This window comes from Lagopus muta, chromosome Z (assembly GCF_023343835.1).
Source record: "Lagopus muta isolate bLagMut1 chromosome Z, bLagMut1 primary, whole genome shotgun sequence".
NCBI lineage: Eukaryota > Metazoa > Chordata > Aves > Galliformes > Phasianidae > Lagopus > Lagopus muta.
The window spans coordinates 57980631-58041578 of record NC_064472.1 but is presented as its reverse complement, the minus strand read 5'-3'; the positions used below and the strand labels follow the sequence as shown (position 1 = coordinate 58041578).

At 51.0% G+C, this 60948-nt stretch overlaps 3 protein-coding genes across 4 annotated transcripts in view; 2 read left to right on the top strand and 1 right to left on the bottom strand.

Moving 5' to 3' along the window:
- Positions 1-14747: 14747 nt before the first annotated feature.
- LOC125687402 (atherin-like) lies at positions 14748-17575 on the top strand. Its single transcript, XM_048932533.1, has 2 exons — positions 14748-14931; positions 16773-17575. Exons 1-2 carry the CDS (start codon positions 14748-14750, stop codon positions 17405-17407), a joined length of 819 nt encoding a protein of 272 aa, XP_048788490.1. The 3' UTR covers positions 17408-17575.
- NR2F1 (nuclear receptor subfamily 2 group F member 1) lies at positions 17512-27498 on the top strand. The gene is made up of 3 exons (XM_048932071.1): positions 17512-18353; positions 21098-21625; positions 25853-27498. The coding sequence occupies exons 1-3, from the start codon at positions 17903-17905 to the stop codon at positions 26131-26133; spliced, it is 1260 nt and encodes a 419-aa protein (XP_048788028.1). The 5' UTR covers positions 17512-17902; the 3' UTR covers positions 26134-27498.
- A 19299-nt stretch (positions 27499-46797) lies between these two features.
- The window catches only part of FAM172A (family with sequence similarity 172 member A), a 256784-nt gene continuing 242633 nt past the window's right edge, over positions 46798-60948 (bottom strand). For both annotated transcript variants that reach the window (XM_048932063.1, XM_048932068.1), the window contains one exon: positions 46798-47481. In XM_048932063.1, coding sequence (XP_048788020.1) covers positions 47339-47481 — 143 coding nt within the window. In that variant the 3' untranslated portion in view covers positions 46798-47338. The remainder of the gene's footprint in view (positions 47482-60948) is intronic.

The window sequence follows — 60948 nt, the reverse complement described above, 5'->3', positions numbered from 1 at the left end:
ATTGCAAATGCAAGGGATGGGGGTGGATATCTGCCTCTGCTCCTAACCAAGACTTTCCAAGCCAAGAATATTGTCACTATTTCTTGCAAAAAGTAAAACGCTCCTTGTTGTCTACTGGAGAGACAGAAGAATTCCCCTGCATGAGCTCAGAGAATAGACAAGGAGAAAGGGGCAGCAGGAACACAATTGCTTCCAAGCAAGGCAAGTCCTGTGCTTGGAGCTGTGCTTTCCAGATGCTGAGCTATTAGAGCAGGAAAAACACAAACAGTTGCATCTGTACTTTTCCTTTCAGACCAGTGGGAAACTGTCTGTCAGGAATGGGCCAAGCAAAGCTAGCCCATGTTATGGCTGAAAGGGCTGACTCTCACATACCAAAGGCAACTCTGAAGGCAACTTTGCAGCCTTCCCCAGAACACCATCCTCTTCCTTGTTCTACTGCAGGTTCATTCACACTGTAGGCTTTACCCAGATAATACAGCAGCATAGGAATTCCCAGAAAAGAACACATAATTCTCTTTATGAAAATTGCAATCCTTTTAAAAAGCGGTGGAAAAGTTCGACTTTACACACCACAGAGGCACCTCATGGAAGTAAATAAAAGAACATTGCTCAGGCAAGGCAAGGAATATTATCTGGCACTGTATCAAGGAAATCATGCTGTGACCCAAATGCTGGTATTTGGATTCAACCCGAAATTACAGTAAATTAAAATAGGAAGTAGCAGGCTAACATCCTCCTGGAGAGTAGGGGACAGGGAGGGAGGGAAGGGGGGAGGGTGAAAAAAGAAAAAGAAAAGGAAAAAAGGGGAAAAAAAAAAAAAAAAAAAAAAAGGAAAAGAAAGGAAAAAGAAAATGTAACAAGAAAAAGAAAAAGGAAAGTAACAAGAAAAAGAAAAAAAAGAAAAAGAAAAAAAAAGAAAAAGAAAAAAAAGAAAAAGAAAAAAAAAGAAAAAAAAAAGAAAAAGAAAAAGAAAAAGAAAAAGAAAAAGAAAAAGAAAAAGAAAAAGAAAAGAAAAAGAAAAAGAAAAAGAAAAAGAAAAAGAAAAAGAAAAAGAAAAAGAAAAAGAAAAAGAAAAAGAAAAAGAAAAAGAAAAAGAAAAAGAAAAAGAAAGGGACAGGATAAGGCTGCAACTTCAGAGTTTCCTAGGTTTGAAATGAGGTGGCTCTCTGCTATCCAGTACGGTAATTGACCATCCACTTGAGAGTAGCCATTGGGCTAGTCCCGTCACAAGGCAGATGCAGAAGCGAAATAAATGCTTCTGTGCTCTCTGTGCTACCTAAAAGTGCTGCTTCGGCACAGCCTTGCGTGAGCCTGGGCTGGAAAGACATTAGCAGATGACAGCATTACTTTTTACTGCAGGTCTAATTACATCCAAAGTTTAACTTGAGAACACCAAATCAATACCTTTTTTTTTTTTTTTTTTTTGGTTCTGCGCGGTGGAAACGAATAGATGAGCGCAGCTGACCCGCGTCTGTGGGCGGCGGGGAGATCTGAGCGCCGGCGGCGGGCTACGGAGTGGAGCTTTTCTGCCTCTCCCCTCCCAAACCCGGACGAGGAGAGAGCCCGTCTGCATCCCTTGCCGCTCCCAAGCTCGATGTTGCCAACAGATGATCCTAAATGCGCGCAGACGGATCGATCGGGTGAGCCCGGTGCCTCCCACCCGCAGCAGACGGGTGGCTGCGGGACCGCGCTCTTTCCCGGCACCCCAGACGGCGGATCGATCGATCATAGACGAGCTATAGGAGGCCTCGGGATTTCAAGAAAGAATGAACTGTGGGGTTTATTCAGCCTTCCTGCGACTCCCACCCCCGTCGTTGAGCGCGAACAAAACCTTTCCCCGCGACTGTCAAATGCCCGTCGCTCACATGCCTCTGCTGCTGGTAGAAACTGCTCCCGAAACTGAGCAGCCCCCCGCGAAGGGCCAAAGGGTGAGGGAAAGTGGACCCACGTTCAGAGTCGATGGGTTTGCAGAACAACAACGGGGGGTGGAGGGGAAAAAAAAAAAAAAAAAAAAAAAAAAAAAAAAAAAAAAAAAAAAAAAAAAAAAGCCCTACTTTATAGCTTTCCTGGGACTTCAGGATTTTGCGTTTCTATTTTTACAAGAATGGGCTGATTTGTCTTAGGCTATTACTGTCTATTACTGCTGGAAGTCCCGGGGAAAGGTGGGAAGCAGAGAATTCTGGCAATCTGCCTAAAGAGAAATCAATGAAACAAATTAATCCTTCGCAGGCTGCAATGACACAGTAATCCATCATTCAGAGCTGCTTTTATACACCAAATCAGAGAGCAGAGGAAAGAGCCCTGGGGGACATCACAGACAACAACTTACAGCAACACTGGGAAAATACTAAGGAATCAGTTTATTTAAAGAGGATAGATTTCAGTTGATTGCCTATTTCGTTTTATAGAGATTTTTCTTCCATAGTGCTGCGGAGCTCTGGGCGGATGGCTCTATCTGCTGCGCGCTGCCTCCCAGGGTCCCTTCCGTGGGCTTTCAGTAGGACTGGAGGGGGGAAAAAAAAAGCAAAATAGAGGGGGTGGGGGGAGATAGAGTCTTTTTGCCCGTGACGGACAGGTGCCCGAATTTGGCGGCAGAGAACGAGGAGGCTGCTGGGAGCGCCGTGGCTGAGCAGGGCCGAGCCCTGCGGGCAGCGACCACCGTGATCCGGGGGCTGAACCCGACTGCCCCATTGCAGCGACGCGGGACGGGGCGGGGCGGCTATTCCGGGCGGGGACCTGGGGTGGGCAGCGGGGCTACGCACCTAACCCCCTGAATGCCAGGGGTCCCCGCTTGCGGAGTCTCCCCCAGACCCAAAATGGGAGGGGGATGGGGCAGCGCCGAGGAACGGCTGGAGGTTGGTCCGCGGTTTCGCAGCGCTCTGGAAATCAGCGCAGAACGCATGGAGCAGCCCCAGGACGGAGCGGGGGGTGGCTGGGGCGAGAAAGGACTGCCGTTCTTCTGGAACGCGAGTTCCGGGGTGCCGTTAGGAGAGCGTTACTTTAGCCTACCCTCCTCACCTCCCCGCCAAGGAGGCACAGGGGTAATTTTGGTAGCCCCCCTTGCGTGTTGATTTTGCCACCCCGGATGCTCGGCAGGAATGTGCTATCCCGGCTTTTCCCTGCTCCGAGGAGATGGATAATGCGAGGACCTGGTTGTGCTGCGGGGTCAGGAGAAATATGCTAATTGGGGAGCATAATTGCTTCAAGCGGTCATACCTCTAAATACGAAGAACGCCACTGATGGAGTCAGTCTGTTACTAATAAAATGAAGAAGCACTGAATTAAATTCCCAAGAAAGGGACTATAAAAGTTTCCACAGTGTAACTAAATGACTTCACCTATACTATTACCCCTCAGATGACATCTTGAAGGAAGGCAGACTCAGTACAGCCTCCATATTCGTAAATTGGCCGCACTTAGGCCACTAAACCTGAATTGATTTAAAAAGGCTTTTTCATCCTCCCAATCAAATGAAATCATTGCTAATTAGTTGTTTTCTGTTAACAACGTCGCTGTTCCCAGAGTTACCTGCTCACACATTTCATGAACTTTATGCAACGTCCAGATCAGCAGAGGTTGGAGAGTCACAGCTTTCGATGTTGGGATTTTGTTTGTTTGTTTGTTTGCTTGCTTTTTAGGGGAGGCTTCTGCATTGTGAGGATGAAAGATGGTTTTTCTCTCTTGATTCTGCTTTTTGGGACAAACAGCATTCATCCACTCCTGGCAAGATCAGTGTCACCTCTGATTGTTCTAGAGGCCATAAATGTCACTGGAAGGGCTGTGTGAAGGGAGAACTTCCCCAGGGTGTGTTTTGAGCCGCGCACCACTTGCAGTGGGACAAGGGTCCCATTTTCAGTCTGGAGACACCTGCAGGGAGAGGCACAGCCCTGTGAGCAAGAAACCCAAACTTCCACCTGAAGCTGGGAATGCCTCCAAACAAAAGAGCATTCGCAGCCCCACAGTCTCAGGCTCTCCCAGCCCATAGTAAGAAGCGATGGAAGGGTGAGCTTCACTCATTTTAATGGCTTTGTAAAGTGCCTGTTTGCTTCCAAGGAGCTGCAGCAGTACGACTTTTCCCCATGGCTCGGGGCGCTGCACAGCGGGGCACACGTGTGGGAGCGGATGCGGGTGGGTACCACCGGGCTGTCCGCACGCCGGGAGCAACGGGTTGCAGGGAGCGCGTGGTAATAGCTGCATCCCCCCCGGGCTGGATGAAGAAAGCAGGGCATCCTGCCTAATTGGATGGAGCAGGTGTTTTGCCAAGCGCTTTGCACCTACAGTGCTGACCTCTTCAGCATTCCCCGCAATCTTTTCTGCCGTGTAAGCCCATCTACATCCTACTTATAAAGATTCGGTCGTGTGCTTCATGTGTCTCTCCCTGAATTGGCTCCAAGTAAACGGATCAGGAATGTAAAACTATCCCCCCAAGACATACTACTAGGAATTGTCAAGGAGACTTTGGTCCACTATCCATGTCTATTATGCCAGTCACTCATAATGATCCCTTGTGGTGTGTCATACGTCATCATGACACTGATCCATGACACAGTTTAATGCTATTTGGGGATGCTCCGGCATCGCGCAGACTCCATCCTGTACCTTTGTAACTCGCTGCAGCTGATTCCCCTTCGGCTTCCACAGTACTGCGCAGTCTAAACCCAAAGCCACCGTCTCGAGCTCATCCCAACTGCACGCACTGCTCGGAGTTTCATCTATTTCTCTGGTGGGGAGGGGGGGAGAAGGGGGAGAGTGAGCTGTTATGCCTTTCCTCCACCTCTGTTCCATGCCGCATCCCACAGCCCAGCAGCTGCCCTCACCCTCCCATCCTCGCTGCTCTGCTCGTGCGGTCCTCACCGCCCGCGGTAGGTTACACCACGCGTGAGGCGTTCGGTGCTCCTCAAATCACGCTAGGAAAGATGATCACGTTTCCACAACTGAGCTATCTATATCGCGCGTGGGCGACAGGAGATGTCTCCGCTCTGCAAACACACAAAGTCGCGTGTGCGGCGGGTACACGCAGCAGGCTGGGGTGGCCTCACCCCATGCAGGTCCACGTGCCAAGCACGACGCGTGCCTCTCCCTGTGCCAGTGCCTGTGCAGTCACGCCCAGTCTGCGGCCATGGCGTTGTCCCCGCGGCTCTACAGCCGTGATGTTAGCGTCTCCCAATTGCGCGAGCCGGGTGGGTGGGACGGGACATGACGGGACGCTCCCGCGGTAACCCTGTCCCGACGGCAGCGGGGGGCCGGGATGCTCCGGTCCCGCATAGGAGGATGCCCCGTGCGGGATCCCGCCTACCCTTGGCCCGCCGATGCGCGGCGGCGCGGCCCCTCCGGCCCAGCCCTGCCTGGCCCTGTTCTGTTCGGGTCGGTTCTACGCGGCTCGGTTCGGTTCGGGATGCCGCGGCGTGTACCGTGTAACCGCCCTCGATGCAGCTGTTTCATTCCGGCTGCGGGAGGGAGGCAGACAATAGCGGCAGCTGAAACACCTGCGATCTATCACGGCAATAAAATATGTACAGTAATGTGGAGTAATTGCTCTTTCCGCTTCCAGAGGGAGCTCAAAGCTGGAAAATCAAGGTTGGAGTCTTCCAAACTGTAAACAATTTCCACAGGGCACATCCGAAGCATACGCAGATAGACAGGGAGACAGACAGGGAGAGTTCCCGGCTTGTCTCAGCAGGGACTTTAAGATGCGTTTAACACTGTGCGAAGAGGGATAAAGAGTCTGTCAGCGCGTATTAATCTGTTTAGCTGCAGCGCGGGGCTGCGAAACTTCTACCTGTGCGCAGCCGTGAGAAAACCGAGCGGGTGGTGAGAGGTGAGCGGGGTCCGCGCTGAGTCACGGCCGCATCGCTGCCGCTGCGGGAGCTCCACGCAATGCGCAGGGCCGGCGCCCGTGGGACCCAGGCACGGACCTCGCCTCGCCGCCCGTGCTCAGGAGTGCACCCCGTCTGCACACGGACACACCTCTGGGTGTTTTGTCGCCGTGTCTTCGCGGTCTAAGTGTGTGCCACACGTTATACGGGATGCATGTACCTCGTCTCTCGCAGCTCGGTAACGGCCGGCATTAAAAATTTAATGCTGACTCGGAAATGGCAAATTCTAACCAGGGCCGCCTCGAAGAGCAGCTGCAATTTGGGTTTGAGAAGATGCATTGCTCCTCTGCTACTCCAAAGGCCAAAATTCATCTTCCCCCTCACCATCATCTTCCTCTTTGCCCAGCCCGGGTCGCGCTGCCTGCTCACCTGCACAGCTCGAGCTCACACCCCTGCCCCTGCCCCTTGTCGTTGTCACTGCCCCTGCCCCGACCCCGCCGGTGCTGCCCCCGCCGCTCCCCACACCCGAGGTCCGCCTCCACCGCCCTTCCCGCCGCCGGTTCCTCGCCCTGCGTATAAATCATCGAGAACAAGTTGCGAGTTCCTTTACCTCAGGGAAAAATAAACAAGTAAAAATAAATAAATTAACCCGGCTTTATTGCTCTTATAGCAGCGAGATGACATCTTTCTGCTTGTGAGAAGCGAGGGGAGGGGGGAGAGAGGGCAGTGCGCAAGGAGCCCTCACCGCTCCCCGCCAGGTGACTGCGCCTTACCGCCACAGCCACCCATCCCTGGGAGCGGCTGCGGGCGGCCAAAAACTCCAGCGGAGGTCCTAGCGGGTGCCTCGGCGGGCAGAGTCCCGCGCTCATAGGCGGTGCAGAGACGGAAGCAGCTCCGGCCCAGGCTCGTACTTGGGCAGGAAAAACTTTCATCCTTTACCCCCGCTCTCCAGTCTTTACACCCAGCGCCGGAGCTCTGATGCGTAGCCTAGTGCAGCGAACAATTCTGTTTATCTCCTCACAGTGGCAATCCTGTGAGCTATAATGCGACATACAGAGAGGTGATTGAGCGCAGAGAGCTCGGAGTGCGCACGAGTGCGTACGGTGAAATGCCACCTTCCCTACCTGTCCCTTTTCTCAGCTACCTAGAAGAAAAGGGCGTCCCGGATGCTTTTTGTGACACTGAACTAGTTCCAAATATTTGGTACACAAACTTAGCGAGCCTAAAGCAGATTAATTTTCCACAGTAATCCAATTAAAAGATTTCTAAACTAATCTTTTTGGAAAAAGGAAAAGAAAGAAAAGAAAAGAAAAGAAAAGAAAAGAAAAGAAAAGAAAAGAAAAGAAAAGAAAAGAAAAGAAAAGAAAAGAAAAGAAAAGAAAAGAAAAGAAAAGAAAAGAAAAGAAAAGAAAAGAAAAGAAAAGAAAAGAAAAGAAAGATAATAATAATAAAAAAAAAAACAGTGCGAGGCTAAAGAGGAAAGTCGTTTTTATGGCAGTGATTTATTGCAGTGGTTCGTTCTATAGGAAGAGGCTTTCCGCACTTTTAGATGACCACTGTTCCTCCCTTCCGAGATCGCAAATACACCTCTGCAAATACGTGGGTTACGCTGTTTGTTTTTAATTTTATCTTTATTTTCCGGAAGTGTAAGGACCGAATCTCGTCCTTAGCACATAGAAGAAGGAGTTCGGTCCCTCGCGAGCACCCGAGACTTTTTAAAGTGCTAATAGATTTATGGTCTCTTTTTCCGACGCCCATCCAGAGTAATTAGCACATATGTTCTAAATAGATGATAGTTTTGTGAGCAATAAAGCAATTACCCATCGCAGGAGTTGACAGTTCCTCCAACTAAACTCCAACCAGCAGCTAATTGGAAAAGTCATTTCAGCTCCATTGTCTGCAATTAGTCCTGCTAAACTATTACACCCCAACTACCTGGTTTGAGGTTTATTTATTCATTTCTATTTGCATTTGCAAACGTTCACCAAGTAAGTCACGCTCAACTTTTCCACTGCGGCGGTTCTCCTGGCCCGAGCTCGGCGGTGCTGCGCGGAACGGCGCACGCACGCGGCTCTGCACCGCGGGGACAAATCCGCATTCCCTCGGACACCGCATCCTCACCGGCGAGCGGGGCGGCGGGGAGGATGGGAGGAAAGCGCTGATGCTGAGAAATGATCGCTTTTCTCCCTTCTCATTGAGTATGACCTCTCTGTCTCTTTATGCCCTCCCTCTGAGGGAGCCCCTTAAACCCTACGAGCTGTGCCCCTCTGCCTCTCCCCGTGGCGTCGGGGCGGCAGCCCCTCCGGTGTCCTCGAGGAGGGACGAGGTCTGGGGTCAGGGAGATCTTTTCTGCCACCCCCCGAAAGTGTCTGTGCCCCGTGTCCCCGTTTGAAGGAATTTGTGGGTTTGGGGGGAGGGAGGGAAGGTAGAGCGGGGGATGGTGGAGAGGGGGGGAACTAAGAGGCAGTTCGGGCTCAGTGAGTGCACAGTGAGTGGAAAAAATGTGTTAAACATCGGTTTGACGCCCCACCGGAGCTTCAAAATATACACCGGCCGGATTTCTTCTACTTAATTTAATCTTTACTGGACGGGGTTTCTCCTCGACGTCTATTCAGCAGAAGTCCCAGCAAAAGTATCGCAGGGGGCAGGCGGGGGGGAGGACCCCTCAGCCTTCGGTTTGCTTCGCAGAGTGCAGCAGGTATTTAGCGGAAGCACTCCCAGGAGTTTGAAGTGCGTTTCTGAAGTCAATACTTGTGCCCGCAGCTCTAGCTGGTCCTGGAGTGGGGAAGATTTGTGTGCTGGGATGGGGACGTGTAGCCTTAGCAACAAAGTAGTCACTTGAAGGAATTTACAGGGAAAGCATCCCTGGCTGAGTGAGAAACGTCAATTTCTGAGCAGCAACCAGAGAAGAGATAGCGCCCCGAGCCTCCGCAACAAAGCTTCCTCTATCTGCTCGCGGCCCCGGAGCCGTCTGCTCCCTGTTTAGTTTTATTTTCCCTTCCCCCTGTGCTTCCAGAACACAGTCGCCGGCCCTGGCACGGGGAACGCTGCCCACTGCCATCGACCGCCGCACCGCTCATCGCCGCGCTCGGGGCGTTCAGCGCAGCTCCGCGCAGCCGGGACGGCCCCCAAAATAAACAGTCCAACTCCTCCGGCAGCAGGCTCCCTGGCACCGTTCATAAGCACTATTATTGGAGTTTAAAAAAAAAAAAAAAATCTGCGGGTGAGAAGCAGGAGGAGCCGGGCATCCCGCTCCGATCCCCGGCCCTGCGGGGAGAGATGAGCGGGGATGGCGAGGCAGCGCGGGGCCGGTTCGGTGCGGCTCCCGCACCTCCAGGCGGGCGGCCCCGCTGCGAAAGCCTTTCCGTTACTCCCAGAGCTTCCACCACCCCCCCTCCCATCTTTCTTCTTCTTCTTCTTCTTCTTCTTCTTCTTTTTTTTTTTTTTTTTTTTTTTTTTCTTTTTCTATTACGAGCGATTAGATGGTGTCTATTCAAAGTTGCTGATCCAGAGAGAAAATAGGAGTAGATAAAAGGAGATTTCAAGTGACCTCCTCGTCCCTTTCACACCAACCTGAGCCCCAGAATAGCCAGGGATCAGCTCGGACAAAAGCCCTTTCCTTTTCCCTTTCAGCTTCAGAAGATTCAGTGCAAGGGGTTAACAATAAAACATATAACTCCGGCCCCGTTTGGTAGATCAGCCAATTTTGTATCCCTTATTAACGACACCGCTGGATGTGCCCGGGCTTCACCCCGAGAAACGTGTGAATAAGAAAAGCCTTCGGATGGTAAAATACATCGCTGTCATCTGCGGCTTTTGTGAGGGGCCGGAGCGGTCTGTGGCGTTTGTTCTCTTTACCCTAAACTTTACCTAAAGCGTATCCCGGTCCTCCCGGCGCGACTAGAATTCGCTGTAATAAACATATCTCAGAGCTGACAGATTAAGTGAAAATGCGAAGGTTTATTGTTCAGATCAAGTTCTGATGGGGGTAAACAGCTTACTCTGCTGCTACCAGAGCCTCACTGCCGCCTCTTCCCTTGCTAAACACTTCTGCATCATTTTATCTCAGATGCAGGGCAGAAAGTGACTGCGAACACCCGAACACGTTCGAGGCAGAAGTCCGCCTCAGACCTACGTCTGAAGGACTGATCCCCACCATGGGGGAGATGGGTTCTCTGACAGGTGAGTGTCAGGGACTGGTCGCACAGCTCAACGATCGCTCGGTCAGGGCAACTTCGCAACTTCCAAACTCTTTTCTAAATCTCAGCTCTCCCTCAGAAGCCCTCGCCCGGTTCGGAGTAAGCAATAAAGTCAAATTCACCCGACAGAGCCGAGGGTTTAGAGCACGGTCCCCACGCAGAGCCTCGAGCTAATGGCTTTGGTGCACTTTTGTTTCTTTTGGCTTCGGCGCTCGGCTCACCGCAGCTTTATTTGTGCCGAAAGTAAATATTTGGTCCCGGATTCACCCGTATGCTGAGAATGATTCTCAGATTCGCCTTATATAGGAAGGTATGATTTGCATCAAGAGGTCATCAGTTTCTGTCCTGGAGCCTGCGTGGGGATTGCCATCTCCTTTTTGTGTCAAACAAGTGGCCCTCGCTCTGGGTGCTCTTTCCCCACCCTGTGCAGACGTCTTTCTTACTTCCAGGAATATATCTTTTTGTTTCTTTCTACTTTTCTTTCTTTCTTTTCCTCTTTTTCTTTTTTTTTTTTTTTCCCTTTTTTTCTTTTTTAAGAAAAAGAAAGAAGGAAAAAGAAAAAGAAAAAGAAAAAGAAAAAGAAAAAGAAAAAGAAAAAGAAAAAGAAAAAGAAAAAGAAAAAGAAAAAGAAAAAGAAAAAGAAAAAGAAAAAGAAAAAGAAGAAGAAAAAAGAAGAAGAAAAAGAAAAAAGAAGAAGAAAAAAAAAGAAAAAGAAAAAGGAAGAAGAAGAAGAAAAAAGAAAATGAAAAAGGAAGAAGAAAAAGAAGGAGAAAAAGGAGAAAAGAAGAGGCAGACTTTGGGATGCTAAACCGTTTCTCTGTGTGGATGGATGGAAGGATGGATGGATGGCGAGAGGAAAGTTGTGATTCAGCGCCCTGCTTTCGGGTTGGCACCGCAGCCCGCTCCTTCTGAGCGCTAACAAATGACAAACCCCGGCTCGGCGCGGCCCCGCCGCCGGAGAGGCTGCAGGGACGGCAGATTGCCTTCCCGAGGGGGTGGCGGCGGGGGGGGAGGGGGGGGAGGGGGGGACCGCTGTCACGCCGCTTTTTGCCAACCCCGTCTAAAATAATTCAAAGGAGAGCAGGGAGGGAGACGACGGCGGGCGAGGAGGGGGTTGGGGAGGGAAGGGAGGGCGGCCGTCTGCGGGGTTCAGCGCCCGCGGAGGGCAAAGGGGCTCCCGGGGTGTCCCGGCAGGGCACAGACCCCCGCCCCCGTCTCGAAGGTCAACGGAGAGAGGCCCGCTGTTGTCCGTGACCGCGGGAAGGTCGCATCGGAGGAGGAGTGGGGAACCCACTGCCAGAGGGGTTCAATAAAAGGCCTATAAATGAGGCAGGAGAAGGCGCTGTGGGGCTGCTGGAGCAGGCGGGGGCAGGGGAAGGCTGTGCTACCCCAAAGGCCTTCCTGAGGTCTATGGCTGGCGGAGGTGACCCGGGAGACACCTGGAAGGGAGTGCCCACGGGGGGTGCCCACCCAGCGGCACAGCACGGCGGGGGGCCAGCGGTGACAGTACAGAGCACCCAGTGGTGGTTCTGGGATGGGGCTGAGCCCCGGGTGCTGCCCCCAGGTGATGTACCACCCCTCCCTTTCATTCCCCCCCCCCCCCCCCCCCCCCCCCCCTCCCGATACAGCACAAACCTTCTGCAAAGCGAGTAGTGATCCGTTCCCCATGTGAAACAAAATCTCTAGCCCACGCATCTCTCCCTGTACTTCTTGCAGAGCTCAGCCACCCTTCGGGGATGGCTGAAGCAAGGGAGTAGGGAAAGGGAAGGAAAATGATATTAAAAACCAGGGAAAGGAAGGAAAAGGCCTGGAAGAAAAAAGCCCTAATGTGAGAAATGAGGCCTGGATGGGCTCTGCTGGCTGTTGAGGCCTGGCACAGCACAGCCCCCCCAGCTGGAGGGCAACCAAGCCAACCCATGATCCTGCTCCATCTGCAGGTGTACCCAGGGGCCCAGTTGGGACTGGGACAGGCAGAACCCCAAAAATCACTCTGCAGCTTAGGAGCCTGAGCGTCCTAACTGATCAGAGCATGGGGTGCTCAAAGACTGAAAGTTGGGGAGTGAGGTAGGCATTTGCAGATGATCTGGGCCCTGTGACATAAGCCTGTATAGTTATTGTCCTCTGTGTGCTCCACGCCCTTTGAGTATATGTATACACATAGATACATGTATATGCTGGGTGTGCATGTATACCCTTACACACACCCTGCTCTGCAGAGCTGAGCAGGTGTGGCTAGTGATTAACATTTGGAGAAAACACAGCACCTTCTCCTGGCTCACATGTCGTCTTCCACCGTGCCTGCATCACCATACCTGCAGTCGACTTTGCATGATGTTCCCCACCCCCGCCCACCTCCCATTGCCAGAAACAGCGCTCATAAGTTATCACCATTCATCTGCAGAGGGATCTTTGTGGAGGGGACAAGAGGGCTGTGAAGGAGAGGGGCGATATGGTCCGGGGTTGGGTTACACCAGGGAAAGACGCACAGAAAGGGGGTTAAATAAATAAATAAATAAATAAATAAATAAAGGAAAGTAAAAGAAACACACAATTTATCCTACTTCCTCCCAGGTCTCTGTGACCCAGAACGAAGAACATGGGGAACTCGGGTCCGAGCAGGTCCCCGTCCCTCAAACCTCTTCCCACTCCAGGTTCGCAGAGGTTAAAAAGCAATCACAGCCCATTTCCCAGCTATCTGTGAGCTGTGACTGTTCCCAGCGCCCTGCAGTTTGTCGGGGGCAGAGAATGCCTCCCGCCGGCCCAGCTTCGCTCGCACCTGGCCGCCCCACGGACAGCCCCAGCCCTGCAGCAGCCCCGCAGCCGAGCTGCTCCACCAACTTCTCGTCCCTCCGAGCTCCGCGTGTTCTGAGCCGCCTTCCCCGAGCGCGGAGCAGCGCACGGAGATGGCCCCCCTGCTCGCAGCCGGCTGAGGGGAGCCAGTGCCTCCCCGGCGCCGCGCAACCCATCCCGCAGCAGCGCGACTCGTATGGTCCGTGCTCCCTCCCCGCCGAGTATGGAGGCATCTGATTGCCGCCCCCGTAATCTGTTGACACTATCGCCCGGATAAACAGGCTGCCATCGATCTTTTCATTAGGTGATCAAATAACAAACGGAGCAGGTGAAAGACAACGGCACTTCTCCTCTCGCCCTTCCCCAGCCTGCTGTGAGATGCGCTTGCTCCTCACTTGTGGCCGGAGCTCGCCCGCGGCCCGTGGCTGTGCCCCTGAGACCCGCGTGGGTCTGCCCTCGCGCTGAGGGAGAGGGGCGGGGGAGATGGAAGTACCCACGGTTCTGCGGGGCGGGGGGGGAGGAGGGGGTACATCTGAGGGCAAACCGCGGCCCTGCGCGGCTCCCGAGCAGCGGGACGCCCGCACCCCAGCCCAGGGGGGACGCGCGGGGCGGGGGGGCCGCTCCGCCCGCGAGGTGCTGCGGTGATACGGCCCCGCTGCCCTCTCCCCCCCGCCCCACACCCGAGGAAAGAAGCGGCACTTGCCTGGGGTCGGCCGGCGGGGAGCGGGGCCGCGGCCGCGGAGAGCGGGTCCCGAGGAACCGGGCTGCGACGCTTGGTCCGTCCAGCTCCGCTCAGGCTCTCTCCCTCTGTGTCTGCGTCTGTGTCTCTGTCTCTCTCTCTCTCTCCCTCTCTCTCTGTGCCTTGCTCTGCCTCCTTTACTCCTTGTCTCTTCACAGTCTGGGGAGTAAAATCTGGATGATATACATACCGAGCGTGCTTTTTTTGTCTGATTTAATCTTATTCGTTTCACCTTTTCAATGACCAGGAGACAGGACCGAGAGTTTATTTAGAAAGAGGGAGAGAGAGGAAAGGAGCCCACTGTTGCATAGTCAATAACATCCTTTTTATCAATGCGATATACAATGGGGACGGCTTGGCCGAGGGACTCATTGAAAATCTCTTCATTATTTCAGGACAAATCGGGCGTTTATTCTGATCCCAGAAATGATGACGGATTCTCCCCCGCAGCCGGCTCCCGTCTCAGACCTCAGAGTGACAGGGGAAAAAATAAAATAAATGTGACCGCGATACATCAAAGTGGAGGGTTTCGGGGTTTTTCTCAATGAAAGCGACATCTCTTTGCTAAAATAATAACAATAAAACTTCCGTCAGATATATTTCATCCCCCTTTCCCATTGTCGGCTTCCAATCTGAGGATAAACTTTCATGGGAGCTGAGAGGAGGGCAGGCTTTTCCCTTCTTTCTTTATTCTTATATATGTGTGTATATGTATACCTATTTTTTTTCCCACTGTTTATTTCTTTGTCAGCCACAGTCTTTCGATTCGAAGCAAATCCCAGACTTCTCCCGAAAGAGGGAAGGTAGGAGCGGGAAAGGATGCACACGGTCACAAAGAAGGGGTTTCTCCTCCCGGGCAAAACTGTTTATTATTTTTCCCTGTTTTTAAAATAATAATTAGGAAAAAAAAAAAAAAAAAAAAAAAAGATGGGGTGGGGGGGAGGGGGGGAGAGGGGAAGAAAGAGAAAAAGAAAAAGAAAAAGAAAAAGAAAAAGAAAAAGAAAAAGAAAAAGAAAAAGAAAAAGAAAAAGAAAAAGAAAAAGAAAAAGAAAAAGAAAAAGAAAAAGAAAAAGAAAAAGAAAAAGAAAAAGAAAAAGAAAAAGAAAGGCCAGAGTGGATTGCAGGGGGCTGAGAACCTCGCGGAAAGCCTCCCAGGGGAGCGGGACCCGGCGGGGCGGGGGCCGGCGAGCGGCTGTCCGCTAGATGGCAGCCGGCGCCAGCGATTCCCGCTCGGCCTCCGCGCCACCGCCGGGGCTGCCGGGGCCGCGCCGGGCCGGGCCGAGCCGAGCCGCGCCGAGCGCCGCGGGGCGCGGAGCGCGGCCGCCCCCGGCCCCCGCCCCGCCGCCGCCGCTCCCCCGCCGCGCCGGGAGTCGCGACCGCCGCCGAGGTTTGCTCTGCGCGGGTGGAAGTTACTTGGGGTGGGGGAGCGGGTGAACGGCGTTGTGAAGTGGGGGGGTGGGGGTCCCGAAGCGGGTTTGCACGCGGGGAGGGGGCGACAGGGCCGTTGCGGATGCTTTCCCCCCGCCCCGCTCCCACCAAATGCTGCTCCCGGGGGTTGAGGAAAGCGAGTTTCCCATCCCCCTCTCTTTCCCCCCCCAGGGGGATATCGGTCCGGGTGGGGGTGCGGAGCGGAAATGGCCTCGGCGCGGCGTGCGCGGGGTGCGGTGCGGTGCGCTCTTTCCGTGCTCCTCTACAGCCCCTCGCTTGTTTTTTTTTGTTTGTGTGTGTATGTGTGTGTGATTGGAAGCAGAGAGAAAAATCCTATTTAAAAATGTGGAAAAAAAAAAAAGGGGGGGGGGGGGGGGGGGAAGAGGAATTGTGGTGTAAACTTTTCACGGGGTGCCCAAACCGTCCCCATTTAACTGCCCCTCTCCGCCTATCGCAGTGCACCCTACGCTTTTGATGTGTGTGCGGGTCTGTGCGAGAGAGAGAACGGCGGGGAGACCGCAGCCGACCCATACTAATCAGGTCTCAAAGTAAATAGCAGCGCAGGGCGATCTCAATGTAAATTGCGCTTGTCAGAAGAATCCCCTCGCTCTCTGCCTCCCTGCCTCCCTGCCTCCCTCCCTCCCTGCCTCCCTCCCTCCCTCCCTCCCTTCCTCTCTCCCCGCTCTCTCCTCCCCTCCCTTCCCCATCCCAGTCAGTAGGTAGCAGAGAATTAAAGAAAAAAAAAAAAAAACGCTGGGGGGTAACCAATGGAGCGCGGGAGGCTTGGCTAACCCCAGCCTCCCATGTTCTCTCCCCCCAATTCAGGGCTCTGACCAGTCAGTCGCCTTTGATTATCAGTTGCCAGCAGCCCTTCTCTTGGCTCCTTGACATGAGCTCCATATAAGGCAGCGATCTCCATAGAAACGTGTCAGTTTCAATAGTAGTGTCAAAGTTCACTATATACAGACATTCGCGCAGATCCCCCTTTCGGAAACATTGCTCTGCTCGGCTTCCCGTTTAAACGCATTCATTTTTTGGGTCTCTCTCTCTCCCTCTCTCTCTCTCTCCCCCTCTCTCTCTCCCTTCCTTGCATATTCTATTAGTTGTTTTTTTTTTTTTTTTTTTTTCCCCCTTCATCTCCCTCTTCTCCTTCCTTTTCTTCTTTTTTCCACCCTTCCTCCTCGTGTCTCTCGCTTCATTCCTGCAGGAGGAGAAGAGAAGAAGAGAGAGGTGAAACTAAAAAAAAAAAAAAAAAAAAAAAAAAAAAAAATCGGAAAGAAAGGAAAAAGGGGAAAAAGCCGAGCGAGAGCCGGGGGGGCAGCGCGGAGCGAGAGCGAGCGGGCGCGTTCCCACCGTGATGCCGTTCTCATTTTGACCGTTCTCGCCGATTTTTTTTTTTATTTTGGGGGAGGGTTTTGCTACCGGCTGATGAGTTTTTACCCGAAATACTTTTTTTAGGCAAACAAACAAAAAAAAAGAGGACCTTTCGGGGGGCGATCTCCACCGCTCTTTTTTCTTTTTTTTTTTTTTTTTTTTTTTCCCCTCGCCAGCACCGTGTGTTCACACAGGAGGAGAAGAAGAAGGAAGGGGCAAGGAAGAGGAAAAGAAGAGGATTTATTTACCCGACCTACTTTGGATCTCTCTTTTTCCTGCGTGTGCCATTATTATTCCCGTCCTCTATTTTTACACTTCGCCGTGAATTCGTCTCCTCTGCGAATTTAGTCACATCCGATTTTTTTTTTTGTAATTTTTTTCTTTTTTTTTTTTTTTTTTTTTTTTTTTGAAAAAAAAAAAAAAAAGAGAAGGAGAGAGAGAGAAAGAGAGAGAGCGAGAGCGAGGAGAGACACAGAGAGCGCGAGCGCCGAGCTCGAGAGAAAGAGCAGCGCCCGGCACCCTCCTCCGCCGCCGCCGACACGAGATCAAACTGCCTCAGCTCCCCGCCCGCCCCCCGCCGCGCTCCCCGGCTCCACCGCGCTGAATGGCTGACGGCGCCCTGCCCTGGACCTGGCCCCCGGACACCTCCGTGCCCTGATCGCTCCGCTCTCCGCCTCCACCTCTCGCTCCCCGGCCCGGCGCCCCGAGAGCCCGCAGCGGCGGCGGCGGCGGCAGCGGCGGCAGCACCGCGGCGGCGGCCGGGCCCCGGCGGCGGCGAGCGGCGACCTCCTCCTCCTCCTCCTCCTCCTCTTCTTCCTGCTTCTGCTTCTCCGGATCCAGCTTCGCGGCGGCGCCCCGGCTTCCTCTATGCCTGCGCATCCTCCGCGCCCGTAGCGCCCAGACCGCGTGTGCCTGTGCCTGTGCGTGTGCGTGTGCGCGAGTGGGGAGCCGTGTGCCGGGCGTGTGCGCGCGTGTCTGCCTGCGTGTGCGTGTCCGGCGTGTGCCTCTCCTGGATGCCTCTCCCGACGGCCCTGTTCGCCGCTTCTGATTTTGCAACTTGAAGTGGCGAGGGGGGGGGGGAGGGAGAGGAGAAGAGGCGAGAGAGCGAGAGAGGGAGCCGAGAGGGGAAGCGGAGAGACGGGGGGCTTCTAGGCGGGGGGGGGGGGGGAGCGCAGGGAGCGGAGAGGAGAGAGAGAGAGAGAGAGAGAGAGAGAGAGGAGGGGGGAAAAGAGCGAGAAAATCCTCCGACGCCCCCTCCCCCTCCCTAAAAAAAAAAAAAAAAAAAAAAAAAAATTAGCGAGAGCGCGAGCGAGAGGAGGGGGGATCGCGGCGAAAAATAAATAAAATAAAGAAAACGGCAGGAGCGGCTCCAGCCGGCGGCAGCAGGGCAGCGGCGGCGGCGGCAGCCGAGGCGGAGGCAGGCGGCAGGCACGGTCCCCTCGCTCCCCGCTCGCCCCCGGCGCCCGGCCGCCCGCCTCCCCCCCGCCCCCCGCCTCTCTCCCCCGGCAGCCCGCAGCGAGACGCGCCGCTCCCCAGCACTTTTTTGGGCCCGAGATATGGCAATGGTAGTTAGCAGCTGGCGAGATCCGCAGGAAGACGTGGCCGGGGGCACCCCGAGCGGCCCCAACCCCGCAGCGCAGCCTGCCCGGGAGCAGCCGCCCCAGCAGCAGGGGGGCTCGGCCGCCCCGCACACCCCGCAGACCCCCAGCCAGCCGGGACCCCCCCCTTCCACGCCGGGCACGGCCGGAGACAAGGGCCCGGGGCAGCAGGGCTCGGGGCAGAGCCAGCAGCATATCGAGTGTGTGGTGTGCGGGGACAAGTCCAGCGGCAAGCACTACGGCCAATTCACCTGCGAGGGCTGCAAAAGTTTCTTCAAGAGGAGCGTCCGCAGGAACTTAACTTACACATGCCGTGCCAACAGGAACTGTCCCATCGACCAGCACCACCGCAACCAGTGCCAGTACTGCCGCCTCAAGAAGTGCCTCAAAGTGGGCATGAGGCGGGAAGGTGAATATTTCTTCCCTACTATGCTATCGCTCTCCCTTCCCGTGGCCGTGGCAGGAGCGCGGGTTCGGGTGTGCGAGCGGGGGGCGGATGATGCGCGCAGGGGTGCGCGGGGTGTGTGTGCCCCGAGATGCGCGGCTCGCGGCGGCGATCCGGGTCCCTCTGTATTTACATGCACATGTCAATCTCTCCCTCTGCCTGCACTCCATCTGGCAGCCCAGCGCCAGGTTTTGTTGTTGCTGCGGATGGTGGTTGGCGATGTTTTCTTTTGCTTTTCGGTTCGTGCCTCCTGCCCTCCTCCCGCCGCTCCCCACCCCCCTTCCCCGGCCCCGCCGCTCTCTCCCCGTCCCCGCTCATTGTGCCCGGGATTTATCACCACGGTGCTCGCTACACGTTTATCGTGCGGTGCCCCTTCGCGTGTGCGTGTGTGCGCCTGCGGTGGTGGATGTGGTTTTGTCTATTGTTGGCATGAGCCCGGGGGTGGGGTGGGGGGGAGATGCATCCCTCCGTACGAGATGTGCTCCCATTCAGCTTCCTTTCCCCCCCACCTCCCGCCCCACCGTTTCTCTTTAAACCCAAACGCTTCTCGGTAGCTCCATTCTCAGGCTCAATTTTCCTGAAAGAAAGATGAAGGACGTGTAAGTAGACAAGGAAAGAGTAAAGGGGGGAGAACAAGGGGTGAACAGGGGGGAAATGTGGCACGATCTCCCCTTTGCCGGTGCCCGGAGTGTGGTGCTCCGCGAGGTTTGGCCTTGTTTTCACTCCACGCGTTGTTCAAAGGAAAGTTTTGGAGCGAGCCGGGTTCTTGTGCTCCTGTCATTTTTTTTTTTTTTTTTTTTTTAGCACGCTGCTCGCTCGCTTTATTTCTTCATCAAACTCCACCCTCTCCTTAAAGCCTGCATACAAATCGCGATTTATAACCTATTTACCGATCCTTCTCCTCCTAGCAGAACTCGCGGCTGGCAGCAGGCTCTGCGCTTTCCAAGCGCTCCTCCGCTCCTTCCCTTCCCCTTCTGCTTCTCCAGCTCTCCCCGTGTTCCCTCGCAGGAAGGTCCCTGCCCTCCTTTTCCCCCGGTTCCCCTGTTTGGCCGCTGGAGTTTAACCCTAAGGTTGATCTAAAGGTGTCTGAGAGCCACAGCAGTCAAACGCTGTGTCCCGCTGTCGGCCGCAGCCTTCATGGGCTGTAACACTGTATTTCGTGTTGCCACAGGAAAGGCAAGGGTGCCGCTCCAGACCTGAAGTGTGACGGCCTCGTTGGTAGCTCCAGAGGCTGTAGGTCTGGGGGAAAAATAAAAGGGGGAGGGGAAAAAAAAAAGAAAGAAAGAAAGAAAGAAAGAAATAGAAACCACCCAAAAAACTTGGAATTATGCTCACAGTGAATTGAAAAATCAGTGCTAAATTTAAGGCAGAGCCATGAGGCAGAGGTTGGCCGAGGGCAGAGGAGGAAAGGTGCGGCCCACGGACGCGTGGGAATAAAGGGGAAAAGTTGTGGGAGTGTGCCACGTCGGGACGAGGGACGGTGCGCCGTGCGGGTGTGTGCGGGTATCTGTGCGGGGACCGGCCCGAGCAGCAACGTCTCTCAAAGTTACCTTTGTTTACATGGCATACGGCTGGGAGCGCGGTGTGGCACTGCTGGAGGGAAACACACACACACACGCTTTAAAAAAAAAAAAAAAAAAAAAAACTTTGGTCAGCGCTCGGGACTGGCGGCACGCTCACGCTCTGTGCGGAGATGGTTAATGAATCCGGTGTTTTTGCAGTTGCAAGCTTGTGCATTCACTGTGCAACGCTGACTGCAGGCTTTTGCAGTGGCGACAGCGCACCAAAGATATTAATTACACCGTCCCCTTTTTTTTCCACGAATGTTTGGCTATTGTAAGTGCGGACCTTTTTGTCTCCTTTCCCCCCTTTTCCTCGATAATATTTAATCTTTCTCTTCCTTCCAGCAGGGAGAACTTTGCGGGGCGGGGGAGGGGGTGCTCTCTGGACAGCTGGGCAACAAAGTTAGCGGTGGGAGTGGGGGCTGCGACCCGCTCCGCTCCGGGGGAACGAGGTGATATTACAGAAGAATACAGACGCGTTTATTTTTATTATTATTATTATTTATTTATTTATTTTCTGAACAAGCAGCACAGCGGTTGACTTGTAAATCTCGGTGCCAGCAGCAGGGCGATCGGCCGGGATCCGCAGCGAGCCGGGCTGTGCTTAACAGCTGGCTGTGATTTTTAACCCCACTTTCTCACCGCCCGGAGGATTTCTTTGATTTTACTTTTACGTGCGGGGCTGCCTTTTGTGGTGGGAGGGGAGGGGGGCCGCGGAGGGGGGAGCGGGTTTGCCTTGTTTGCCTTGGCTCTTTTTTTCTTTCTTTCTTTTTCTCGTTTCTTTCCTGCTTTCTGCTTCTTCTTCTTCTTCTTTTTTTTTTTTCCTCTCTTTTTTTTTTTTCCTTTTCTTTCTTTCTTTTCTTTTCTTTCTTTTTTTTTTTTTTTTTTTTTTTTAATCTGTGCTTATGTTTGAAGCCTGTCTGTGCCGAGGGCGGGGGACGCTTGGCTGCTGCTTCTATGCTGGGGGTGCCGGGCCGGACCGGGCCGTGCCGAGTGGCCGATGCTGCTGCCGGCCCCACACGGCTCCGGCTCCGTGCCCGGCTGTGCTGCGGCGGGGAGAAGCCCGGCATTGTCTCCATCCGGCTGGCAATGCCCGCAAGCCTCCAGGATGCACATTTCCTCTCCTTCTCTCCTTGTTTTTGTCAGCGGTTCAGCGAGGAAGAATGCCGCCCACCCAGCCCAATCCCGGCCAGTACGCCCTGACCAACGGGGACCCCCTGAACGGGCACTGCTATCTCTCGGGATACATCTCCCTGCTGCTGCGGGCCGAGCCCTACCCCACCTCCCGCTACGGCAGCCAGTGCATGCAGCCCAACAACATCATGGGCATCGAGAACATCTGCGAGCTGGCCGCCCGCCTGCTCTTCAGCGCCGTCGAGTGGGCCCGCAACATCCCCTTCTTCCCCGACCTGCAGATCACCGACCAGGTGGCCCTGCTGCGGCTTACCTGGAGCGAGCTCTTCGTGCTGAACGCGGCTCAGTGCTCCATGCCGCTGCACGTGGCCCCGCTGCTGGCCGCCGCCGGCCTCCACGCCTCCCCCATGTCGGCCGACCGCGTCGTCGCCTTCATGGACCACATCCGCATCTTCCAGGAGCAGGTGGAGAAGCTGAAGGCGCTGCACGTCGACTCGGCCGAGTACAGCTGCCTCAAAGCCATCGTCCTCTTCACCTCAGGTGAGCGCTGGGAGCACCGGGGGGGGGAAGAGGAGACGTGGGGGGTGACGGTTCCCATGCGCGTGGGCTGGGAGCGTCGCGGCCTGTCCCACTCTGTCCCCATAAACACTCACACGTATGGATATAAACACACGTATATATCCGTCAAATTAGGTGGAGGCGGTGGAAACACGCGTGCACGCATGTTAACAATTTTTCCCGGTGATAGATGGTTCGAATTAACTGGCAGGAAAGTGCATTAACTGCGCCTTTGAAGTGCTCTGGTTGTAGCCTATAAGAATATAATACATCTTCTATTATTATAACCTGCGAGGGGGAAATTTATAAACATCAAAGGCAAGCGATGCGAGGGAAATGTAGGAAATAGGAGCGAAGAGAGATAAGGGGCCTCGCAGTGTCATTTTTTAATCATTATTCTAATTATCGCCACGATGGGGCTAATTGCCACTTTCTCCACTTGTTTGTTTTCCTTTTTCTCCTCTCCCCATATTCTCTCCTTTCTGCCCAGTTTGCTGTTGCGGGTTCAGTTGTGGTGCTGCTGTTGTTGTGTTTAACCTTGTCTCCCCACTCAGTGATGCCCAAAGAGTCTCAATAAATCTGACTTAAAACCAGGGCCGACGCAAAATTAAAAGCATTCCTGAACAAAGATGGCAAATCGTTCAGAGCCTGGTTTAACAGTAAGCAGTTTATAATCCATCAATATCAGTTGCCTCCCATGCATGAAAAATAGTATTTACATTGTATTAAAATGACTCCTAAATTTGCACAATATTGTAATGTAGCAAACGCAGTATTAATATCGATTTGAACATCGGATAATTTATTTAGACAGGAGCACCTAATTTGTATGCAGGGTGGTCGGAGCCGTGTACTGTGACTGCCCCCTTCTCCTTCCCGTGCAAATGCAGGCACTCCACATCGGAGGGAATGTTTCTTTGCAGAGGATCAAGTGCAGATCTTAAAACAAATGGAAGATGTACCGAATAGCCAGCGCCACATTTTAATGCATTTTATCTTAATAAGTCTTCCTGATGGAAACACGTTTTTCAGAAGTGACAAGAGATCTGGCTGCATTTATCAGGCGGGTGCAGTGCACTGCAGCCCTGCGCTCCCCACCCCATCCATATCTGGGTCTCATCAGTAAGTGGGGCCAAGTTGAGAGAGCCCGTCCCTTCTCCAGGACCCCACTCGGAGGGGTTACACCCTGCAGAGAGGGGTTGCCCTGCACCCCCTTCACAAAGGCTCAGGGGAGGAGATTGCCCCACATGAGGACATTTGAGGATTTTTTTTTTCCTTTGGCTTGGTTTTAGCTTTGCTTTTGATTTTATTATTGTTATTGTTATTATTTCTCTCTCTCTCTCTCTCTCTCCACCCCCAGCCTCTTCTGCTCTCCTCAAATGTCCGACCTTGGCTGGAGAGGCAGCCAGGGGCTTCAGATGAGCCCCTCATTTACATATATTAAAAACAATCATAATAATTAAATGTTTACGAGAAGAGAAGTCCCTTCCCTCGATGGAGCAGAGCATGAATGGGGGTTGGAGGGAGAATAATATTATTTTGGAGCAGAATCACACGGGGCAGCTCAGAAAATGGAAATACAGCTGTCAGGAGTAATCCACCCCTTACCCCCATCCACACATTTCCACTTTTCACTAAACTTGTTTTGATTGCTTAGCCAGAGGGGAATTCATGGGAAGCCTTGCTCAAAGTCATCCAACTTTTAAACAAACTTTGACTGATGGAAAAGACGTTTTTAGGTATATTGTCCTAAGTCCTGAGGACTTAGCATTTGAAGCTGGTGTGGGTTCCTCCTGTTGTGGTTTTTACATTTGGGCACTGGATAGTATATCTAATGTGTAAAATTCTGGACGCCATCCAACAGCTGGGTCGTGACCCAAAACCTGCTGCTTTTCTTTATTTGTTATTTATTTATTTCCCCTTTTCCTTATTCCCAGTTATTAATTCCTGCACCTTTTTTCCTCCCCATAAATAAGCGTTTCCAGGAAGGGATTGGGCTAAATAACACAAATCCAATAAATCTATTTGCAGCGCAATAAGAACTTTGATTTCTAGTTAGATGCCAGCTGATTACATCTATATTTCCCGAGCACTAAACTCTTCTGAAGGCATAACGTGAAATACATTCCCACCAGTACAAAGGGGAAGGCAGGAGTGTGCTGAGCAGTAATGGTTATTTATTTACATAATTTCTTTTCCATAGACTGCAGGAAGAAATATAGCACTTTTCTGTATTGACAGTCCACCGTATGAGAAAGTGAGGAGAGCAGAATTTCCACGTTAGCCCACTTTCTGCGATGGGGTAATAATTCACCTCCAGTAAACGTGGGCTGTGTTGTTTCTCCCATAGACTGCACCTCCCTGGGCTCAGCGAGCTACGTACCTCTTAATTATTATTATTTTTAATCCCCTCCTAAAGGGAGAGTTAAGCCTCCCCACTGCCACCTTGAAGGATGTGATATACAACCCCAACAAATGCATCTGCCAGAACATTTGAAATAACCACAGCTGCAGGGGTGCCCTCGACACGAGTACACCCCACACGGGTTTGGAGGTGAAGCTCAAATCCAGCCCTAGCTGCACCCTGCAGCAGCACCGTCCCCATCCCTAGCACCACTGACCTGTGGTATAGGTGGACCTGATTAATATTTTACTAACCTTAAGGGTATGACATATGGGGCATAAAGAGAGAGCCCTGCTAGGGTGTCAGTGAGACCCTTTCATATCGCATTGTTTGGAAGTTGAATAGGATCCTAGTGCATAATGGGCAGATAATGCATGTAAAATAGCAAGATATATGTAAATATGGAGTGTGATTTGTGGCAATCAACATATGAACAGGCCTGTGGTTTTGATATATGTTGCAAACAAGAACAGGCCCAAGCGTTTGATATATATATATTCTGCAACCTGGTGCTTTAGATGTGGGAAAATATCACTGCATTAAAGGTACAGTATGGATTAGCAGTGCAGCCTGGCTCAGATAATTGTACATCTGAGGGACACCAGGTCCGAGGCGCGGGTCAAAGGTGCCCTCTTCAGAAGTTCCTGAATTATTTGTGTTTTATTTGTATTTTCGCTCGAGGCCACAGCATTGTAGATGAAGGTGTTCAGAAATCCGTGTGAGGCCACTTCTTGATAAGGGCAGGCACAAACTTCAAATATCCCGTTGCTGGAGATTTTTTTTTCCTTTTTTTTTTTTCCCCTCTTTTCTTTTCCCCCCGCTTTGAATAATTTGTTGTGTCTTTCCAGGGTCATAATTCCGCATTCACAATTTTGTAGTGTCCTTTTGGGGGCCATTAACATTCATTAATTCATATACAGATCTATATATTAGCAAAGTCTGCCTTTGATCTGCGCTAAACCGCGCTGCCAGCTGACTGCCTCCCTCTGATCCTGATGTGTTGTTGGGCTTTTTCCTTTTCTTTTTTCTTTTTTTTTTCTTTCCCTTCCCCCCCCCCTCCACCCCCCCGCCACCCCACCACATATATGTATTTATTATTAATCGGCGAAACAATGTGGATGTCGGAGGCGCTCCCCTTCCGCAGCGGCACCACCGCCGCCGCGCTGGGCTCTGTGTGATCGGGGGTGCAGCGCAGGGCCGCGCGGGGCCAAGGTGGAGCTGTGACCGCGGGCTGCGCGGGGTCAGGGCCCGCCCGGCTTTGTGTGCCGGAGATCCGTGGGTCCCCGCGGGCCGGGCGCGGGGCGCAGTGCCCGGGGCGGGGCGGGAGGCTCAGCGCGGCATCCCCCGGCCTCGGCCTTCCCTTGCGGCTGATGCGCAGCCATGTCGGCAAACTCGCTCCGTGTGCGCGTGTGTGTGTGCCTGCGCGCGGCGGCAGCGCTCGTTCTGCTCCCCCCCCCCCCACCTCCCCTCATAATTTTCGCTCCCGTCCGCCCCTCTCCCGCCGCCGCTATTTACCGGGGACGAGCTCGAAAGGGGCTCCGAGATGGGGGAGGTCTGTCACACACTGTGGGGTGAGGGACGGGGGGGGGGGGGCGAGGGGAGGGGAGCGACAGGTCGCGGCCCCCCATACATCCGCGGGTGCGGTGTTTATTATGGGGGAGGGGGAGAAGTGTACTGAGTGGGGGGGCTGCGCGCAGCCTTGCGGTCCATCCGCCGCCACTAACCGCTTCCCTTCCTCCCCCCTCTCCTCCTCTCCCTTCCGCACCCCCGGCCGCCTTTCCGCGGGCGCGCTGCGGCCCGGGCAGACGCCTGCGGGCTGTCGGATGCGGCGCACATCGAGAGCCTGCAGGAGAAATCGCAGTGCGCGCTGGAGGAGTACGTACGGAGCCAGTACCCCAACCAACCCAGCCGCTTCGGCAAGCTGCTGCTGCGGCTGCCCTCCCTGCGCACCGTTTCCTCCTCCGTCATCGAGCAGCTCTTCTTCGTCCGCTTGGTAGGTAAAACCCCCATCGAGACCCTCATCAGGGATATGCTACTGTCGGGGAGCAGCTTCAACTGGCCTTACATGTCCATCCAGTGCTCCTAGAGCCCGGCCGCAGCCCGGCGGGGACGCTGCGCGGCGGCGGAGGCGGGGGCGCGCGCACCGAGGGGCGGTCGGGGCGCGGGGGGGGCCCGGGAGGCGGACACTGAACAAAAGAACGGCGCAAGTGGGAGCAGAGGTGTGGCCGCGTTGGGGAGAGGGACGGACCTCGCGTCCGTGCGGGTCGTGGTGTTGCGGTTGGTCTTCGGTTTGGTTGGGTTCCGGTTATTATTATTATTTTTTTTTATATATATATTTTTTTCCGTTTTTTTTTTTTCTTTCGGAGAGGAGGAAAAAAAAAAGATAATAATAATAATAAAAGACAAAAAGGCAAAAAAAAATTAAAAAAATACAAAAAATTAAAAATATGAGTATTGAGGGGATATTAATCACACCTGAAGGGGATACTGGAGCTTCCAGGATTTATTGTGGACTGTTGTTGATATATGCTGTACAGTAACAAACAAAACAAATCGCGTTGAAGCCGAACTGAACCTTGTTTAGAAGGAGCAACAAACCAACGAGCGAACAAACCGACAAACAATTCCACGCGCAAACACTTACCACGAGCATTGTTACTCATTTTGTAAAATATTAGTCTTTATTTTCATTTTTTGTAAAACTTAAGACATCGTATGCGCAGAAAGAAAGAAAGAAAGAAAGAAAGAAAGAAAGAAAGAAAGAAAGAAAGAAAGAAAGAAAGAAAGAAAGAAAGAAAGAAACAAGAATTAGGGGAAAATAACATTTTCCAAATAATTATAAAAAAAAAATTGTCCTGTGTCTATGTATCTATATCTGTTTTGTATTTTTTTCTGGTTCCAAACCAGGTTTCCTGTGATTCTATACTAATAATTTTTGATATAACCCTTTGCTTCTTATAATGAGTGCGATATATGTTGTCGAAGCTGTTCTTCAAGAATTAAAATTGAAGTGAGAATTTAAACAAAAATAAAAGAATTTAGCAAAAAAAAAAAAAAAAAGAAAAAAGAGAAAAAAAAAAAAAAAAACACCAACTACTTATCACCCCACAACCCACGAGTCTTGTTGCTTGAAACATGCCAACAGTTCATCAAAAAGAGAGAAAAAAAAAATGATAATAATAACCAAAACCACTAGAGCTGCCTGGACCTTTATCTCCTGTGTCGGCCCTACAGGAGAGGATCGAGGCCCACGCACGTGTCCAGTGTGGGACAGCCCGGCCGGAGCACAACACCGCGCTGCCTCCTGCGGGACCGCGGGATGGGGCGCAAAGTGGCCGCGGCTGCTGCACCAGTCGCACAGACACGGTCCCTTTTCGTCTTTTTTTTAATATTGTTTTTTATATTGCTGCTTTTATGTCTTTTTTTTTTTTCTTCTTTTTCTCCCCTTCCCCCTCTCCCCCCCCCCCCCCCCCCCCCCCTCCCCCATTCTCTGTCTTCACCCCAAAGACCCTCTGGGCGGCCGCTCTGCCCCAGCCTTTAGCGGGCACCCAGCGCTGCGCCCACGGCAGACACCTGCCCTGTCTCCGCTCCTCGCTCGTGTCCCGAGAGTGCTTTTATTTTTGTTTTTATCTTTCTGAGCCAAGGAAAAATTAAAGATCATTTCAGTAATGGAGCTGCTGTGGAGGTGAAGGCTTCACAGTGCTGCTCGGTCCCTGTAACAGCTTCCATCGCATTAATGTTTTATGGGATCCGAGACAGAGCTGTAAGAACACACACTGCCAGGGGATCTCTTTCTTAACGTATTAATAAAGCCGGATCTTTAAAAATAGCACTGCCCCCGCGCTCAGGCACCCCCCGTGCCACAACGAGCCCGGATGAGGCAGGTTCGTGGAGTCACGGGCGGTGTTCTTTTAATTTGCTGTCCTCCATCCTCTCCTTCTCTCCCTCTGCCCTCTCTCTCTCTCTCTCTCTCTTTTTGCATTAACAAGATCCTTCAACCCAACCCGCTTGGGGCTTTTAATATTCCAGGCGCAGCAGATCCGAGGCGAGCGCAGCTCCACGCTCACAGCCGGGTACCAGCGCTGCGGGCAGGCGCTGCGCGGGGGCGGCCCACGGGCGCCGCTCAGGGGAAGCGGGGGCTGCGGGCGAGGATGGGACGCGGGGATACCGTTCTGTTCCCCGCCCAGGTGGGGGTGCCGGGGGCAGGCCAGACCTTGGTGGTGCTGAAGGAGCCCCCCGACCACGCGCTGGGGTGGGTGGGTGGGAACACGGGGGGACCAACAGCGGGGAATGAAGCAGAGGAACGAAAGCGCGCGCGCACACACACACAAAGCCACAAAACGTAACAACAGAAACTCAGAAATCATTAGATGTTATAATTAAAAAAATAAAACCACAAACAAATAGGGATAGCGGAAGAGAAAGGCAGCTCTCAGTGGCTTCCAATGAGATGTAAATATATTCATTACAGTGTTATCCCACTGATGAAAACAGATAAACTTTTTTTTCGTAGGTCAGAAGAGTATTTTTCAATTAATTTTCGTATTTATGGATAATTATAATGACCCACGATTGCCAAGAAACGTGCACTTGTGGAGGAGGTGTGCGAGATGTGCGCATTTCCGTGCATGTGTCCGAAAGAAGTGTTCCGACCCCTCATTAAACTTTGCTGACACGACTGTGCTGTGTGCCGAGGTGTGAACTGCCCTCTCCGCTCTGCTCTGCTGCTCTCCCTTCCGCCCCGTTGCAGCCCTCGGGGGTACGGCTGAAAATACCGTGCGTCCGCGGCACCGGGCGGTGCTCTGCTGGGCAAAAAAAAAAACAAAAAAAAAAAAAAAAAAAAGAGAGAGAGAGAGAGAAGAAAAAGAGAAAAGAGAAAAGGAAAAGAAATGTGATTGTGTAGAGGGGCCGGGTTCCATCCACCACCAGCTCCCGCTGACTCGCCCGTGACTTACAATACACTGCTTTAAAGACCGCTCCTTGGTTTGAAACCAACCGCCCTCCTGTCCTGCTGTCATGCAGGGATGCACGGGTTCTCCGCACCCCTCATCTGCCCCTCCGCGGACAGAGAGCGGAGCGAGAGTCAGTGGGGGCCCGAGCCCACTCCTCCCACCCCAGTACTGAGCGCAACGGCCCGCAAAGTGTCCTCCCCAGCTCAGCTGTCCTCCATCAAACAAATATTTGGAAATACCCCTCAATGGAGGGTCGAGTCCAGCGGGGACTGTGGCGCGGGGTCAGCCCTGCTTTCCCCGGCGGTGCTTAGGGCAGAGCTGCGGTCGGGCTGTGAGTGTGAGTGAAGGGGAGGGGGTACGGGGAGGGCGATGCCCCCTCTCGCCGCCTCCACCTGCGGGTCAGGGGGCTCTGAGACACCAATCCCGCTCCCACAGGGGTCAGGGCCGCTGCCCTGCGCCCTTTTTGTGTTGGAGGAGCGGGGCCTCTGCCGCTGGCAGAGATGGAGGTGTCAACGCGGGAGTTCCAGGTGCCCGGGCCGAGGAGGGATCTGCTGGGCCGTGCCTCGGGGTCACTCTGAGGGACAGCAGAAGTGATAAGAACAGACGAAGTGAAATCCACCATTGCTTTTAGTGTCACGCGAGTGGAACCCACCCGTCTGTCTCCACGAAGAAGCGAGAAGCTCCTTTTAGCAGACGGACAGGGCTCTCCGGATTTTATTTTCCTTCCTTCCTTCTTTTCTTTTTTTTCCCCCCCCCACCCTTTTTCACTCAAATTACCTGCGGTGTAGAGCGGTCCCCTCTACGCAAAAACACCCGGGCGGAGCGGATCCGTGCGGCCGCAGGGGGGAGGCTGCCCTGCGCTGCGGCCGGGACGGACCCACAGCCGACGGACAAACTGTCGTGACCGCGGACCTCCCCAGGCTGTGTCCCCCTGGCGTGTGTGCGTGGCTGTCACGAGCACTGCCGGAATGCCTCCTCCTGCTTCGTGGAGCGCTTTGGCTATTCAAAGCACGCATTTTTAAGTCTTGAAATATCAGCCTCGGGGTGGGTGAGGTTTTGGTTTGCCTTTATTGTGTGTGTGATTTTTGTTTTCTGGTGGTTTTTTTGTTTGGTTTTTTGTTTGTTTGTTTGTTTGTTTGTTTGTTTGTTTTCTGTTTGTTGGTTGGTTTCTTTCTTCTTCTTTTATTCCCAGACCCCCATCCTGTCCCCTCCATGCCTTCTTGAGGCAGACAGTGGCCGGTACTCACCGCCTTTTCCCAGCTCACTTCCAGTTTCTTTTCACCTTAGAAAGCCGTGACAGCCACTAAACATGCAAATACATTTTTAAAGCCTCCTTCTGTCTCTCCCACTGTCACTGGCATTGGCATTATTTATTTATTTATTTATTTATTTAGTACAAACTTACCCTCACTCGTAAGGTTTTCACCATCGTGTCAGGGCGGCCGAGGATGATCGTTCTGCGGAGATACGGGAACGCAGCGGGAACCACAAACAGGAAAATGTCACAGAGCACAGAGCACAGCCACGAGCGAACATGCGGCTCCCCCCGCGCCATGACGTGGGGATCTCTGCTGGAGAAGCGTTCTCCAGGAGAGTGGAGAGAAGAGAGAGAGGAAAATGTGCAAAAAAGGGAGGAAAAAAGAGGAAGAGAGAAGGTGAGCTAGGGGGGAGACGTGAGTGCAATTGGAAACTAATAAAACTCTTGTTAAAGTGCTTGCTCAGGATCCATGGCGTCACCAGGTCCTTTGCTCGCGAAGCCAAAGAGTTTTATTCTTAAATGAGTTAAAGAGCCATTTACCTCTGTCGTGTTCTATTCATCAAGCCACAAGTCGAGAGTCCCTAACATGAAACTATTTGTTTGCTTACACAACCAGCTGGGTGCAATTTCACGTCTGAGATATCTATCTGAAAGCGCCTCTCATTTATTATCCCTCCTTGTCAGCGAATCCATTTTCCAACTATCCCCCCACCCCCTCGCCCCTTCCCCATTCATCGCAGGCTCCGTTCTTAAACGATCCCTTAAATTTTTCGGCACCTACACCCCCCTCCCCTCCCCGCCCATCGGCGCGCAGAGCCGGGGAAAGGCTTCACGCCGCGAAACGCAGAGAGCTTTGACCGAGCTGCTCCTTGTCCCTCTCCATTTCTCCATTTCCCCACAGGCCTGGTTGCAGCAGAACGGCTTTTTCCCCTTTTCCTTTTTGATCGGACTTCACCAAGGGTATGTCCGGCGCAAGGTGCAGCCGCCGGGAGATGGATGCACGGAGCGTGCAGTGGGAAGGTCCGAAACAGTTGCGGGGACCCGGCCCGGCCTCCGCCCGGCCTCGGTGGTCCCGGCTCTGCGGGGGCCACGCGGCGGAGGGGGCGGACTCGGAGCCCGGGTGGGAGCAGGAGCGAGGAGGGACTTCGGGGTCTTTTCTGCCACCCCACGTGGTTCCCACCAGAAATACAAAGACGCTACGAGCAACGGGCCCGCTCGGGCTTCGGATGTAATTGCGAAGAAAGAAAACAATTAACAAAAGGGGCAGTGGGAAACTGTATCTCCCCTCCCTCCCTTTACTCCCAGTTTTGAAAAGTCCAGATAATGTGAGCAGTGTTTCTATCAGGGAGCTCTGGCCAACAAGAGACAACTGTCAGCGATGGCCGTACAGCAGTGCACGTACGTCGCCTCCTCAGAGCTCTCCGTCCTGCTTAAAGTCGTGGATCAAACCCACAACCACAGAGCACGACATCTCCCCAGTTGCTACAAAAATAAGAAATAAAAGGAAGGAGGGATGAGATGAGATGGGATGGGATGGGATGAGATGGGATGGGATGGGATGGGATGGGATGGGATGGGATGGGATGAGATGGGATGGGATGGGATGGGATGGGATGGGATGGGATGGGATGGGATGGGATGGGATGGGATGGGATGGGATGAGATGGGACGGGATGAGATGGGATGGGATGGGATGAGATGGGATGGGATGGGATGGGATGGGATGGGATGGGATGGGATGAGATGGGATGGGATGGGATGGGATGGGAAGCGTGGCAGGCAGGCTGCGGGAAGGTGCGGCGTGCTGCGGACCAGGAGCCGTCCCATTGTCCTGGGCTCAGAAGACCTCCGCTGCCCCCAGAGCTCGAGCTGCCCACGATGCCGCTCACACCCAAACACCAGGAGCCCCGGCCGAGGCCTCGGGTTCTGCACTCGATCCCCACGTAAACTTCCACGCACGTAGGGGTCACAGGGTGTTGCTTCAGCCCAGGGCAGGCAAGGGCCCTGCCGACGCCATCACTCCCTTCCCGCCGCCCTTAGGTTCCCCAGGGGGCCATCAGTCCCTCTTTTTTTGGTGTTTTGTTTCAGTATTTCTCAGCCACTATACGTGCTGTGAGACCGGGCCCACGCGTGACACCATGGACGGACATGCGCTCTGGTCTTTTTTTTCCTTCCTCGGGCTATCTTGCGGGGGGGGAGGGGGGGGGGGGGGGCAGATCTGTTCTGAACGTCTGAACCCACTTTGCGCAAAGAGCCGGAAGAGAAAGGGTTGGGACTGAGCTCCGAAGGCCAAAGAGCTCTTTAAACCCCCGGGCTGCAGCCGCGCCGCTGCTCTGAGCGGCGCTTCATGGGCAGGAGAGCCGCGCAACTCCCAGCACAGCGCTGCGGCTTCGTGGAGCGATAAAGAACGCCGCTCAGGTACTTTTTCTTTCAGAGAGCCGTACAAATTGGCCCGTGTTGACAGATGTTTGTCACTTAGTAACTTCTTCCCAAGTTGTTTTTTTTTTTTTTTTTTTTTTCCCCCTCCCTCTTCCCTCGTCTAAGCCTTCTTCCGAGCCCGCTTTGTTGTTTTAAAATATGCATGTCTCTCAGGAATGCGAGTCACGAGTCCAAACTTCGTGTCCAACCTCCCACAAGAAATGATCCTTTTATAGGGAACCCGATATGTCTCAATCTGCACTTCACTCAAAGCCGCTGGATATAGGGCTCCGCTCCCTGCGCTCAAATCACCGCGCCGGAGCGCATTTCCAACCTCTCCCCCCTCCTAAAAAAAAAAAACAAAAAACATGCGTGGCTCCTGTGGAGGAAATACAGCTCCCATGGTATGGTGAGAGGGGAGTGCAGCCTGGAGGAAGGAAAAAATACATAGGAAAGGGAAACTAAAGAAAAAAAAGGAGAAGAGAAGGGAAGTTTTGTTGCTGCGCGCGCCGCACAGGGCCGTCTCAAGCAGTGGGTTTGCCAAGGACGTGCCCCTGCGCAGCTCCGGGTGCGTAGGGAGAAGCCGTCAGCTCGTGGCGAGCGGAGGAGAGATGGAAGGAGCGGAGCCCAACTTCTGGAAAAGAGTAAGTGACCTTCGCATAGCGCAGGACGGGAAGCGCCGGGCTCCGCCGGTGGCCGAAGTTTGCAACGAGGGGCGAACAATGGCGCAGAGGCGGCGGGGAGCGTGGGATGGGGAGTCCGGGAACTGCAGCCCCCGCGGAACGGGGATGGGATGGGGACGGGGACAGATGGGAGGTACCCACGCGGTAATTTACGTGGGGAAAATAAAATAAAATCAGAGGGGAAGGGGAAGAGGGAGGGAGAGAGAGAAACTTCCCAAGCGATGAGAAACAGATGAGCTCTGCCTGGGTCACGCTCGCTGCCGGGCCGATGCGCAGTGACGTCAGCGGCCGCACACCCTATCGTCGTCAGAGCGCGAGGAGCGGAGCGGGGCCACCCCCGCCTCCCCAACCCCCCCCCTCCGCGACCGGGAGCCGCTGCCAGCGGTGGGGCCGAGCCCGAGGAGCCCTCAGCCGGCGTCGTACTGCCCCGCGGTGCGCGGAGCGTCTGGGGCCCGGGAGCCGTGGGTACGCGAGGCTCCGGCAGAAGTACCCGCAGATATTTCCGAGCAGACGGCTCGGAGCAGGCGACACCAACCCCAGGGCTCCGGCTCTGCTCCGCAGCATTTTATTGCCATTACGCTCCTTGACGGCACCGGTCCGGGCGGTGACCCATTTTTTTTTTTTTTTCCCCATTTGAAGCATTTAATGCTAAAGCACTGCGCACAGAACAGGCGGGCCCCCCGCTCCGCTAATGATACTGCCGCCCGTGTCGCTACATGTGTGCGCGGATCAATAATGCATGGCCGTATTTATTCTGCATGTTTGATAAATAACGTTCTGTTTGTTAAACCTCCATTGAGAGCGCTGATGGCAAACATCAACCAGCGATGAATACTGCTTACGTTTTATTACGAAGTCCGCTCACCGCGCTCCCACGCACCCAAACCGCCCGTCACGCGGAGAGAGAGATTTCGCTGCCGTGAGGGGCGTCCCCATCCCCGCAGAGCCTCTAAGAGTTCCAGCCACGGAGGAAGGCGCTCCGGGGCACTCCGCTACGTAGCGCTACGAGCGTTACGGGGACCGTGTCCCGCCGCGGAGCTCTGCGCCTCCGCTCAGCGCACGGCCCAGGTGCCCCGTGCAGATGCGCTCGCCGCGCGTGAGCACTTTCCCCACATTTGTGGGAACTCTTAAAATACACATGTAAAAAATAAATGCAGCCGAAATCACAGAGGTTGGGCTAGCTGCTGTGACCGTACCTCGGCTGTGCCGAGGATGATCCGCCCTTACCATGGCACAAAACTCAGAGGAGAGGAGCTCCGGGTGCTCTCCAAAGTTACACGTGTGCATGGCCACAGAGCTGTGCGTGGAAAAATTAACATCTGTTTCCCTACAGTAAAGTGCTCCACGTGGCTCCTTCCGAGCGCTTCCCTCAGTTTGAAGAGAAATATGTGGTGATAAACTGGCATCCATATGCATATCATATTGGTAATGGTGTTAGGCTCCGGAGGTAGCTATTCATTGCATAAGCCATTTAGAACTGACGTTTTGAAAGCTTCTTAACCTTAGACATCCTTGCATCTTAAAGGATTCCCAACGATGTTATTTAAGGAGGAATTTGCTGTAATTTAATTGCATATCGAGAGGGAATGGCACGGTCCTGGACGCGGAGCCCACCTACGCTGCATCCCGCGGCTCTCCCACGCCCGTTCCTCAGCGGAGCTGCGCCTACAGCCGCCCTGTTCCGCAATGACAGGTCGGACCGTGCAGGACGGCCGCCTCTCGGGCAGCCGAAGGGATCCCCGCTTTCTTTCCCTTTCCCCCACAAATGGGCCTTCCTCCCACCCTTGCCTTATCCAGTGATAACTGTCACGATACGGGGAAAGCGACCCCCCGCGGGGCTCTGAGAACCGGAAGGGTCCCAACTGCACCCCTCCGTGGGCCGGGGCACGGGGGTCAATGTGGCAATCCCGCGGGGGACCCAAGGGGGACACCCCAACCCCGGGTCTGCGCTGCGGGGGCCTTGCAGCCGGGGGTGTCCCGGGTGAGATTCCCTGTGTCTGTGTGCGCACTCTGCGTGGGTGTGAGGGTAGGGGGACTCAAGCAGTCAGATCCTCTCTGAGTCACAGGGAGCTTCTTCCCTTTTCATTTTCTTTTTGCATTTCTTTATTTTTTTCCTTCTTTTTCTTTTTCTTTTTTTCCTCCAGCCCCTCCCCCATCCCACCCCCCTTCTCCCTTTATTTTTTTCTTTTCTTTTCTTTTCTTTTCTTTTCTTTTTTCCCCATTTTTTTCTCTCCCCAAAGGCCATAGCATCGCTCCTCACACGGACACGCGGACCCCCAGCCTTCTCCTTCTGTGCCTTGAAGGAGCGCTTCATGCTCTCCGCCTGGGCAAAGGGTTGGGAGGGGATTGCCACGTGCAGTTACGGGAAAGAAAAAAGCACAAACCTACAGTCCTGTCTTGGTTGGTAAAATCATTAAAATATGTGAAGTGACGTGGAGTTTGTATGTATGTGAACACAGTGGACGGAGCCTGTGAGGAGGGTCCCACTTTAGGACAGGGTATTTATGTAAAGATGTTGCATCTGCAGGGGGGAAAAAATATATATATCCCACAAAGCCCCGTTATACACCGATAACAAAACGTGTCACATCTTCACTTACTGCCGGAACAGAGCCGTGCCCTCATCTGAGCACCTCCGAAGTGATTATTGGATTCCTCTCTGATAAATCAGTTTGTGAAACCGAGCCGGGAGCACACAGACAAAAAGGTGGGAGGGGGGGGAGGGAAAAAAAGAAAGGGAGAGAGAGGAGAGGGAGCCCTGCTCGCACCGCGTACATCCTTCATTGCACCTTCCCAGTTCCGCGGGAGTGCCCCTCCGCCTGTACTCCTTCCGAAGGAGTTTTCGTTGGTGCCACCGGTACATGCTTTGAAGTAAGAGGTCTGCACTTGGGGTGAGGAAGGGGGAAACCCAGCCCATATTTTCTATTATTATTATTATTGTTATTGCTATTATTATTACCCCAATCAGATACGAGAACTTTTTTTTTTTTTTTCCCCTGAGAGTGTGGAATGAAGGACATAGAGATGGTGTATCGGTGAAAGGAAGAAAGTGGCCTTTTAATGAAACTAAAGGAAACCAAAACGCAGACGAAGTGCACCATAAAGGCTGCTTCAAAATGCTAGGTGATCCCAGAGCACAGCTACCTCACAGGTTTGGTCATGGGGAGCGCACCGCGCAGAGGTGTGTGTAACATTGTTTTTCCCTTCGATAATTATAGATACGTGTCACAGACTCTTTGCAAAGAGCCAGGAGACAGCAAAGACCCTTTGCTGCTGCAAATGAAGGAAGAGAAACAACGCCATTAAAAAAAAAAAAAAAAAAAAAAAAAAAAAAGGCGAACCCAACCGTACCTGCGCGCTGCAGGGCGCGGCGGTCCCCGCCCCACCGCCGTGCCCCGTGTCCATCTCCCGACCCTGGCTGCGCTGCATCACAAGTCCGCACAAGCAACGGAGCGATAAATCCTACCAAAAATAAGACAGATCTGCACATCGATGTGTAATAAAGTTAAAGGACATTGTTTTGTCAGACAAGCGCTAAGTAGAAAATAAATCTTTGGGTCTGGGGAAACAAAACGCAGTGCTGTTGGCATGTGTGTAAATTTACTTTTAAAAGCAATAAATCAATGTTAAATTAAACAGCTGGGTTCCTATCTCGGAGAATGGTCCGCGGTGAAGGAAACCTCGGCGGAGCCCGCTCCCAGTCCCTGCCACATCCCCGCGGGCCGGGGGGCACCCACCGGGGGACACCCAGACATGGGGTACCCCTTTAGGGGGGCACCCGACCGGGAGGTTCTCAGCCGGGGCGGGACCTGCCCCGATCTTTGGGGCCCCGCCGAGCCGCCCCCGCTGCCTTGCGCCGGGGTTAAGCAGAGTAACCCGCCGAAACTGCTCAATGCTGGCATTATCCGAGCACTAATTTCATCATTTCTGCATCAGGAGGCAGAGGCACGGCACGCAGCGCGCTGCCCTGCCTGTCGCTGGGATCTAATGGGGACCTGCCCGTCTGCAGGGCGACCGCGAGGGGTGCGAGGAAATGGGGTGCACCTGGCACGCTTTGTGTGATGTGATCCTTCGGATGCTGAGAGAAGGAGAGAAAGAGGGGAAAGGAGAGAGGAGAAAACGGTGAGAGTAGAAAGAAGGGGAGAAAAGAAAGGGAGGAAGGAGGAGAGCAAAAGAACGTGGAGAGAAAATAAATATAAAGGAAGGAAGAAAGGAAAATGGAAAGGGAGAAAAAGGAAGAAAAGAAGAAAAATAGGAAGAGGGAAAGAAAGAGAAAGAAGGAAGAAGGAAGGAGAACTGAGCTGAAAAGACGTGCAGTAACGATGCAGCACTCCAGTGTAGACACAAGGCGAATCAATAAGTTATTAAAAGCCCCGAACAACAAAAGCAATATTGCTGAGCAGAAAACAGCTTGGTTTTCTGTTAAAGAATGTCTGTGTTTGACCGAGAAATTTGAAGTCATCAAGTAAAATTTTAGAAGGACTGAGAATAAAGGTATTTGAATGCACTGGCTTTCACTGGTGTTACTCATTCTCTCCCAAGTACGGGGACGAAGGCTCGGGCGGAGGATTCGCGGTGACAGCAGTAGTGCATTGCCTCCTCTCCCTCTTCCCGCTGTGTGCACACTGTTCGCTTTATTTTTGCAGAAATAATGCAAACAAGACGCAGAAGCATTCATTTTTTAAAATTTATTATCATTATTTTTTCATTTTTTTTTCCCCACGAGATCCCTGCAAGTTCCAAAAAAAAAAAAAAAAGGTGACCCTTGGCGGGACGGGCACCGCAGCGGACATCTCACCCGGTCTGCCTTTGTTTTGCTCTCTTAGAAAGGAGGATCCCAACACACGGCAAAGTTGGACGCTGTGTTAGTTTGTTTGCAGATAAAGGCATTTTGGTCTCCAAGTTCCACCCCGGGAGCTGCGATCAGGTAACAGTCACAGCAGTGCATTCTGCTCTTCACAAACAGCTTTGGCCATTCGGCCGCACTCTGAATGCTTCACGCATAGCCAGGACAGAGCCCTGCTTGCATTTTGCTGCACTTATTTCTATTTCCCACCACAATAGAGTCCCGAAGGTCGGTCAACACCGCTCAGGTGCACTCTGCGCACCTCCCCCGCACTGAAACGCGCGCGGAGCAGAGCTTGCGATAGGGGAGTTAATTAGGAAAGATGGAGAAATAGATTATCCTAATAAACAGGCGAACAAATGAAGGGCAAAGAACCGAGCGGTCCTCTCGGATGATAAACGGAGCTGCCCCCGCTCGTTCCCCGACGTCTGCAGCGTCCGGGTGGCGGAGGAGATGCGGGGGCCTCTGCGTTTTCTCCACGCTTTGCTTCGCGCTCAGCTCCGCGCTCGGCTCCGCACCCGCTCCGCGCCGCCGCGCCGCTTCCAGGGGTCGGGGCTAGATGGCGCTCCGCCCCGCGGGACCGCAGCTCCGCGCCCGCGGCCGCGGAAAGCCCGCGCGGTGCCCTGGCGAGAGGGAGTTGGGACCCACGCGTGTTCGCGGCACCGCGCGTGGGGTCCGCGCAAACGGGGCCGGGTTGTGCCCGTGGTCACGAAGGGTGCAGGGAAGTTGCGCCGCGGGTGGGAATAGGAACTCTGCCATTATCCGATCAAAGCAATTGTGGTGCGTTTAAAGTGTGAGTGTCATCAGAGCGAATGCGGCCTTTGGTCCCTTCAGGGCTTTCCGGGGTGTCTGGGGGCTTTTCCCCACCATAACTGCTAACACCCGCGGCAGGCATGGACAGCACTCAGCGCTGGGAGCAAGGGAGCACCTCCCAGATCCCTTCCAGGGCTCCATTGCAATTTTATATTTAAACAGCAACTGGCAGTTCTGTGCGGGAGTTTTGCAGAACAAATCTCAGAAAAGTTACCAAGAGAGAGAAAACAAACAGAGCCCTAACTAATGATTTGAACTACCGGGTTGTAGCCACCACCAGAGTTGTTATCACTTGGGCTGGGAGCTTTTCGTCACCTGCATCGGTCCCGCCGTACCCGAGGGGAAGTGACCTATGGGAGGGAAAAGAACAGCATCAGCACACCCCGGGAGCGCTCCTGCAGAGGGGCACGGGGACGGTGGTGCCCAGAGCGCACCTGGGCTCATTTTCCCGGAAACGTGGCATCTCCATTCCGTCGGGAGGAATCCGAAGGAGAGCGAGTGTCCCGACTGGGAAGCCTCACTGAAGATTTTGGGATGATTCGGACTCGGTGCCGTGGGATTTCCCACCCCAATAGGTGTTGGGCTGTGACTAGAAGGCGCTGAAAACCTAAGGCGGAAAATTTACAACTTGATCAGCTCCAAACCACACACACCAGAAGAATCTGCTACTGTTGCAAACATATGTTATGGATTAAGTTAAGCAAATGGCTGTAGCTTTGCAAGGTTGAGAGCTGATAATGAAAACTTGCACGCTAAAGAGTTTGGATTTTGTTCTAACTGCGGTTGCTAAAATGCCAACAAATCCCCTGTACCTTTCCTCACAAAAGCAGCCCGAAGCCCCTCACTCGGCTGCGGGGAGCCCTGCCAGCCACCCGCCCGGGCCGGGATTCGTTCAGGGCACGAAGCACCGGGAGTCACAGAGCCCCCCAGAGCCTCCAGATCCACACCAGCCGCTCCCGCCTGGGCCAGGTCCAGCCTGGGAAGGTTCCAGGAGGGACAGCCACCGTCCCGCGCCCCGGCACCGCGAGAGCCTGGGTTTGTTTTTTGTCCCCTCTCTCCTCCTCGGCGCAAAACCTCGGGGCAAAGTTATCTGTCCTTCCCCACCTTGCACTGAGGAAGACAGCGGTTGTGAGGAGGAAGGCTGTATCCGAGACCCCCCGCTCCCTCCTCCCCGTGCTCGCCTCTTCTCATCTCCCCGTGCCGTCCCCGTACCCACGCCGGTCCAGACTGGCACTGAGCGTCACGACCGCAGGGACGGAGCCACGGCTGCAGCGCGCCCAGAGGCGAGATGATGGCCGTCAGCCGTCGGCCTGGCCCTGGGGTGAGGCTGGGGCGTCAGTGGGCATCGAGCTGAGGGGGGCAGAAGGGGCTCGTCCTTCTCATCGCGAGCAGACGGAGCTGGTGTGACACTGACAAATGGGCGAAAAAGGCGGCAAGTCCTTTCCGACAACTTTGAAGGGTTACGGGAAGAGGAGTGGAGAGAGCAGAGGAAGTCTGAGACTCCCTATCGGGTCGGGGAGGATTTATTTCATATCAAAGAGAAAAGGAAACAAAAGTCACCAGGAAATCAAATAAAGTAGATTTCCCCTTATTCTTAGAGGAATCTCTTCTCCCCGGGCAGAGAGGAAGCTGAGGGGAGAAATGTGCATCTGAGCGTGGACAGCATGGGGACAGTGTGGGGCAGTACGGGACTGCGGCCGATGTCACAGACCTGCGGCATGGGCTGAGCTCTGTGGAGGGAAAGGGTGCAATAGGAGACCTAAAATAGCAATAACAAAAATGTAAGAAAACAATCACAAGTGAACATAACTGCCAGCGCTCGGGGCTCAAACTGCGAAAGTTGGGGTGGACTGAAACGAAACTTCAGTTCCCCGTGCTGTCGGGGAGCACGGGACGTGATGGGGACTGGGGGATATTTCCTAACCATGACAAAAGAGTAGTGAGAGCCAAAGCTGTTTCCATCTTCCCTAAATATAGGCTCAAATTTTTATATACTATACTTATAATGAAAGAAAGGTAAGATGAAAGAAGAAAAAGAAAATAAGTAAATATAAGTTAAACTGAAATTCCAAATGAACATTCAGAGTTACAAAATGTTCAAGCCTTTTGTTCGTGTGGTTCAGCCGTGGTGCGGGCGGCTCCCTCTGTGCCGCAGCCGTTGGGCAAAGCGCCGCGCGGGGGGAATAGGACAGGGGGCAGCTCGGACCCCCCCTGCGGTAACGCTGAGTCGTTGGCGGAGTGGAGCGGGACCGGCCAGCTCTAGCGGGACGAGGGCCGCCAGAAGGGAGCATCCTCAAAGGGCTTGAGGACGACGAGACCGTGGGCCGCCAGACGGGTCATGGAAAAAACGGATTCCCGGTCGCGATCCTAGAGGTGTCCCGGGAGGGGAGCGCAGAGGCCCGGGCTCTCCCCGGGGGCCATCCCAGGGCCCAGGTGTGGAGCCGTAGGACAAGCTTTCTGTGCTACCCCGGATCCGGGGGTCACGGCGTGAGAGACACCCTGGAGAGCCGGCTGCAGTGTCACGGGAATTGAACTTTTTTGTCCCTTTCTCATTTTCCAGCAGCGAAGCGCACCTAGCAAGCCCCGGTTCCAACCCTCTCCCTCCGAGGCAGCCCACGGGGCTCCCAGGCGGGGGGATCCTAGGCTTTCCCTGTTTGGGAACTTGTCTCTCCCGGGGGTCCCGGCTCGCAGGAAGCGGGGGTCTCCCTCCGAGCCCTTTCCCCACCCCCGGCCCGGATCCCTGAGGAGCGGCGGCGCCCGCAGCCCGTGGCCGTGCCGCGGCGGTGGCGCTGTCCATGGTGCTGCGTCCGCACGAGCGCCGCGAGCACCGCGGAGCCCCGAGGGGGCGGGGGGGGGGCGGGATCTGGGCAGCACGGACGGGGCTGAGGGGGATGGCGGGGATCCGTGCCTTTGCCCCGCGTGGGAAGCGGTGTCACAGCCAACTTCGACCGTGTCCCGGAGGTTCGGGCAGCCCCCCCTTTACGTGCTACCTCCCAGAGAGAAAGTGGGCAGAAATGGCAAAGGAAACTATTTCGCATCCACGGAATTTGTATTGCTACAACGGTAATTTTAAATAAATAAATAATGCGCACTTAAAGAGGTATAGGGCGTGAAAATTTCCCATCCAGCCTTCGTCCCAGGATGAAATAAAATCCGTTGACTAAACTAGCGACAGTGCTTAGTGGGAGCGAAAGTAGAAGTTAAAACGCATGAGAAGGACAACAGGAGCCTCCGGCCGAACCTCTCTGCAGAGCGTTGCATACCGATAGCACCGCCACGCTCTGTGCCGCACCCAGCTGAGCTGCGGGACCTGGCCCACTACAGAGGAGGGGAAGCTCTTCACGTAGGTTGCTTCATAAAAAAAAAAAAAAGGGGGGGGGGGGGGGGGGGAAGGAAAAAAAAAAAAACAAAAAACACCACCACCACACACACACACAAAAAAACCACAACAACAAAAGCAACAACAGAAACAATAATAATTCAGTATTTGGTGAGTTTGTATTAAAAACAGAGGGCATTAAAGGCTCTCGGGGAGATGCGCGTTTGGGTTATTCATTTGTGTCCGAGATGGCAACTTTAAAGAGGGAGTTTAAAGGCAGAACTCTGGAGACAGCTCTTTGCCAGGCATTAGGGGATTAAGTGGAGCTCGAGCAAAGGGAAATGGGAACCACAAAAGAGGACAGCCCGGGCCTCCCTGGTGAGGGGTCAGTTTTCCCCGTGCCGCACTTCGCGAGCAATAACCGCTGTTGTCTGTGCCGGGACAAACCCGCCTGCAGACCAGTCCTCGGGTGCGTTCCTGTGTGCTGAACCCCGCGGAGGGGTACGGGGCAGAACGTTTTCGGCCGTGGGCCCGGCGGATCGCGACCCACGGCACGGGGCTGGGCGACCCGCAGTCCCACGTGGGCGCTGCGAGAGGCGGAGCGGGGCATACAGTGAGACAGCTCCCCGCAGGGCAGCGCCGCGGCGGCGCGTTGCTCTCCCCGGCACTGATCTCATTCCCCACTCGTGTTTCAGGCCGGGAAAGTCTTCCGGGATTATGTCCACGGGAAATCTCGAGGCATCGTGGTATAGCCAATGATGCTGCCCTGAGGGTCGGGACGCGGAACCTCCTTGTGCCGGACGGAGGGCGGGCAAAGAGGGGTGCTAAGAAGGGATCCCCCCAAAGTACATCCTCGGCAATGGTCACAGCGTGACGAACAGAACACCTCAGTTCATGAACAAAGTTAAACTGGGGCGGCACGTCTCCGAGGATTCACAGCTCACCTACACGTCTGAGAGGTCCTCAGGAAGTGTGAATGAATACATTTCTAAATACACTTCTTCCTCTTTTTTTTTTTTTTTTTTTTTTTTAATAATCTCAGAACAATTTCCCAGCGCTTCCAGCACCCAGGGTGCTGCTGGGGGGAGGGCTTTGCCGCCGCCCGCTTCCCATCAGAGAAGCTCTTTCTCCCCCGTCTGCACCAGGAGAGAAGCTCGCAGGGTGCGCGCCACAGCTGCGTGATCAGCAGCGAATGCTGCAGCACGGCAATGGCTCTCTTCGTGCTTATATGTCCGTCTGCGTGCGACGCTCACATCTTCGCACGGGGCCAGGAGGGAGAACGCTCATCAGAAGGAATAAAGGTGCTCGGAACGAGTGCAACCGCACCCATCGGCCAGTGCGGGCTCGGAGATAATTTGCCTCTTCCCATTTGGCCACTTTTTGTTTTTGCCACCATTGAAATGATAGTACTTAGGACGGCGAAATGCGGAGATGCAGTAAAGCTGCTTGTCTGAATCCACTTTGAAGTAATAATGCTGTTGGTCTGAAATCCAGATCTGCCAGCTAATCTCTGGTTTTGCCTTCAAACGGAATTCAGATACAAAGAGCTTGGAAAGATTTTGCATCTATTCAAGAGGCACAAAATCTTCAATTTTCTGAGGAGCAAAAACTCCCCAAGAAACTTCATATAGCTCCTTGGGTTTTGCTTAGCATACGTGATAAAACATTGATTGTCGCAGTCTGGTGACCCATGAAATTTGGGGGTTAGTTTTCTCTTCAGACCAGAGCATATAATTATGCAAATAAAGAGCTGTCACCGATCTAGTGAAATACTCACAAACACACGCAATCCGAAATGGAACAGAAATGTGAAAATTTGCGGCATTACGATGGTGCAATGATAAATGACATCTCCTCCCAACTTTCTCGAGAAGTGCATATTTCACACTTTGTAGACAAAACTCGGGCGCGCACCGAGGCGCGCCTACCCGTCCCTGCAGGATCCGGGTACCCACAGCTGCGTGCACAGACACGCGCATCCCTCGATCCGCGAGATACAGCGCTTCCCGAGTGCTCTGCGCGGGACATGCACATTCCTGGCAGCTCGTTTCGGGTTTGGCTGAGTCGAGCACGGTGCAACGTGTGGCTCCGCGCAGCCTTAGACGTGACACTTTCTTTTGTACTTCTGAATGAAATACCTAGAGGGGGAAAGAAAACAATCGGTGATGTTTCTCGGGGACAGGGGAGAATTGTCCTTTCCCACAAAAAGCCGCATCTTTTGACCGAGCCCTGGAGAACTGCACCGTGATGGCTGTAACCGGCGTGCAATGGGCGCATGATGCAAATGACGGGTTGATTTGCCTACCCCCACCCCCCTCCCATTTTATTTTCCGCAGTCCCGCTGTGTTTGGGGGGTTCATATGGGGCCGGTGGCTGCTTTCCTGGAGGAGCGTTTTCCCGCTCCCCTCCTTGGCGAGGAGATGCGGCTCTCGTCGGCCCATGGCGGGGAGCCGCTCTGCTACGAAGCACTGTGCAGAACCCATTCCACTATGTATTTATATGTATATATTTTTGATTTCCCCCTACCCTGAAATCCCGCAGGGCACTAGCGTGCTACGCACACCACACCCGATGTCCCAAAGTCTCCTCGTGATGCAATGTGAACAGGCTCAAGTCAGACTCGGCTGCTGAAGAAATCACTGCCTGAGACGGCGACCATCAACTTTAAAAAACATCGATCCAAAGGAACCAATTAAACCCACTTCTCCCTTCTCCTCAGTACTTGAGAGGCTCTCACCGTCCTCTGACCGTGGGCGTGCAGACAACAGGGCGCTCTTCCTTTCCCCCTTTCCACCAGTGCCCCCATCTTGCACATCCCGCACCAGCGCATTCCCTGCGGGCAGAGCAGAGCTGCCCGCCCCTCCCGGCCCGCCCCGCAGGGTCCCCTCCCCCGCGGCTCCGGAAATCCACAAAGCTTCTCCCCAGGCTCCACCCGGTTTATTACGACTAACATTTTATTTAGATGATCGACTGAAGAGCAGGGAGCCGGCTAGGAGCTCCGCTTGGCTGTTTCCCAGTCATTAGGGGGTGGAGGTAGATGTGAAGCCCCCCCGGAAAGGTGCAATGGAAGGGGCAACTCCAGGCAGTTCAGCCCCGGTCGGGCCCACTGTTTCCCTGTGGAGTGGCACGGAGCTCGGCGATGGGACAGAGAAACAGGAGCTGGGATGAGAGCATCTTTATTTTTGGTCGTGGGGGGCTCGCTGTGCTTTACAGATCCTTGTGGAAGCACAAGCCAGGTGAAGGCACGGTAAGGAAAAGCCGTAAGAACTGGACAATTGTTACAAGTAGAAAAATCGGTACACTTCATTTCTTATCGACACTTAAAAAAAGAAATTAATTCCCACAATGCTTGGAAACTTGCCCCTGCACTGGGCAGAACCCATTCCGTCAGACGGCGGCTGGGAGACAAACTTCACCGGCCCTCCGCTCCTCCCCCTACTCGGACGCAGAAGATGCTCTTTCCCTCCCACATCCCTAAGGGGACCGGGCCGAGCCTCTCTCCCCACCTCTCCCTGCCGCAGCTCCCCGTGGGAATCCACTGCACAAAACATGCATAGGCTGCAGCTGACATTGCAAAATCGAGGTTTCCCCAGCATCATAGGAGTGCAGAACAATTTGGGCTCAAAACTGGGTCTCCCTTGAGCCCTCCAGGGGCACAACCTCAGCACATTCCAAGACCCCACCCCTAAGTGGTGGGAACATCACAGAGGAGGGGTGAGCGGTGGGGTCCCAAACTCCCAGGCGGTGTGGTGAGCTTCACCTCCCCATCACTAACCACATCAGAGGCGAGGTGGGCACGGCCACTGCAGAAAAGATCACTTCAATTTAGCATCATCAAACCTAAAAGAGCTTAATTAGCGTGCTCACAGGCTGGGCACGACGTCCGGGCATGTCGTGCAGCTGATGCAGTGCAGAGCAGCACCCAGCGCAGAGAGAGCCGTAGAATGGGTGGGGGCACACACCAGTGGCAAAGTCCTTGGAACCCAGCGTGTGAAAACGGAAGCATTTTTTGCATTTAGAAATAAACAGGAAAACGTGGCCTCTCCCTTTTTCTTTCTTCCTTCCTTCCTTCCTTCCTTCCTTCCTTTCTTCTTTCTTTCTTTCTTTCTTTCCTTCTTTCCTTCTTTCTTTCCTTCTTTCCTTCTTTCTTTCTTTCTTTCTTTCTTTCTTCTCTTTCTTTCTTTCTTTCTTTCTTTCTTTCTTTCTTTCTTTCTTTCTTTCTTTCTTTCTTTCTTTCTTTCTTTCTTTCTTTCTTTCTTTCTTTCTTTCTTTCTTTCTTCCCTTTTTTCCTTTTCTTTTCTTTTCTTTTCTTTTCTTTTCTTTTCTTTTCTTTTCTTTTCTTTTCTTTTCTTTTCTTTTCTTTTCTTTTCTTTTCTTTTCTTTTCTTTTCTTTTCTTTTTCTTTTCTTTTCTTTTCTTTTCTTTTCTTTTCTCTCTCTTTTTTTTTTTTTTTTTTTTTTTTTGTGTCATATTCACAGTGTGATCCAGGCAGTTAATGAATAGCCACTTTTTTTAAGTGGAGCTTTCAAAAGGAAGATAAGATCCACAGATAATGCCATTGATCCAGCAGTTGGAGAGAATCTCTAGAACAAAGGGGCTTTTCCATAATTCTGGACCAAACTTCTCTGTCCCTCCTACCAGTAGAAAATGAAAGACTGAAGAACTGATCCCACTTGGTCGCTGAGAAAGAGAAGACTACTGGATCTAGAAACACAGCCCCGGCAGGGCTATGTCAGGGCAATTAGAGCTGTAAGATGCTGCTACCACTGTCAGCCTTAATCTGTGCGTTGATGGGCAGCACGAAATCCAAGTTACAGCCCACAGGAAGCACAGCCAGTGAACCCATATTGCTTTGACAGTTGCACTCATCTAGAAATAATGCAAAACGTTATTTAGATGTATACATCACGACCCTGTGCTCTAGGAAGAAAACAATCTAATGAGGGGCTGGGAGACTCCTTGCAGAGAGCGAGCAGCGAAGAGACTTCTCCCCCTTCCTCCTCTTACAATTCTTCGTATTTTATCCTATTGGAGCGCCGCATTGGGGCTGGCTTCACTGAGCTGTTCTTTGCCTCCACTGCTTCGCTGAAGAACTTGAAAATGGATGGAAAACTCTTCCAGGAAGTCAGTTCATGACGCTCCGTACCTGCAAAACAAAGTCACAGGATGAGTCACTTCATGGTGGCCTGTGCATTGCAGCAAACCTGCACCACAGCCATAGGCGTATGGCACATAGTGGTTGGGCTTTGCTTGTGTCAGAATGGCAGGAGTCCAGAGGTGTGTCTATCCAGGGAACAACTGTGCCCCCATGATGATTGGCTCCATGGAAGCACCTCTTCTGTCAACTGAGAAGAGCTGGTGTACTTAGTCCTGTACCTTTTTTGTTTTTCACAGCTTTTAGCTTGATACACAGATATTAGCAAAAACAGAGGCCAGACTTCAGCAACAACCACTGCAAGATGGTGGTGCTTCCTTCCTCAAAATAACCAAACCTGACATATGGGCAGAAAGTGAGTGTCATTCCACTCCTCCTTCTGCATCCCACTCAACCATACCTCTCCGTTTGCTGGGTATTTCTATTGCTTTACAAGTATTTCCTTGAACGCGTGCCGCATTCGCTCGACTTACAAAAACAAACAGCAAAATGCCCCAAATCAACCCAAGAGAAGCGCTCACCTTCCCGCGGAGCCGAGCACCGGGGAAGTGCTGGGATCTCTTCCTGGAGACCCCAGTTACGTGGAGACGCTGCCTGGAAGTCTCTGGATCCCAGGCCCTCCGTTTGATACTTTAACATTGTTAATGATAATTCTTTAGTCTGTAATAGTAGGTCATTGCTATGGTTACTCTACAATGGCGCAACACTTCACTTTCCCCTTCAGCTATTCGCTGAGACCCAGTAACCACATTTGTTGCCTAGCAACAGTTTTGTGACAGTACCGCGATCTGGGGGTGACGACAAGGAAGGACGTGGTAGGCCAGCGGGGACAGCAGGCACAGAGCCTTGTCCTGTAGGACTCTCACCCGTGTCCCAGCACAGGAGACGAGCCCTTGGCACGGCTGGTGTCACCGCGGTGCCTGGAGGCCTCCCTTGGTGCCTCGCCAGGCAGTGCCACATGTGCGTCACCTGCCAGAGCGGGTTTTATGGATGGACTGCATGCCAGAGTGCAGACAGACGGCGCTCCTGACACAGGTCCCCTCGCACACCTGTGTCACACACATGGAGCGCCGTGCAGAGCCCCGCCAGGCACAAGGCCTCACAGATGGCTCCCCAGGCCCGCACCAACACAGAGCCGGCGCCATCGCCTGCCTGCAGCCATCCCCTTCTGTCCCTGTCGCATTCATGTGCATTAATATCTGCTGGATTCAATTAGGTGAAAATACAGCAGGCGAACATTATGCTTTTCTTTCTCTCTCTCTCTCTCTCTCTCTTTTTTTAATCAACAACGTTCCTCCTTTGTGAAAGGGCCATCCAGAAACAAAGAGTGACAAAACAATAAGTTTCAGAAGCCTCCCCTTCCCTTTCTCTGCCTTGCCTTCTCCCATGCACTCTCCTCATTTCCTCAAGAGAGATCAAGCTCACATTCACTGGTGTTACTGAAACTGATTAACCTAAAGCTTTCCTGTAGCAAACCTTCTCAACCCACCCCTCTCAAAAAACAATTCAAGCTTTGAATCTAGAGGGACACAATGATTCAGTGGTCTAAAGCAATTTTAACACTCCCTATTTTCTCCTTCCTAGTGACTATCTTACTGACAGATGAACAATTTCCCTGGTGATAAAATCACTACAATGGCTATTTAGTTTCTGGGATTATGACGATTCTTTGCTTGATTAATACTGCAATAAGAAAAGCTTGCCAAGTATCTGCCTTGGCTCTTTATAGTCATTTAAAGGTCAAATTTTGTCCTTACTTATTCACATTCAACTACCACTAAAGGGAGAGCCCTAAAAATTTAACACTGCACAGACTGTGCATTTATGATTTATATACCAAAGGCTTGGGAAATTTGACAGAAGTGAGAAGAGTTATGTCCTCAGGGTGATGACAGACTTGGCCATAACGTTTTTTGCCAGAGGAAAAATATCATTGATGATTGCAATCTCAGTTGTGTATTTTGTAGTAGACAAATCTAAATTAAATGGGTGAGAAGCCATCTATTTTCTGATGGAAATAATCATTTGTGAGGGCCACATAATAAGAAGCTTCTGTACTACAGCTAAGATACTCTAAGGTATATATCCTCATAGTGCTCACTAATTTCAACAAATATGATTATAAATTGCACAACTCAAAACACCACATTAAGCAATGGTTTGGACGTATGGACTGTGGTGTAACAAAAAGATGTATGCAAACTGCTACATGTGGCAGACAGCTGGAACATCCTAAACTATGCTAGGTCTACCACTGCAGAAGGACAAAATCCATCAGTCTTACTTCTCCCAACCCGAAAGAGACCCAGAAGGGGGTGCCAAAGGGGTCACTTGAAGACATACAGATGGATGTGAAATAGTACTGGGGAATCACCAGCATGGCACAGTAAAAAAAAAACACAGAAAGAAGGTTTGAGAGAAAAGTGACCTCCTGCTTCCAGTGCAAGAGGAGGTAAGGAGAGATACATTTGTGTTTTACCAAATGCAGAACACGGTCAGGGAAGAACTCCAAAAGTGGATTGAGCAATATGTGAGGTAAAGCGAGTAATGTAAAACAGTGAACAAGGTACAAGAATCAATTTATACACTGCAAGAAAGAGATCCTGACAATTAGAAATAATGTAGACTTGACGATACAGTTGTAAATACAAAAACTCAGATAAGGGAATACTTGCTAAAATTTAATATACAAATCACCAGGTCTGGATGACATGCATCTGAAGGTCTTCAGGGAATCAGTTAATGAACTTGCTGAACTACTGGCAATTATTTCTGAGAATTCATGCACAGTCAGGTAGGCACCAAAGGACTGTGATGGGGGGAGGAAAAAAAAACAATGTTAATCTGAGAAAAGAAAGATTAAATGAAATTAACACACATAATATTTATGTTTGAATGCTATTAAAGCAAGACATCTGAAAAACAAAAAGCAACCCTCCCCCCAAAAAACAAACAAAAAAACCCCAACAACCCTGAAAGTACCTTTAGGGTAACAGAAGCCTGAAAACAAAACAGGATCACATTTAACAAGAACAAAAAGAACCAATTTCAACCGCCTCACTGAATAACAAAAAATGGTGGGCAAAAGATAAATCAATTTCTGCATAGGTTAATCTGTGTGGGAGTAACCTGAGGAGTCACAAGTTATTATGACCCTCCTTATCTTGTAAGTTGCCGTTGTCCTTGCCTCTTGTGCATCAGTATTCTTTGCTCCAACATGAAGTCTTCACCAAGCCTGAGATTTCTGGGGCCAGATCCAGCCCTATGTGACTCCTTACACATGCCATGGACAAGCGCTTCTGCAGGCATCCTACAGCACTCAGCATGAGTGCACTGGTGATGCCTGTGCTGCTCTTGTGGTGACCACAGTAATCAGGTGGCCATGGTGCCCATGTAGGTTCAGGCTCTACCTGTGGGGCTCTGGCCAGTATCTCACCTCAGTATCTTCCCTCACCTCATCACACACTAGGGCTTCATGGTCTTGTGAGTAAGTGCTGTTGCACCTCTTGGATAGAGGTGAGAGCACTTGAGAAGGTAACTAATACATAGTGATGTGAGGTGGAAAATATATCTATGGTGTCCCAGTAGGACTGGTATTATGGCTCAAGTCTTTTAAACACGGCCATTAGGGAGTGATCTAAGAAAATAATGAGACTGCTTATTATTTAACTGGATGAATTAAAAGATGACACGTTGAATAGGAGATAAAGCAAAAGAAAGAGACAGAGAAAAAATAATAAAAATAATAAAGTAGAAGGGGTATAAATGGGTAGAAAAAATGCCAAAGTGAAAAGAAATACGAAGTTTGGACTGACGACTGCAGAGGTGACTGTGTGTTGTGGCCAGGCGCGCAGTGAGCACAGGCATGAAGCCGTCCTTGCTGTTTCTCCACTTTGCTCCCACCCAGGGAAGCTGTCCTTTGGTGGCACCGGGAAGGAGCACTGCCTGCCTGTGTGCTGCCACTGCCATCACTTGCTCTGGCGCAGCAGCAAGTCGGTCACTGTGGTCACCAGCTGTGCAGCACAAAGGTGCCCCCCTGCCGTTCCTGCCCACTGCTCGGCACAAAAACCTCCTCCGGTTGTGTTTAGAAGTGCGCAGCACAATGGTGACTCCCCACGGGGATGACACGATGTGTGGGACAAAGGTTTCCCATGCTGCACAGGAGCAGAGAGTCCTCGAGGCACGGCTCTGTACTGAGGCACGTCTGCAGAGAAAAGTTTCCAGGTTGAAAAGTTTCTCCACAGATATTAGCCACAACGCTGACCCAGGGTCTGATTCTTTAAGCAGCAGTTCAATACTTCAATACCACAGGCTTCAAAAAGCATTAAGGGTGCTCCACGCGTCAGGATTTACTCCTTGATGGAGGAGAGAGCCTGGCTGTTCTCCATGGAGCATCTCACATGGTGGAAAGCTTCCAGCTGGTGTTGATAGGAGTGGATCCTATGCCAGCTGCCACATCAGACCTTGTTCCCCATCACATTGCTTGCCTCTGTGCTTGTGGAGCCAAGCTTTGAAACACACTGGTGCAAAGAGCCTTATCAAAGCTCTCTCTGAATGTTTCAAAGGGTGAAAGGCAGCCTTCTGGGGCCATGTGCACAAACAGCAGCAATTTAAAACTTAGCAAGTGTGTTTTATTCATATTTACACAATGCGGAGAAGCAATGCCATTCATTCTCCTTTTACAAACAAATGAACAAATCAGCAGTCACATTCCCCTCTGACCCAGTGATGCAAATACCATTCAGAAGGATTTAATGGAAATTTATCTTTCTTTCTCCCATGATGCAGACACACACAAATTAAAGTCTTAATGTAAGACTTTATGCTCTTACATATACCATTCTGCAATAGTGTTACAGTGTGATTATACCATTCATATCTTCACGTGTATGTGAGAAAAAAAAACATTCCTGCCTATGATGCTACTAAATGACTTCTATATCACAGTTATTTCTAAACAGGTATTTAACTTTTTAACCTTTGGCTGTGTGAGATGTTATCCAGAATGACAGGTTTAACTATTTTTAATTCATAAGGTTTCTTCATTTACTATTCTTGGAGAAGGATCCCTTGGATCTGTACAAAGTGGAGTGTTCTCTGTGGAAATTACTATGTCTGCTGAGTCTGTTTTGCTCTACTGATGTAAACTTCCGGATCTCAAACCCCAAAACAGAAGACTCTCTCAGAGCATCACGAGTAAAGCCAAGGAAAAAGGAGACTTAATAAATGTCTTGTTTAAAGTCATTAAATGCTTCTGACAAGGAGCACAAGAGCGTCAGGAAAAACATTGGAAAGGAGTCTATTAGCTCAAGAGGCTCTGAGAGAGAGAACTGACGATCTTAGGAGCTTCTACACATGCTGTAGACCTCTGAATGGTGAAGAAAGGTAAAAGCTTGGGAAAAATTAAGAGAGAAGCCATAAACCAATTAATGAAATGGAAGCAGTGATTTCTGAGGGGATATTAAAACAAACAAACAAAACAAAAGAAAAAGAACAAAACTTCAGTATGTTTGGTTTGGCTTAGAAGTAATTGTCTGTGGAGTCATGGACATGATAATGATCTAGAAGTGTCTGGGTAGGGAAATTAATTCTTTGGAGGAACCAAGAGGGAAGAACTAGACAAAGCTGAAGAAATAAAAATACAGCTTATGAAGAGGGCTTAGACTCACAGTAAGCTTGCTTAGATGGAATACTCATACAAAGAAAATTGTGGGAAGCTGCTTGGCAAAGCTAGAGAATAGACTACACATACTAAGACGTTATGCTAAGTTGTTGTCTCCCATGATACATCAGTGTTTATTTTTGTTGGCCATTTATTATCTCTAGTATCTTTAATGGAACAGCAGAAACGGAGCACTAAGAATCCCACTGATCCACGATGAAGATTACCTCTGAACTTCTATATTTGCAGTGTTTTTTTTTTTTTCTTTTTCCCCCTTATTACAGCACACAACCTACACACAAGGAGCAAGCGGCTTGAAAAGGTAATCAACTTTGTTACATCCTTCTCTCAGCCCACATGTAAAAGATGCAAAAATACATACAAGAGCTGAGTGCAAGCAAGGTTTGTAATGCAAGAAAGAGATTGGAGGCTAACACATCATTGTGGCTCTTATTTTCCACCACTCTTCATTAAATATTGAGGGCAGTCCCATGAACATGGGTCATTTGTTTGCTCCTCTGAGTGCTAACTGGCTAAATAAGTGAAAGTTGTAAGGTCATTCGCATCTGAGCAGAGGTCATTGAAAGCCAAGAAATTTTCTGTTGAGTATGCATTATAAAAAGGAAAGAAAGAGTGCCAAACAGCTATGGAATCTTCCTAGTCAGAGCATGGTTCTGTGGCTGGGACAGAGATGTCATTTCCACCAGTGGAATGGTCAGACTGTAGGCAGCTGCAGTAATGCAAGTGGTATGCAAGTACATTAAAAAACAATGAATCAGAAAAAGGCAACAGCTAAAGTGGAGGCTAATAAAATGGCATTTCAAGAGACAGCAATGTCACAACCCCTGGTTTTAAAGGAGTACCAGGCAGCGGGCTGGCTGTGGGTTGCTCTGGGGAGACTGGTTCCACACAGCAAACCTGTTTACAAGTCCAAAATTTCTCCAAAATCTTTATAAAATGGGCAAGAGCACAGGCAAAAGGGCAAATCCAAATGAAATTGCTGCAATCTGCCCTGCAGCCTGTGTGGCCAGCAGAGACACCATGCTTGAATTGGCCCCAGGCCCCACAACCTGGGGTGGATGGGGACTTGGTGCCAGCACAGCTTCCACAGGGTTCAGCAATGGTGCTGGGACTAGGCCATTTGGCAGATGCAGGGAGGCAGTGGGCAGGACACTGGCTAGCAGTTCACAAGGTCTACAGCAGACCTGTGTGCTCCAAGAGCCAGGACACAGGAAATGTCGATGAAAACTTGCTGCCAGTGAAATGACACAGATGACTGTCCCTTCAGCCCTACAGTATTCCAGCCATCACTAGCTTGGTCAGACTGGCAACATGACTCCAAGCAACACTCTTGAACAATGCACTCTACGAGCAGTGAATGCTTGCACAAGGACACATCCTTGAGGAAAGGCTCCTATAGCAGTACAGTGCAACTACAGGCTTCCAAAACACATGGTAACGTGGTATTGCCCCCAGAGGTAAGCAGGTGGGGATTGAAATTACACCAACATTTACATTTATGGCTGTTTCTTCACACCTATTTTCATATCTATATCCATATCCAAACCTATACTTAAATCCATATCTATCTATTATCAATATATTTATATCTGTATCTACATCTCCAACATATCTGTATTATCTATACCTACATCCATTTTTGTATTAATATATTTACCTGTATTTACATATAAAAATAAAATTTCTGTCAAATGTGAGATGGGAAGTTCAGATGTCACCACAGGAAAATGTTTTTGAGCTGAGAAAGTACCTACGGAAGTTTTAGAATCTCATGACCCTCATCAAGAGTAGGTTAGGCAAGAGTTTCTTTCTCCATGAAATACCATGGGTGCAGGTGACACATTAAATAACTCCTTGCATTTTTTTCCATCAGTCCTGTTTTTCATTAGTCTGCAATTTTATCAGCTGTATCTAGACAACAGGTAGCACTGATTACATTTGCAAGGTATGTCACAGTAACTCTGAGGAATTAGAATAACATACATCAGTGAGACAACTGAATTTTTGAATTTTTTATATTCTTTTTCTTCTATCATGATCTAGAAAAAGAATTATAAAATTGCACCCAAGAGCACAAAGTACTTAGCTTTTGAAAATCATCATCTTCTCAAGCAGGACAAAGGAAGATTATTTTATGAACAAAGGAAATTTTACCTGTTCAGTATACCCCATCCTTCCTGAGAACATAGATCCATGTGGCTTCTTCAGAGACCACTATTAAATATGTATTTATGCTCTGAAACTTCCACAGGTTATAAATCTGAGAAATACTAATTTACATGACCAAACTTGACATACAGCAGTGCCATAAAAGAAGTCAGTGGCATCTTCTTACCCCGACACTTGCCAAGGGAACGTATAACATGGTTTCCAAGGCAGTGCTCACTGCTGCCATGCTTAAGCAGATCAAGATGGTGCAACCCAGACCAGTGGTAGCACCAGGCACTGATGGGCACACAACATTTGACTCATATATCATACTGTGACAGTAACTGCATTAAATTAATTAATGCCAAATGAAATACTTGAGAGGCAGATTTTAAAATGCAAGTATTCCAAAATCCCACAGCTTTTCAGTGCACATAAGGCACAGATCTGAAGTCACATTCCTTGCCTGCAAACTCTGCTAACATGGGAGAATGCCACTTATGCACTGGGCATGTGAAAAGACCAGCACTTCGAAAATAGCTAGTCTCCATGATGGTGTTTTATGATTATTTGCTCCTACATAGTAATTGTACCATCAAACATTCAGATGAGAATTAATTATTGGAAATAATTCAGAAAATGCTGATTTCATCTTCCTTCACTGAAGAATATCTCAGATTTGTAAAACCCACCAAGCAAATGAAATTATGTAAATCACCCAAGGAACAGCTGTTCCAGCAGCATGAGCACAAGCTTATCCAGCTTTGGTGCTCCCAAAATACAAGCAGCCCAGGCGATGCTGTAGAAACGGCAGTGCCTGCATCAGCAGCTGGGAAGGGCAGTACTTTAAAGTCCCATGTTATGTGATGGTACATCTCATCTAAAAAAAAAAAGGAAGAAGATCCTTAATCGCCAGCAGGATAAGCACAGACCTGCAATTGCAATACCACTATTATAAAGGAAAACAGCTGAACATAATTTTCTCGCCTTCCATGCCTGGAAGAACTGGCGTGGATGCCATGCATAGAAGTGAAGGAAGTCTTTCCAAGACTCTCGTTGATGCAACAAAAGGGCCTGCAGCAAAGACCCAGTGCTCTTATGATTTCACCAAGAATCTGAGTTCAAACGTCATAAGCCTGTAGTGAATAAATTAACTCCTGCACCACCCCTCCCTCAACTTCTGGAAGAACATGTTCATATTAAGGAACATTTCAAAGTGTTTTTTTTTTTTTTTTTCCTGAAGTTTCTCCTTGGATTATAATCTCCTGTCATACTTTTGTAGGCAAAGGATTGCAGTCGACACAAGCCCAGACTATTTTTAGAGGTACAGGAATAATGGTATTTTACTCTTTTGCTTTCTCCAGTCAAGTGCAGAAGCAGCTCACTCTTCTATTTCCTGCCATTAAAGCTCTCGCAGTCCCCTCTATCACTATAAAAAAGCCCTGCCTTTGAAAGGAAACCTAACGTAACCCATTCTAACCCAACTCAGCCCAGTCCCTTCATGGTGCCTTTGCCACCTCCCAGCTCCTGCCTAGACCTTCAGAATGTGGCTGCCCCAGCCCAGCCACAGGAAGAGCAATATGCCCTGGTCATCCTCCAGAGGTTAAGTGTGTAATGGTGAAGGAGAGGAAAGCCCCACCAACGCAGATGCCGCATCTGATTGCGTTGTACCTCTGAGGAAAGGCTGAGCAAAACTCATCCATCCTCCTGCTGGCTGCGGCTGCCAGAGGATAGGATTAGGGTAAACAAAAGGAAAGATGGGAGTGGGGCATCCACTCACTCTCCCCCTAGACACCTGTCCCAGGTGCCATGAGCTGCCAGAAAGGACTTAGCACCTTGTGTTGAGAAGTGAAATATAACAGTCTAAACCCAAGTGATCCTGAGGATCCCAAGTCAGCTGCTCACCACTCCCTAATGTGTTTAAACTCCACTGACACCTCGGGTGCCTGATCTTAAAGCTTGTGCCTTATTGCAGCATTGCTTCTGTACATGCTCAGAAACACCTCAAGTTTGACAGGGCAAATACCTTCACAGGTCTCAGGCAGATAAGCCACCCCATAATCCTCATAGGTACAATAAGCCTCAAGAGGGAGGAATGTCCTCTTTACTTCTTCCCAAATCTCTTCTCACTCCTTGTCCATTTTCCTCTATCCGAGACATCTATTAGCCTAAGAGGAATTTTTGAGTTTCTCCCCCTAAATTTATCTACCTTCTAGCTTTTTCCAAGACCTTGCTCACCACATACCACTTAATTCTTGTTGCTTCTCATCCACTCACCTAGCCTATCTCTCAGTTCCTCACATCCACCACAGTTCCTCCCTTCCTCTGACTCTTCTTCAAAGAGGTCTGACTCAGATCTTCTCAATCTTACTGTAAAGCAAAATCTGAGATCTGCTTTTGGCTGGTATTTAGAAAACCCAGTCATAGGCCACACTAGCCATTCAAGTGTAATGGTGGGGCAGGAAAAAGAGGACACATTCACGAAAATACAGCAACCCTACTCTGAATGGTAGGGTGACTTAGTGGAAAGGCGAGATGCCTGTGTTTCATCACATAACAAATGCAGTTTAGAATTCAAGTTCTGGAGTCACTGACAGACTTTGGATATTCATTTGGATAAAATCTGAATTAAAAAAAAAAAAAAAAACTCTATAAGAAAACAACAGCTAAAAAAAAAAAAAGCAAAGGGAAGGAGACAGTGCCATTTCACCAATTAATTCACAGTGATACAATGAGCGTTAACCTTCTTACACTGATGTGATCCTTGCTGGTCACTGTGAATGAACATTCTTGAAACAGGCCAGGGACTGATCCCAGACTGTGAGATTTTATGGACAACGATCATCATTGTGGGTCAAGTACAGCTGCGTTGCAATCATAAAATTAATAACCTCTATACCAGCAGCTTTACATGTGGCCGTCTCTGAAGAATGCTATTGCTGTAACTCACAGCCTTTGGAGATGCTATTTATAATTTATATGCAATCTGAAGTGCAAAGATTTTTCTCTCCTGCAAGTCATGGTGATCAATACAGGTCTGCACCCATTACAGCCCAGCGAGGAGAAGTGTGTGGCTGGGACTGGCTCACAAAGGCAGCTCTGCTGAAGTACTCGCTCGTTCAGCCACCTCCAGAATTTGGGCTGGAAATGCAAATAAAGCAAAGGAATTCTTTGTAAGGGTGCCATCCCAGCTATTAGTGTTGCCAACTAAATTAATTACATATTTGCCTTAGAACTTCCCAGAAACTTCAGTTTTCTGGCATGCTTTTCAGGAATTCCAGACTTTTACACCCTAATTTGTAACACACCAGGACTCACTGCTTGATACTCTGAAGTTTCCACATTGTGGAAACCTTCAATTTAAGACTAAGCACCAATTTGCAGAGGCTTTGCAGATGTGAATTACACTAAATTTAATGAAGCTGAGTAATATCACACTTCCCATGACATAACCTCAGCAGTGTCATCAGAGGGAACTGCGCAGTGTAATGCGGCAGGGAGGGAAGCCAAAGGCAATCATATCTCTGGTGAGACGAGTAGATTGGGTGTGAGCAGGGTGGGGTGACCCCTGCCAACGCCTGCCTGAGATCCTCTTCCTGGGGAGTCAGACGCATGAGTGTGTGTGAGAGATGGGTCTGCCACTGGCAGTGGGAAGAACTCACAGTCTGGGATGGACATGGGGGGAAATGTTAAGTTAGTGATGGCAAGAGGGAGAAAAAAGCCTTAAAAATAAGACTTTCATTCTGTTTTTTCCAAGTGTTTCTGAGTTGTGGATGGAGAGGGCTCAACAGGGTGAAGGACAGATGTGGGTTGCTCCTGGAGGAACTGCATAGCATGTTCTGCCAGAAATCCTCAGGAGCTGCAAGACAGGACGGGACAGAAGTCAACCTCCAAATCAGGGTCTTTCTGCAAACCAAGTTTTAAGCACCCAGCTGCAGAACTGAAAAGTTTCTGAGTACTTTCAACGTTTATCTCCATTTGGGAGATCAAATTTCTTCCAAGATGGGGACTGATTTGCTATCTCCACTGATACAAGATAAAAAAAAATACATCAAGCTCCAAAACTTGATGTTGCAGTCATTTCAATGCTAAGGAAACAACTTATGATTTCCCTGCCAGGCAGAGAAAGAAAAAAAAAAAAAAAAAAAAGAGAGAAAACAACAAGGTTAATGACCTTGTTGCATTTCCAAATAAAGATTCTTGTTTCAAAATATTGGCCTGACCTAACAATTGGCCTTTCTGTCTTCCGACAGAACCCGTGCTGCTAAGTCAGGCTGCCAAATAATCAGAAAAAGCATGCAAGGAACTTCATGTCATGACAGGGATCTTCTGTCAGGCACTCCACGGGTTCTGAAGAAAACTTTAGTTTAGTCTCTCTCAGCTGGAACGATGGTAAACCGTGGGAGCTGGAGATGCAAAAGCAAGAAACTGCCAGGAAAGTGTGTTTGGAAGTGGAAGAGAGATGAAGTATTTAAATGAGTTTTGAAACTTGTATCAAATTATTTTTTTTCTTACATTGAAAATCTTAACTTTTTTTTCAGAAAATTAAAACAAAATGAAAAGAAGTTGTCAGGGTAATTTCTCTCTGAAGAATCGCTGAACTGGAATGATGTCATCTTGCATTAAAATTATCAGTTATTGCCACAGTTGGCCTACAAATATTATATTAAAAAAGCAGGAAGAAAATCACTTAAATACATTCAGGGAATTCTTTTGTTTGTGCCCCATGCATATCTTTTAATACTTATTGCTCCAACTTGGCTTGGTTTGCCTAAAACGCTGTAGGCTGTTTTTTTCAAAACAATTCTAAAACAACTGTTGATATATTAGGGAAAAAATGCATGGGGAAAAACAAGATTGAGGTGGGAGCTGAAGTTCTTCTAAATGAGAACAATATCAGCACGCACAAATGCACAGACAAGCACAGTTTGACAGTCACTGCTCATAAAAGATCCTGCAAGGAGTTAATATAAAAACTGAATCTCCTGTAGAGGGAAGTTGGAGGGGAGCTCGTATACAAGCACTTAAGGAAAACTTGCACTGTGGCTGGAATACATGCAGTGTGTTCCCTGTTAGTCTAGGGATAAATGAAATGTTACAGCCACGATATATTGCTGCATTAAATTATGAAAACACTTTTTCAGTCTTTTGTGAAAAGAGAGAATCTATGACTAACTGAAAAGCAAAGAACTCTCAGTCAACACCATGCCCATCTGTTATGGCATGCTTTTCAGTTCCAGTACCATAATGACATGAACGTTTAGCATTTGTGCAGCTGTAACTGCATTATGCAGAAGCCTCATTGAGGCTTTGCTGTGCAAATACTCCACATCTTCAGATGCTTCAGTATTGCTTTGCCACTGGAAGACTGTGGCATTGCTTCAGTTGGGAAAAGAGGGCAAATCAAAGGGATAGACACTGTACATACAGGATTTGCTCCCACATGGGCTGCTTCATGAATCCAGGAAACCATCCCCTGCTTAGGAAACTTTGCCCCAGGTTTTGGTCTGTGCATTGGAGCATCTGTAAAGGGCAGGACAGTGAGGAGCGGGCCTGTGGGAGATTACTAGCCTTCTCTTCCTTCAGAGGGCTCACACAGCAAGGCAAACGCATCACTGCACCATGTT

What these genes read in the sequence shown, in the direction of transcription:
- NR2F1 (XM_048932071.1), top strand. Translation starts at nt 17,903, where the DNA reads ATGGCAATGGTAGTTAGCAGCTGGCGAGATCCGCAGGAAGACGTGGCC. An exon ending in AGTGGGCATGAGGCGGGAAG is followed by an intron (nt 18,354 to 21,097) that starts GTGAATATTTCT and finishes TGTTTTTGTCAG; the next exon opens with CGGTTCAGCGAGGAAGAATG. An exon ending in CATCGTCCTCTTCACCTCAG is followed by an intron (nt 21,626 to 25,852) that starts GTGAGCGCTGGG and finishes CGGCCCGGGCAG; the next exon opens with ACGCCTGCGGGCTGTCGGAT.
- LOC125687402 (XM_048932533.1), top strand. Translation starts at nt 14,748, where the DNA reads ATGGCAGCCGGCGCCAGCGATTCCCGCTCGGCCTCCGCGCCACCGCCG. An exon ending in GAGTCGCGACCGCCGCCGAG is followed by an intron (nt 14,932 to 16,772) that starts GTTTGCTCTGCG and finishes AAAAAAAAAAAG; the next exon opens with AGAAGGAGAGAGAGAGAAAG.